The following is a 71,580-nucleotide window of genomic DNA, read 5'->3' on the forward strand; positions in this document are numbered from 1 at the left end:
AGAACAGAGTTTCAAAGTAAAGATTCTTCTTATAATGCATTCCCTTTTAGTCTAAAACACAATCTCTTGCCCTGAAACAGTGTTTAAGTTGAATACAAAGCTGTTTCATAGTGTGAAAAAGGTAAAGAACAGTTTCAAAGTAAAGATTCTTCTTATAATGCATTCCCTTTTAGTCTAAAACACAATCTCTTGCCCTGATACAGTGTTTAAGGTGAATACAAAGCTGTTTCATAGTGTGAAAAAGGTAAAGAACAGAGTTTCAAAGTAAAGATTCTTCTTATAATGCATTCCCTTTTAGTCTAAAACACAATCTCTTGCCCTGAAACAGTGTTTAAGTTGAATACAACGCTGTTTCATAGTGTGAAAAAGGTAAAGAACAGAGTTTCAAAGTAAAGATTCTTCTTATAATGCATTCCCTTTTAGTCTAAAACACAATCTCTTGCCCTGAAACAGTGTTTAAGTTGAATACAAAGCTGTTTCATAGTGTGAAAAAGGTAAAGAACAGTTTCAAAGTAAAGATTCTTCTTATAATGAATTCCCTTTTAGTCTAAAACACAATCTCTTGCCCTGAAACAGTGTTTAAGGTGAATACAAAGCTGTTTCGTAGTGTGAAAAAGGTAAAGAACAGACTTTCTATGTAAAGATTCTTCTTATAATGCATTCCCTTTTAGTCTAAAACACAATCTCTTGCCCTGAAACAGTGTTTAAGGAGAATACAAAGCTGTTTCATAGTGTGAAAAAGGTAAAGAACAGTTTCAAAGTAAAGATTCTTCTTATAATGCATTCCCTTTTAGTCTAAAACACAATCTCTTGCCCTGAAACAGTGTTTAAGGTGAATACAAAGCTGTTTCGTAGTGTGAAAAAGGTAAAGAACAGAGTTTCTATGTAAAGATTCTTCTTATAATGCATTCCCTTTTAGTGTAAAACACAATCTCTTGCCCTGAAACAGTGTTTAAGCTGAATACAAAGCTGTTTTGTAGTGTGAAAAAGGTAAAGAACAGAGTTTCAAAGTAAAGATTCTTCTTATAATGCATTCCCTTTTAGTCTAAAACACAATCTCTTGCCCTGAAACAGTGTTTACAAAGCTGTTTCGTAGTGTGAAAAAGGTAAAGAACAGACTTTCTATGTAAAGATTCTTCTTATAATGCATTCCCTTTTAGTCTAAAACACAATCTCTTGCCCTGAAACAGTGTTTAAGGTGAATACAAAGCTGTTTCATAGTGTGAAAAAGGTAAAGAACAGTTTCAAAGTAAAGATTCTTCTTATAATGCATTCCCTTTTAGTCTAAAACACAATCTCTTGCCCTGAAACAGTGTTTAAGGTGAATACAAAGCGGTTTCGTAGTGTGAAAAAGGTAAAGAACAGAGTTTCTATGTAAAGATTCTTCTTATAATGCATTCCCTTTTAGTCGAAAACACAATCTCTTGCCCTGAAACAGTGTTTAAGGTGAATACAAAGCTGTTTCATAGTGTGAAAAAGGTAAAGAACAGAGTTTCAAAGTAAAGATTTTTCTTATAATGCATTCCCTTTTAGTCTAAAACACAATCTCTTGCCCTGAAACAGTGTTTAAGGTGAATACAAAGCTGTTTCATAGTGTGAAAAAGGTAAAGAACAGAGTTTCAAAGTAAAGATTCTTCTTATAATGCATTCCCTTTTAGTCTAAAACACAATCTCTTGCCCTGAAACAGTGTTTAAGTTGAATACAAAGCTGTTTCATAGTGAGAAAAAAGTAAAGAACAGTTTCAAAGTAAAGATTCTTCTTATAATGCATTCCCTTTTAGTCTAAAACACAATCTCTTGCCCTGAAACAGTGTTTACAAAGCTGTTTCGTAGTGTGAAAAATGTAAAGAACAGACTTTCTATGTAAAGATTCTTCTTATAATGCATTCCCTTTTAGTCTAAAACACAATCTCTTGCCTTGAAACAGTGTTTAAGGTGAATACAAAGCTGTTTCATAGTGTGAAAAAGGTAAAGAAGTTTCAAAGTAAAGATTCTTCTTATAATGCATTCCCTTTTAGTCTAAAACACAATCTCTTGCCCTGAAACAGTGTTTAAGGTGAATACAAAGCTGTTTCGTAGTGTGAAAAAGGTAAAGAACAGAGTTTCAAAGTAAAGATTCTTCTTATAATGCATTCCCTTTTAGTCTAAAACACAATCTCTTGCCCTGATACAGTGTTTAAGGTGAATACAAAGCTGTTTCGTAGTGTGAAAAAGGTAAAGAACAGACTTTCTATGTAAAGATTCTTCTTATAATGCATTCCCTTTTAGTCTAAAACACAATCTCTTGCCCTGAAACAGTGTTTAAGGTGAATACAAAGCTGTTTCATAGTGTGAAAAAGGTAAAGAACAGTTTCAAAGTAAAGATTCTTCTTATAATGCATTCCTTTTTAGTCTAAAACACAATCTATTGCCCTGAAACAGTGTTTAAGTTGAATACAAAGCTGTTTCATAGTGTGAAAAAGGTAAAGAACAGAGTTTCAAAGTAAAGATTCTTCTTATAATGCATTCCCTTTTAGTCTAAAACACAATCTCTTGCCCTGACACAGTGTTTAAGTTGAATACAAAGCTGTTTCATAGTGTGAAAAAGGTAAAGAAGTTTCAAAGTAAAGATTCTTCTTATAATGCATTCCCTTTTAGTCTAAAACACAATCTCTTGCCCTGAAACAGTGTTTAAGGTGAATACAAAGCTGTTTCGTAGTGTGAAAAAGGTAAAGAACAGAGTTTCAAAGTAAAGATTCTTCTTATAATGCATTCCCTTTTAGCCTACAACACAATCTCTTGCCCTGAAACAGTGTTTAAGGTCAATACAAAGCTGTTTCGTAGTGTGAAAAAGGTAAAGAACAGACTTTCTATGTAAAGATTCTTCTTATAATGCATTCCCTTTTAGTCTAAAACACAATCTCTTGCCCTGAAACAGTGTTTAAGGAGAATACAAAGCTGTTTCATAGTGTGAAAAAGGTAAAGAACAGTTTCAAAGTAAAGATTCTTCTTATAATGCATTCCCTTTTAGTCTAAAACACAATCTCTTGCCCTGAAACAGTGTTTAAGGTGAATACAAAGCTGTTTCATAGTGTGAAAAAGGTAAAGAACAGTTTCAAAGTAAAGATTCTTCTTATAATGCATTCCCTTTTAGTCTAAAACACAATCTCTTGCCCTGAAACAGTGTTTAAGGTGAATTCAAAGCGGTTTCGTAGTGTGAAAAAGGTAAAGAACAGAGTTTCTATGTAAAGATTCTTCTTATAATGCATTCCCTTTTAGTCTAAAACACAATCTCTTGCCCTGAAACAGTGTTTAAGGTGAATACAAAGCTGTTTCATAGTGTGAAAAAGGTAAAGAACAGAGTTTCAAAGTAAAGATTCTTCTTATAATGCATTCCCTTTTAGTCGAAAACACAATCTCTTGCCCTGAAACAGTGTTTAAGGTGAATACAAAGCTGTTTCATAGTGTGAAAAAGCTAAAGAACAGAGTTTCAAAGTAAAGATTTTTCTTATAATGCATTCCCTTTTAGTCTAAAACACAATCTCTTGCCCTGAAACAGTGTTTAAGGTGAATACAAAGCTGTTTCATAGTGTGAAAAAGGTAAAGAACAGAGTTTCAAAGTAAAGATTCTTCTTATAATGCATTCCCTTTTAGTCTAAAACACAATCTCTTGCCCTGAAACAGTGTTTAAGTTGAATACAAAGCTGTTTCATAGTGTGAAAAAGGTAAAGAACAGTTTCAAAGTAAAGATTCTTCTTATAATGCATTCCCTTTTAGTCTAAAACACAATCTCTTGCCCTGATACAGTGTTTAAGGTGAATACAAAGCTGTTTCATAGTGTGAAAAAGGTAAAGAACAGAGTTTCAAAGTAAAGATTCTTCTTATAATGCATTCCCTTTTAGTCTAAAACACAATCTCTTGCCCTGAAACAGTGTTTAAGTTGAATACAAAGCTGTTTCATAGTGTGAAAAAGGTAAAGAACAGAGTTTCAAAGTAAAGATTCTTCTTATAATGCATTCCCTTTTAGTCTAAAACACAATCTCTTGCCCTGAAACAGTGTTTAAGTTGAATACAAAGCTGTTTCATAGTGTGAAAAAGGTAAAGAACAGTTTCAAAGTAAAGATTCTTCTTATAATGAATTCCCTTTTAGTCTAAAACACAATCTCTTGCCCTGAAACAGTGTTTAGGGTGAATACAAAGCTGTTTCGTAGTGTGAAAAAGGTAAAGAACAGACTTTCTATGTAAAGATTCTTCTTATAATGCATTCCCTTTTAGTCTAAAACACAATCTCTTGCCCTGAAACAGTGTTTAAGGAGAATACAAAGCTGTTTCATAGTGTGAAAAAGGTAAAGAACAGTTTCAAAGTAAAGATTCTTCTTATAATGCATTCCCTTTTAGTCTAAAACACAATCTCTTGCCCTGAAAGTGTTTAAGGTGAATACAAAGCTGTTTCGTAGTGTGAAAAAGGTAAAGAACAGAGTTTCTATGTAAAGATTCTTCTTATAATGCATTCCCTTTTAGTGTAAAACACAATCTCTTGCCCTGAAACAGTGTTTAAGCTGAATACAAAGCTGTTTTGTAGTGTGAAAAAGGTAAAGAACAGAGTTTCAAAGTAAAGATTCTTCTTATAATGCATTCCCTTTTAGTCTAAAACACAATCTCTTGCCCTGAAACAGTGTTTACAAAGCTGTTTCGTAGTGTGAAAAAGGTAAAGAACAGACTTTCTATGTAAAGATTCTTCTTATAATGCATTCCCTTTTAGTCTAAAACACAATCTCTTGCCCTGAAACAGTGTTTAAGGTGAATACAAAGCTGTTTCATAGTGTGAAAAAGGTAAAGAACAGTTTCAAAGTAAAGATTCTTCTTATAATGCATTCCCTTTTAGTCTAAAACACAATCTCTTGCCCTGAAACAGTGTTTAAGGTGAATACAAAGCGGTTTCGTAGTGTGAAAAAGGTAAAGAACAGAGTTTCTATGTAAAGATTCTTCTTATAATGCATTCCCTTTTAGTCTAAAACACAATCTCTTGCCCTGAAACAGTGTTTAAGGTGAATACAAAGCTGTTTCATAGTGTGAAAAAGGTAAAGAACAGAGTTTCAAAGTAAAGATTCTTCTTATAATGCATTCCCTTTTAGTCGAAAACACAATCTCTTGCCCTGAAACAGTGTTTAAGGTGAATACAAAGCTGTTTCATAGTGTGAAAAAGGTAAAGAACAGAGTTTCAAAGTAAAGATTTTCCTTATAATGCATTCCCTTTTAGTCTAAAACACAATCTCTTGCCCTGAAACAGTGTTTAAGGTGAATACAAAGCTGTTTCATAGTGTGAAAAAGGTAAAGAACAGAGTTTCAAAGTAAAGATTCTTCTTATAATGCATTCCCTTTTAGTCTAAAACACAATCTCTTGCCCTGAAACAGTGTTTAAGTTGAATACAAAGCTGTTTCATAGTGTGAAAAAGGTAAAGAACAGTTTCAAAGTAAAGATTCTTCTTATAATGCATTCCCTTTTAGTCTAAAACACAATCTCTTGCCCTGAAACAGTGTTTACAAAGCTGTTTCGTAGTGTGAAAAATGTAAAGAACAGACTTTCTATGTAAAGATTCTTCTTATAATGCATTCCCTTTTAGTCTAAAACACAATCTCTTGCCTTGAAACAGTGTTTAAGGTGAATACAAAGCTGTTTCATAGTGTGAAAAAGGTAAAGAAGTTTCAAAGTAAAGATTCTTCTTATAATGCATTCCCTTTTAGTCTAAAACACAATCTCTTGCCCTGAAACAGTGTTTAAGGTGAATACAAAGCTGTTTCGTAGTGTGAAAAAGGTAAAGAACAGAGTTTCAAAGTAAAGATTCTTCTTATAATGCATTCCCTTTTAGTCTAAAACACAATCTCTTGCCCTGATACAGTGTTTAAGGTGAATACAAAGCTGTTTCGTAGTGTGAAAAAGGTAAAGAACAGACTTTCTATGTAAAGATTCTTCTTATAATGCATTCCCTTTTAGTCTAAAACACAATCTCTTGCCCTGAAACAGTGTTTAAGGTGAATACAAAGCTGTTTCATAGTGTGAAAAAGGTAAAGAACAGTTTCAAAGTAAAGATTCTTCTTATAATGCATTCCTTTTTAGTCTAAAACACAATCTATTGCCCTGAAACAGTGTTTAAGTTGAATACAAAGCTGTTTCATAGTGTGAAAAAGGTAAAGAACAGAGTTTCAAAGTAAAGATTCTTCTTATAATGCATTCCCTTTTAGTCTAAAACACAATCTCTTGCCCTGACACAGTGTTTAAGTTGAATACAAAGCTGTTTCATAGTGTGAAAAAGGTAAAGAATAGAGTTTCAAAGTAAAGATTCTTCTTATAATGCATTCTCTTTTAGTCTAAAATACAATATCTTGCCCTGACACAGTGTTTAAGTTGAATACAAAGCTGTTTCATAGTGTGAAAAAGGTAAAGAAGTTTCAAAGTAAAGATTCTTCTTATAATGCATTCCCTTTTAGTCTAAAACACAATCTCTTGCCCTGAAACAGTGTTTAAGGTGAATACAAAGCTGTTTCGTAGTGTGAAAAAGGTAAAGAACAGAGTTTCAAAGTAAAGATTCTTCTTATAATGCATTCCCTTTTAGCCTACAACACAATCTCTTGCCCTGAAACAGTGTTTAAGGTCAATACAAAGCTGTTTCGTAGTGTGAAAAAGGTAAAGAACAGACTTTCTATGTAAAGATTCTTCTTATAATGCATTCCCTTTTAGTCTAAAACACAATCTCTTGCCCTGAAACAGTGTTTAAGGAGAATACAAAGCTGTTTCATAGTGTGAAAAAGGTAAAGAACAGTTTCAAAGTAAAGATTCTTCTTATAATGCATTCCCTTTTAGTCTAAAACACAATCTCTTGCCCTGAAACAGTGTTTAAGGTGAATACAAAGCTGTTTCATAGTGTGAAAAAGGTAAAGAACAGTTTCAAAGTAAAGATTCTTCTTATAATGCATTCCCTTTTAGTCTAAAACACAATCTCTTGCCCTGAAACAGTGTTTAAATTGAATAAAAAGCTGTTTCATAGTGTGAAAAAGGTAAAGAACAGAGTTTCAAAGTAAAGATTCTTCTTATAATGCATTCCGTTTTAGTCTAAAACACAATCTCTTGCCCTGACACAGTGTTTAAGTTGAATACAAAGCTGTTTCATAGTGTGAAAAAGGTAAAGAACAGCGTTTCAAAGTAAAGATTCTTCTTATAATGCATTCCCTTTTAGTCTAAAACACAATCTCTTGCCCTGAAACAGTGTTTAAGGTGAATACAAAGCTGTTTCGTAGTGTGAAAAAGGTAAAGAACAGAGTTTCAAAGTAAAGATTCTTCTTATAATGCATTCCTTTTTAGTGTAAAACACAATCTCTTGCCCTAAAACAGTGTTTAAGGTGAATACAAAGCTGTTTCGTAGTGTGAAAAGGGTAAAGAACAGACTTTCTATGTAAAGATTCTTCTTATAATGCATTCCCTTTTAGTCTAAAACACAATCTCTTGCCCTGAAACAGTGTTTAAGGTGAATACAAAGCTGTTTCATAGTGTGAAAAAGGTAAAGAACAGAGTTTCAAAGTAAAGATTCTTCTTATAATGCATTCCCTTTTAGTCTAAAACACAATCTCTTGCCCTGAAACAGTGTTTAAGGTGAATACAAAGCTGTTTCATAGTGTGAAAAAGGTAATGAACAAAGTTTCAAAGTAAAGATTCTTCTTATAATGCATTCCCTTTTAGTCTAAAACACAATCTCTTGCCCTGATACAGTGTTTAAGGTGAATACAAAGCTGTTTCATAGTGTGAAAAAGGTAAAGAACAGAGTTTCAAAGTAAAGATTCTTCTTATAATGCATTCCCTTTTAGTCTAAAACACAATCTCTTGCCCTGAAACAGTGTTTAAGTTGAATACAAAGCTGTTTCATAGTGTGAAAAAGGTAAAGAACAGAGTTTCAAAGTAAAGATTCTTCTTATAATGCATTCCCTTTTAGTCTAAAACACAATCTCTTGCCCTGAAACAGTGTTTAAGTTGAATACAAAGCTGTTTCATAGTGTGAAAAAGGTAAAGAACAGTTTCAAAGTAAAGATTCTTCTTATAATGAATTCCCTTTTAGTCTAAAACACAATCTCTTGCCCTGAAACAGTGTTTAAGGTGAATACAAAGCTGTTTCGTAGTGTGAAAAAGGTAAAGAACAGACTTTCTATGTAAAGATTCTTCTTATAATGCATTCCCTTTTAGTCTAAAACACAATCTCTTGCCCTGAAACAGTGTTTAAGGAGAATACAAAGCTGTTTCATAGTGTGAAAAAGGTAAAGAACAGTTTCAAAGTAAAGATTCTTCTTATAATGCATTCCCTTTTAGTCTAAAACACAATCTCTTGCCCTGAAACAGTGTTTAAGGTGAATACAAAGCTGTTTCGTAGTGTGAAAAAGGTAAAGAACAGAGTTTCTATGTAAAGATTCTTCTTATAATGCATTCCCTTTTAGTGTAAAACACAATCTCTTGCCCTGAAACAGTGTTTAAGCTGAATACAAAGCTGTTTTGTAGTGTGAAAAAGGTAAAGAACAGAGTTTCAAAGTAAAGATTCTTCTTATAATGCATTCCCTTTTAGTCTAAAACACAATCTCTTGCCCTGAAACAGTGTTTACAAAGCTGTTTCGTAGTGTGAAAAAGGTAAAGAACAGACTTTCTATGTAAAGATTCTTCTTATAATGCATTCCCTTTTAGTCTAAAACACAATCTCTTGCCCTGAAACAGTGTTTAAGGTGAATACAAAGCTGTTTCATAGTGTGAAAAAGGTAAAGAACAGTTTCAAAGTAAAGATTCTTCTTATAATGCATTCCCTTTTAGTCTAAAACACAATCTCTTGCCCTGAAACAGTGTTTAAGGTGAATACAAAGCGGTTTCGTAGTGTGAAAAAGGTAAAGAACAGAGTTTCTATGTAAAGATTCTTCTTATAATGCATTCCCTTTTAGTCTAAAACACAATCTCTTGCCCTGAAACAGTGTTTAAGGTGAATACAAAGCTGTTTCATAGTGTGAAAAAGGTAAAGAACAGTTTCAAAGTAAAGATTCTTCTTATAATGCATTCCCTTTTAGTCTAAAACACAATCTCTTGCCCTGAAACAGTGTTTAAGGTGAATACAAAGCTGTTTCGTAGTGTGAAAAAGGTAAAGAACAGAGTTTCAAAGTAAAGATTCTTCTTATAATGCATTCCTTTTTAGTCTAAAACACAATCATCTTGCCCTGAAACAGTGTTTAAGGTAAATACAAAGCTGTTTCGTAGTGTGAAAAGGGTAAAGAACAGACTTTCTATGTAAAGATTCTTCTTATAATGCATTCCCTTTTAGTCTAAAACACAATCTCTTGCCCTGATACAGTGTTTAAGGTGAATACAAAGCTGTTTCATAGTGTGAAAAAGGTAAAGAACAGAGTTTCAAAGTAAAGATTCTTCTTATAATGCATTCCCTTTTAGTCTAAAACACAATCTCTTGCCCTGAAACAGTGTTTAAGGTGAATACAAAGCTGTTTCGTAGTGTGAAAAAGGTAAACAGAGTTTCTATGTAAAGATTCTTCTTATAATGCATTCCCTTTTAGTCTAAAACACAATATCTTGCCCTAAAACAGTGTTTAAGGTGAATACAAAGCTGTTTTGTAGTGTGAAAAAGGTAAAGAACAGAGTTTCAAAGTAAAGATTCTTCTTATAATGCATTCCCTTTTAGTCGAAAACACAATCTCTTGCCCTGAAACAGTGTTTAAGCTGAATACAAAGCTGTTTTGTAGTGTGAAAAAGGTAAAGAACAGTTTCAAAGTAAAGATTCTTCTTATAATGCATTCCCTTTTAGTCTAAAACACAATCTCTTGCCCTGAAACAGTGTTTACAAAGCTGTTTCGTAGTGTGAAAAAGGTAAAGAACAGACTTTCTATGTAAAGATTCTTCTTATAATGCATTCCCTTTTAGTCTAAAACACAATCTCTTGCCCTGAAACAGTGTTTAAGGTGAATACAAAGCCGTTTCATAGTGTGAAAAAGGTAAAGAACAGTTTCAAAGTAAAGATTCTTCTTATAATGCATTCCTTTTTAGTCTAAAACACAATCTATTGCCCTGAAACAGTGTTTAAGTTGAATACAAAGCTGTTTCATAGTGTGAAAAAGGTAAAGAACAGAGTTTCAAAGTAAAGATTCTTCTTATAATGCATTCCCTTTTAGTCTAAAACACATTCTCTTGCCCTGACACAGTGTTTAAGTTGAATACAAAGCTGTTTCATAGTGTGAAAAAGGTAAAGAATAGAGTTTCAAAGTAAAGATTCTTCTTATAATGCATTCCCTTTTAGTCTAAAATACAATCTCTTGCCCTGACACAGTGTTTAAGGTGAATACAAAGCTGTTTCGTAGTGTGAAAAAGGTAAAGAACAGACTTTCTATGTAAAGATTCTTCTCATAATGCATTCCCTTTTAGTCTAAAACACAATCTCTTGCCCTGATACAGTGTTTAAGGTGAATACAAAGCTGTTTCATAGTGTGAAAAAGGTAAAGAACAGAGTTTCAAAGTAAAGATTCTTCTTATAATGCATTCCCTTTTAGTCTAAAACACAATCTCTTGCCCTGAAACAGTGTTTAAGGTGAATACAAAGCTGTTTCGTAGTGTGAAAAAGGTAAAGAACAGAGTTTCTATGTAAAGATTCTTCTTATAATGCATTCCCTTTTAGTGTAAAACACAATCTCTTGCCCTGAAACAGTGTTTAAGCTGAATACAAAGCTGTTTTGTAGTGTGAAAAAGGTAAAGAACAGAGTTTCAAAGTAAAGATTCTTCTTATAATGCATTCCCTTTTAGTCTAAAATACAATCTCTTGCCCTGACACAGTGTTTAAGTTGAATACAAAGCTGTTTCATAGTGTGAAAAAGGTAAAGAACAGTTTCAAAGTAAAGATTCTTCTTATAATGCATTCCCTTTTAATCTAAAACACAATCTCTTGCCCTGAAACAGTGTTTAAGGTGAATACAAAGCTGTTTCGTAGTGTGAAAAAGGTAAAGAACAGAGTTTCAAAGTAAAGATTCTTCTTATAATGCATTCCCTTTTAGTCGAAAACACAATCTCTTGCCCTGAAACAGTGTTTAAGGTGAATACAAAGCTGTTTCATAGTGTGAAAAAGGTAAAGAACAGAGTTTCAAAGTAAAGATTCTTCTTATAATGCATTCCCTTTTAGTCTAAAACACAATCTCTTGCCCTGAAACAGTGTTTAAGGTGAATACAAAGCTGTTTCATAGTGTGAAAAAGGTAAAGAACAGAGTTTCAAAGTAAAGATTCTTCTTATAATGCATTCCCTTTTAGTGTAAAACACAATCTCTTGCCCTAAAACAGTGTTTAAGCTGAATACAAAGCTGTTTCGTAGTGTGAAAAAGGTAAAGAACAGAGTTTCAAAGTAAAGATTCTTCTTATAATGCATTCCCTTTTAGTCTAAAACACAATCTCTTGCCCTGAAACATTGTTTACAAAGCTGTTTCGTAGTGTGAAAAAGGTAAAGAACAGACTTTCTATGTAAAGATTCTTCTTATAATGCATTCCCTTTTAGTCTAAAACACAATCTCTTGCCCTGAAACAGTGTTTAAGGTGAATACAAAGCTGTTTCATAGTGTGAAAAAGGTAAAGAACAGTTTCAAAGTAAAGATTCTTCTTATAATGCATTCCCTTTTAGTCTAAAATACAATCTCTTGCCCTCACACAGTGTTTAAGTTGAATACAAAGCTGTTTCATAGTGTGAAAAAGGTAAAGAACAGTTTCAAAGTAAAGATTCTTCTTATAATGCATTCCCTTTTAGTCTAAAACACAATCTCTTGCCCTGAAACAGTGTTTAAGGTGAATACAAAGCTGTTTCATAGTGTGAAAAAGGTAAAGAACAGAGTTTCAAAGTAAAGATTCTTCTTATAATGCATTCCCTTTTAGTGTAAAACACAATCTCTTGCCCTAAAACAGTGTTTAAGCTGAATACAAAGCTGTTTCGTAGTGTGAAAAAGGTAAAGAACAGAGTTTCAAAGTAAAGATTCTTCTTATAATGCATTCCCTTTTAGTCTAAAACACAATCTCTTGCCCTGAAACATTGTTTACAAAGCTGTTTCGTAGTGTGAAAAAGGTAAAGAACAGACTTTCTATGTAAAGATTCTTCTTATAATGCATTCCCTTTTAGTCTAAAACACAATCTCTTGCCCTGAAACAGTGTTTAAGGTGAATACAAAGCTGTTTCATAGTGTGAAAAAGGTAAAGAACAGTTTCAAAGTAAAGATTCTTCTTATAATGCATTCCCTTTTAGTCTAAAATACAATCTCTTGCCCTCACACAGTGTTTAAGTTGAATACAAAGCTGTTTCATAGTGTGAAAAAGGTAAAGAACAGTTTCAAAGTAAAGATTCTTCTTATAATGCATTCCCTTTTAGTCTAAAACACAATCTCTTGCCCTGAAACAGTGTTTAAGGTGAATACAAAGATGTTTCATAGTGTGAAAAAGGTAAAGAACAGTTTCAAAGTAAAGATTCTTCTTATAATGCATTCCCTTTTAGTCTAAAACACAATATCTTGCCCTGAAACAGTGTTTAAGGTGAATACAAAGCTGTTTCATAGTGTGAAAAAGGTAAAGAACAGTTTCAAAGTAAAGATTCTTCTTATAATGCATTCCCTTTTAGTCTAAAACACAATCTCTTGCCCTGAAACAGTGTTTAAGGTGAATACAAAGCTGTTTCGTAGTGTGAAAAAGGTAAAGAACAGAGTTTCAAAGTAAAGATTCTTCTTATAATGCATTCCTTTTTAGTGTAAAACACAATCTCTTGCCCTAAAACAGTGTTTAAGGTGAATACAAAGCTGTTTCGTAGTGTGAAAAGGGTAAAGAACAGACTTTCTATGTAAAGATTCTTCTTATAATGCATTCCCTTTTAGTCTAAAACACAATCTCTTGCCCTGAAACAGTGTTTAAGGTGAATACAAAGCTGTTTTGTAGTGTGAAAAAGGTAAAGAACAGAGTTTCAAAGTAAAGATTCTTCTTATAATGCATTCCCTTTTAGTCTAAAACATAATCTCTTGCCCTGAAACAGTGTTTAAGGTGAATACAAAGCTGTTTCGTAGTGTGAAAAAGGTAAAGAACAGACTTTCTATGTAAAGATTCTTCTTATAATGCATTCCCTTTTAGTCTAAAACACAATCTCTTGCCCTGAAACAGTGTTTAATGTGAATACAAAGCTGTTTCGTAGTGTGAAAAAGGTAAAGAACAGAGTTTCAAAGTAAAGATTCTTCTTATAATGCATTCCCTTTTAGGCTAAAACACAATCTCTTGCCCTGACACAGTGTTTAAGTTGAATACAAAGCTGTTTCATAGTGTGAAAAAGGTAAAGAACAGAGTTTCAAAGTAAAGATTCTTCTTATAATGCATTCCCTTTTAGTCTAAAACACAATCTCTTGCCCTGAAACAGTGTTTAAGGTGAATACAAAGCTGTTTCATAGTGTGAAAAAGGTAAAGAACAGAGTTTCAAAGTAAAGATTCTTCTTATAATGCATTCCCTTTTAGTCTAAAACACAATCTCTTGCCCTGAAACAGTGTTTAAGGTGAATACAAATCTGTTTCGTAGTGTGAAAAAGGTAAAGAACAGAGTTTCAAAGTAAAGATTCTTCTTATAATGCATTCCCTTTTAGGCTAAAACACAATCTCTTGCCCTGACACAGTGTTTAAGTTGAATACAAAGCTGTTTCATAGTGTGAAAAAGGTAAAGAACAGAGTTTCAAAGTAAAGATTCTTCTTATAATGCATTCCCTTTTAGTCTAAAACACAATCTCTTGCCCTGAAACAGTGTTTAAGGTGAATACAAAGCTGTTTCGTAGTGTGAAAAAGGTAAACAGAGTTTCTATGTAAAGATTCTTCTTATAATGCATTCCCTTTTAGTCTAAAACACAATCTCTTGCCCTGAAACAGTGTTTAAGGTGAATACAAAGCTGTTTCGTAGTGTGAAAAAGGTAAAGAACAGAGTTTCAAAGTAAAGATTCTTCTTATAATGCATTCCCTTTTAGTCTAAAACACAATCTCTTGCCCTGAAACAGTGTTTAAGTTGAATACAAAGCTGTTTCATAGTGTGAAAAAGGTAAAGAAGTTTCAAAGTAAAGATTCTTCTTATAATGCATTCCCTTTTAGTCTAAAACACAATCTCTTGCCCTGAAACAGTGTTTAAGGTGAATACAAAGCTGTTTCGTAGTGTGAAAAAGGTAAAGAACAGTTTCAAAGTAAAGATTCTTCTTATAATGCATTCCCTTTTAGTCGAAAACACAATCTCTTGCCCTGAAACAGTGTTTAAGGTGAATACAAAGCTGTTTCGTAGTGTGAAAAAGGTAAAGAACAGACTTTCTATGTAAAGATTCTTCTTATAATGCATTCCCTTTTAGTGTAAAACACAATCTCTTGCCCTGAAACAGTGTTTAAGCTGAATACAAAGCTGTTTTGTAGTGTGAAAAAGGTAAAGAACAGAGTTTCAAAGTAAAGATTCTTCTTATAATGCATTCCCTTTTAGTCTAAAATACAATCTCTTGCCCTGACACAGTGTTTAAGTTGAATACAAAGCTGTTTCATAGTGTGAAAAAGGTAAAGAACAGTTTCAAAGTAAAGATTCTTCTTATAATGCATTCCCTTTTAATCTAAAACACAATCTCTTGCCCTGAAACAGTGTTTAAGGTGAATACAAAGCTGTTTCGTAGTGTGAAAAAGGTAAAGAACAGAGTTTCAAAGTAAAGATTCTTCTCATAATGCATTCCCTTTTAGTCGAAAACACAATCTCTTGCCCTGAAACAGTGTTTAAGGTGAATACAAAGCTGTTTCATAGTGTGAAAAAGGTAAAGAACAGAGTTTCAAAGTAAAGATTCTTCTTATAATGCATTCCCTTTTAGTCTAAAACACAATCTCTTGCCCTGAAACATTGTTTACAAAGCTGTTTCGTAGTGTGAAAAAGGTAAAGAACAGACTTTCTATGTAAAGATTCTTCTTATAATGCATTCCCTTTTAGTCTAAAACACAATCTCTTGCCCTGAAACAGTGTTTAAGGTGAATACAAAGCTGTTTCATAGTGTGAAAAAGGTAAAGAACAGTTTCAAAGTAAAGATTCTTCTTATAATGCATTCCCTTTTAGTCTAAAACACAATCTCTTGCCCTGACACAGTGTTTAAGTTGAATACAAAGCTGTTTCATAGTGTGAAAAAGGTAAAGAACAGTTTCAAAGTAAAGATTCTTCTTATAATGCATTCCCTTTTAGTCTAAAACACAATCTCTTGCCCTGAAACAGTGTTTAAGGTGAATACAAAGCGGTTTCGTAGTGTGAAAAAGGTAAAGAACAGAGTTTCTATGTAAAGATTCTTCTTATAATGCATTCCCTTTTAGTCTAAAACACAATCTCTTGCCCTGAAACAGTGTTTAAGGTGAATACAAAGCTGTTTCATAGTGTGAAAAAGGTAAAGAACAGTTTCAAAGTAAAGATTCTTCTTATAATGCATTCCCTTTTAGTCTAAAACACAATCTCTTGCCCTGAAACAGTGTTTAAGGTGAATACAAAGCTGTTTCGTAGTGTGAAAAAGGTAAAGAACAGAGTTTCAAAGTAAAGATTCTTCTTATAATGCATTCCTTTTTAGTCTAAAACACAATCATCTTGCCCTGAAACAGTGTTTAAGGTAAATACAAAGCTGTTTCGTAGTGTGAAAAGGGTAAAGAACAGACTTTCTATGTAAAGATTCTTCTTATAATGCATTCCCTTTTAGTCTAAAACACAATCTCTTGCCCTGATACAGTGTTTAAGGTGAATACAAAGCTGTTTCATAGTGTGAAAAAGGTAAAGAACAGAGTTTCAAAGTAAAGATTCTTCTTATAATGCATTCCCTTTTAGTCTAAAACACAATCTCTTGCCCTGAAACAGTGTTTAAGGTGAATACAAAGCTGTTTCGTAGTGTGAAAAAGGTAAACAGAGTTTCTATGTAAAGATTCTTCTTATAATGCATTCCCTTTTAGTCTAAAACACAATATCTTGCCCTGAAACAGTGTTTAAGGTGAATACAAAGCTGTTTCGTAGTGTGAAAAAGGTAAAGAACAGAGTTTCAAAGTAAAGATTCTTCTTATAATGCATTCCCTTTTAGTCGAAAACACAATCTGTTGCCCTGAAACAGTGTTTAAGGTGAATACAAAGCTGTTTCGTAGTGTGAAAAAGGTAAAGAACAGACTTTCTATGTAAAGATTCTTCTTATAATGCATTCCCTTTTAGTCTAAAACACAATCTCTTGCCCTGAAACAGTGTTTCAGGTGAATACAAGTCTGTTTCGTAGTGTGAAAAGGGTAAAGAACAGACTTTCTATGTAAAGATTCTTCTTATAATGCATTCCCTTTTAGTCTAAAACACAATCTCTTGCCCTGAAACAGTGTTTAAGGTGAATACAAAGCTGTTTCATAGTGTGAAAAAGGTAAAGAACAGTTTCAAAGTAAAGATTCTTCTTATAATGCATTCCCTTTTAGTCTAAAACACAATCTCTTGCCCTGAAACAGTGTTTAAGGTGAATACAAAGCTGTTTCATAGTGTGAAAAAGGTAAAGAACAGTTTCAAAGTAAAGATTCTTCTTATAATGCATTCCCTTTTAGTCTAAAACACAATCTCTTGCCCTGAAACAGTGTTTAAGGTGAATACAAAGCTGTTTCATAGTGTGAAAAAGGTAAAGAACAGTTTCAAAGTAAAGATTCTTCTTATAATGCATTCCCTTTTAGTCTAAAACACAATCTCTTGCCCTGAAACAGTGTTTAAGGTGAATACAAAGCTGTTTCGTAGTGTGAAAAAGGTAAACAGAGTTTCTATGTAAAGATTCTTCTTATAATGCATTCCCTTTTAGTCTAAAACACAATATCTTGCCCTGAAACAGTGTTTAAGGTGAATACAAAGCTGTTTCGTAGTGTGAAAAAGGTAAAGAACAGAGTTTCAAAGTAAAGATTCTTCTTATAATGCATTCCCTTTTAGTCGAAAACACAATCTCTTGCCCTGAAACAGTGTTTAAGGTGAATACAAAGCTGTTTCGTAGTGTGAAAAAGGTAAAGAACAGAGTTTCAAAGTAAAGATTCTTCTTATAATGCATTCCTTTTTAGTGTAAAACACAATCTCTTGCCCTAAAACAGTGTTTAAGGTGAATACAAAGCTGTTTTGTAGTGTGAAAAGGGTAAAGAACAGACTTTCTATGTAAAGATTCTTCTTATAATGCATTCCCTTTTAGTCTAAAACACAATCTCTTGCCCTGAAACAGTGTTTAAGGTGAATACAAAGCTGTTTTGTAGTGTGAAAAAGGTAAAGAACAGAGTTTCAAAGTAAAGATTCTTCTTATAATGCATTCCCTTTTAGTCTAAAACATAATCTCTTGCCCTGAAACAGTGTTTAAGGTGAATACAAAGCTGTTTCGTAGTGTGAAAAAGGTAAAGAACAGACTTTCTATGTAAAGATTCTTCTTATAATGCATTCCCTTTTAGTCTAAAACACAATCTCTTGCCCTGAAACAGTGTTTAAGGTGAATACAAAGCTGTTTCATAGTGTGAAAAAGGTAAAGAACAGAGTTTCAAAGTAAAGATTCTTCTTATAATGCATTCCCTTTTAGTCTAAAACACAATCTCTTGCCCTGAAACAGTGTTTAAGGTGAATACAAATCTGTTTCGTAGTGTGAAAAAGGTAAAGAACAGAGTTTCAAAGTAAAGATTCTTCTTATAATGCATTCCCTTTTAGTCTAAAACACAATCTCTTGCCCTGACACAGTGTTTAAGTTGAATACAAAGCTGTTTCATAGTGTGAAAAAGGTAAAGAACAGAGTTTCAAAGTAAAGATTCTTCTTATAATGCATTCCCTTTTAGTCTAAAACACAATCTCTTGCCCTGAAACAGTGTTTAAGGTGAATACAAAGCTGTTTCGTAGTGTGAAAAAGGTAAACAGAGTTTCTATGTAAAGATTCTTCTTATAATGCATTCCCTTTTAGTCTAAAACACAATCTCTTGCCCTGAAACAGTGTTTAAGGTGAATACAAAGCTGTTTCGTAGTGTGAAAAAGGTAAAGAACAGAGTTTCAAAGTAAAGATTCTTCTTATAATGCATTCCCTTTTAGTCTAAAACACAATCTCTTGCCCTGATACAGTGTTTAAGGTGAATACAAAGCTGTTTCATAGTGTGAAAAAGGTAAAGAACAGAGTTTCAAAGTAAAGATTCTTCTTATAATGCATTCCCTTTTAGTCTAAAACACAATCTCTTGCCCTGAAACAGTGTTTAAGGTGAATACAAAGCTGTTTCGTAGTGTGAAAAAGGTAAAGAACAGACTTTCTATGTAAAGATTCTTCTTATAATGCATTCCCTTTTAGTGTAAAACACAATCTCTTGCCCTGAAACAGTGTTTAAGCTGAATACAAAGCTGTTTTGTAGTGTGAAAAAGGTAAAGAACAGAGTTTCAAAGTAAAGATTCTTCTTATAATGCATTCCCTTTTAGTCTAAAATACAATCTCTTGCCCTGACACAGTGTTTAAGTTGAATACAAAGCTGTTTCATAGTGTGAAAAAGGTAAAGAACAGTTTCAAAGTAAAGATTCTTCTTATAATGCATTCCCTTTTAATCTAAAACACAATCTCTTGCCCTGAAACAGTGTTTAAGGTGAATACAAAGCTGTTTCGTAGTGTGAAAAAGGTAAAGAACAGAGTTTCAAAGTAAAGATTCTTCTCATAATGCATTCCCTTTTAGTCGAAAACACAATCTCTTGCCCTGAAACAGTGTTTAAGGTGAATACAAAGCTGTTTCATAGTGTGAAAAAGGTAAAGAACAGAGTTTCAAAGTAAAGATTCTTCTTATAATGCATTCCCTTTTAGTCTAAAACACAATCTCTTGCCCTGAAACATTGTTTACAAAGCTGTTTCGTAGTGTGAAAAAGGTAAAGAACAGACTTTCTATGTAAAGATTCTTCTTATAATGCATTCCCTTTTAGTCTAAAACACAATCTCTTGCCCTGAAACAGTGTTTAAGGTGAATACAAAGCTGTTTCATAGTGTGAAAAAGGTAAAGAACAGTTTCAAAGTAAAGATTCTTCTTATAATGCATTCCCTTTTAGTCTAAAACACAATCTCTTGCCCTGACACAGTGTTTAAGTTGAATACAAAGCTGTTTCATAGTGTGAAAAAGGTAAAGAACAGTTTCAAAGTAAAGATTCTTCTTATAATGCATTCCCTTTTAGTCTAAAACACAATCTCTTGCCCTGAAACAGTGTTTAAGGTGAATACAAAGCTGTTTCGTAGTGTGAAAAAGGTAAAGAACAGACTTTCTATGTAAAGATTCTTCTTATAATGCATTCCCTTTTAGTCTAAAACACAATCTCTTGCCCTGAAACAGTGTTTAAGGTGAATACAAAGCTGTTTCATAGTGTGAAAAAGGTAAAGAACAGTTTCAAAGTAAAGATTCTTCTTATAATGCATTCCCTTTTAGTCTAAAACACAATCTCTTGCCCTGAAACAGTGTTTAAGGTGAATACAAAGCTGTTTCGTAGTGTGAAAAAGGTAAAGAACAGAGTTTCAAAGTAAAGATTCTTCTTATAATGCATTCCTTTTTAGTCTAAAACACAATCATCTTGCCCTGAAACAGTGTTTAAGGTAAATACAAAGCTGTTTCGTAGTGTGAAAAGGGTAAAGAACAGACTTTCTATGTAAAGATTCTTCTTATAATGCATTCCCTTTTAGTCTAAAACACAATCTCTTGCCCTGATACAGTGTTTAAGGTGAATACAAAGCTGTTTCATAGTGTGAAAAAGGTAAAGAACAGAGTTTCAAAGTAAAGATTCTTCTTATAATGCATTCCCTTTTAGTCTAAAACACAATCTCTTGCCCTGAAACAGTGTTTAAGGTGAATACAAAGCTGTTTCGTAGTGTGAAAAAGGTAAACAGAGTTTCTATGTAAAGATTCTTCTTATAATGCATTCCCTTTTAGTCTAAAACACAATATCTTGCCCTGAAACAGTGTTTAAGGTGAATACAAAGCTGTTTCGTAGTGTGAAAAAGGTAAAGAACAGAGTTTCAAAGTAAAGATTCTTCTTATAATGCATTCCCTTTTAGTCGAAAACACAATCTCTTGCCCTGAAACAGTGTTTAAGGTGAATACAAAGCTGTTTCGTAGTGTCAAAAAGGTAAAGAACAGACTTTCTATGTAAAGATTCTTCTTATAATGCATTTCCTTTTAGTCTAAAACACAATCTCTTGCCCTGAAACAGTGTTTAAGGTGAATACAAGTCTGTTTCGTAGTGTGAAAAGGGTAAAGAACAGACTTTCTATGTAAAGATTCTTCTTATAATGCATTCCCTTTTAGTCTAAAACACAATCTCTTGCCCTGAAACAGTGTTTAAGGTGAATACAAAGCTGTTTCATAGTGTGAAAAAGGTAAAGAACAGTTTCAAAGTAAAGATTCTTCTTATAATGCATTCCCTTTTAGTCTAAAACACAATCTCTTGCCCTGAAACAGTGTTTAAGGTGAATACAAAGCTGTTTCATAGTGTGAAAAAGGTAAAGAACAGTTTCAAAGTAAAGATTCTTCTTATAATGCATTCCCTTTTAGTCTAAAACACAATCTCTTGCCCTGAAACAGTGTTTAAGGTGAATACAAAGCTGTTTCGTAGTGTGAAAAAGGTAAAGAACAGAGTTTCAAAGTAAAGATTCTTCTTATAATGCATTCCTTTTTATTGTAAAACACAATCTCTTGCCCTAAAACAGTGTTTAAGGTGAATACAAAGCTGTTTCGTAGTGTGAAAAGGGTAAAGAACAGACTTTCTATGTAAAGATTCTTCTTATAATGCATTCCCTTTTAGTCTAAAACAATCTCTTGCCCTGAAACAGTGTTTAAGGTGAATACAAAGCTGTTTCGTAGTGTGAAAAAGGTAAAGAACAGACTTTCTATGTAAAGATTCTTCTTATAATGCATTCCCTTTTAGTCTAAAACACAATCTCTTGCCCTGAAACAGTGTTTAAGGTGAATACAAAGCTGTTTCATAGTGTGAAAAAGGTAAAGAACAGAGTTTCAAAGTAAAGATTCTTCTTATAATGCATTCCCTTTTAGTCTAAAACACAATCTCTTGCCCTGAAACAGTGTTTAAGGTGAATACAAAGCTGTTTCGTAGTGTGAAAAAGGTAAAGAACAGAGTTTCAAAGTAAAGATTCTTCTTATAATGCATTCCCTTTTAGTCTAAAACACAATCTCTTGCCCTGAAACAGTGTTTAAGTTGAATACAAAGCTGTTTCATAGTGTGAAAAAGGTAAAGAACAGAGTTTCAAAGTAAAGATTCTTCTTATAATGCATTCCCTTTTAGTCTAAAACACAATCTCTTGCCCTGAAACAGTGTTTAAGGTGAATACAAAGCTGTTTCATAGTGTGAAAAAGGTAAACAGAGTTTCTATGTAAAGATTCTTCTTATAATGCATTCCCTTTTAGTCTAAAACACAATCTCTTGCCCTGAAACAGTGTTTAAGGTGAATACAAAGCTGTTTCGTAGTGTGAAAAAGGTAAAGAACAGAGTTTCAAAGTAAAGATTCTTCTTATAATGCATTCCCTTTTAGTCTAAAACACAATCTCTTGCCCTGATACAGTGTTTAAGGTGAATACAAAGCTGTTTCATAGTGTGAAAAAGGTAAAGAACAGAGTTTCAAAGTAAAGATTCTTCTTATAATGCATTCCCTTTTAGTCTAAAACACAATCTCTTGCCCTGAAACAGTGTTTAAGTTGAATACAAAGCTGTTTCATAGTGTGAAAAAGGTAAAGAACAGAGTTTCAAAGTAAAGATTCTTCTTATAATGCATTCCCTTTTAGTCTAAAACACAATCTCTTGCCCTGAAACAGTGTTTAAGTTGAATACAAAGCTGTTTCATAGTGTGAAAAAGGTAAAGAACAGTTTCAAAGTAAAGATTCTTCTTATAATGAATTCCCTTTTAGTCTAAAACACAATCTCTTGCCCTGAAACAGTGTTTAAGGTGAATACAAAGCTGTTTCGTAGTGTGAAAAAGGTAAAGAACAGACTTTCTATGTAAAGATTCTTCTTATAATGCATTCCCTTTTAGTCTAAAACACAATCTCTTGCCCTGAAACAGTGTTTAAGGAGAATACAAAGCTGTTTCATAGTGTGAAAAAGGTAAAGAACAGTTTCAAAGTAAAGATTCTTCTTATAATGCATTCCCTTTTAGTCTAAAACACAATCTCTTGCCCTGAAACAGTGTTTAAGGTGAATACAAAGCTGTTTCATAGTGTGAAAAAGGTAAAGAACAGTTTCAAAGTAAAGATTCTTCTTATAATGCATTCCCTTTTAGTCTAAAACACAATCTCTTGCCCTGAAACAGTGTTTAAGTTGAATACAAAGCTGTTTCATAGTGTGAAAAAGGTAAAGAACAGAGTTTCAAAGTAAAGATTCTTCTTATAATGCATTCCGTTTTAGTCTAAAACACAATCTCTTGCCCTGACACAGTGTTTAAGTTGAATACAAAGCTGTTTCATAGTGTGGAAAAGGTAAAGAACAGAGTTTCAAAGTAAAGATTCTTCTTATAATGCATTCCCTTTTAGTCTAAAACACAATCTCTTGCCCTGAAACAGTGTTTAAGGTGAATACAAAGCTGTTTCGTAGTGTGAAAAAGGTAAAGAACAGAGTTTCAAAGTAAAGATTCTTCTTATAATGCATTCCTTTTTAGTGTAAAACACAATCTCTTGCCCTGAAACAGTGTTTAAGGTGAATACAAAGCTGTTTCGTAGTGTGAAAAGGGTAAAGAACAGACTTTCTATGTAAAGATTCTTCTTATAATGCATTCCCTTTTAGTCTAAAACACAATCTCTTGCCCTGAAACAGTGTTTAAGGTGAATACAAAGCTGTTTCGTAGTGTGAAAAAGGTAAAGAACAGAGTTTCAAAGTAAAGATTCTTCTTATAATGCATTCCCTTTTAGTCTAAAACATAATCTCTTGCCCTGAAACAGTGTTTAAGGTGAATACAAAGCTGTTTCGTAGTGTGAAAAAGGTAAAGAACAGACTTTCTATGTAAAGATTCTTCTTATAATGCATTCCCTTTTAGTCTAAAACACAATCTCTTGCCCTGAAACAGTGTTTAAGGTGAATACAAAGCTGTTTCATAGTGTGAAAAAGGTAAAGAACAGAGTTTCAAAGTAAAGATTCTTCTTATAATGCATTCCCTTTTAGTCTAAAACACAATCTCTTGCCCTGAAACAGTGTTTAAGGTGAATACAAAGCTGTTTCATAGTGTGAAAAAGGTAAAGAACAGAGTTTCAAAGTAAAGATTCTTCTTATAATGCATTCCCTTTTAGTCTAAAACACAATCTCTTGCCCTGACACAGTGTTTAAGTTGAATACAAAGCTGTTTCATAGTGTGAAAAAGGAAAAGAACAGAGTTTCAAAGTAAAGATTCTTCTTATAATGCATTCCCTTTTAGTCTAAAACACAATCTCTTGCCCTGAAACAGTGTTTAAGGTGAATACAAAGCTGTTTCGTAGTGTGAAAAAGGTAAACAGAGTTTCTATGTAAAGATTCTTCTTATAATGCATTCCCTTTTAGTCTAAAACACAATCTCTTGCCCTGAAACAGTGTTTAAGGTGAATACAAAGCTGTTTCGTAGTGTGAAAAAGGTAAAGAACAGAGTTTCAAAGTAAAGATTCTTCTTATAATGCATTCCCTTTTAGTCTAAAACACAATCTCTTGCCCTGATACAGTGTTTAAGGTGAATACAAAGCTGTTTCATAGTGTGAAAAAGGTAAAGAACAGAGTTTCAAAGTAAAGATTCTTCTTATAATGCATTCCCTTTTAGTCTAAAACACAATCTCTTGCCCTGAAACAGTGTTTAAGTTGAATACAAAGCTGTTTCATAGTGTGAAAAAGGTAAAGAACAGAGTTTCAAAGTAAAGATTCTTCTTATAATGCATTCCCTTTTAGTCTAAAACACAATCTCTTGCCCTGAAACAGTGTTTAAGTTGAATACAAAGCTGTTTCATAGTGTGAAAAAGGTAAAGAACAGTTTCAAAGTAAAGATTCTTCTTATAATGAATTCCCTTTTAGTCTAAAACACAATCTCTTGCCCTGAAACAGTGTTTAAGGTCAATACAAAGCTGTTTCGTAGTGTGAAAAAGGTAAAGAACAGACTTTCTATGTAAAGATTCTTCTTATAATGCATTCCCTTTTAGTCTAAAACACAATCTCTTGCCCTGAAACAGTGTTTAAGGAGAATACAAAGCTGTTTCATAGTGTGAAAAAGGTAAAGAACAGTTTCAAAGTAAAGATTCTTCTTATAATGCATTCCCTTTTAGTCTAAAACACAATCTCTTGCCCTGAAACAGTGTTTAAGGTGAATACAAAGCTGTTTCATAGTGTGAAAAAGGTAAAGAACAGAGTTTCAAAGTAAAGATTCTTCTTATAATGCATTCCGTTTTAGTCTAAAACACAATCTCTTGCCCTGACACAGTGTTTAAGTTGAATACAAAGCTGTTTCATAGTGTGAAAAAGGTAAAGAACAGCGTTTCAAAGTAAAGATTCTTCTTATAATGCATTCCCTTTTAGTCTAAAACACAATCTCTTGCCCTGAAACAGTGTTTAAGGTGAATACAAAGCTGTTTCGTAGTGTGAAAAAGGTAAAGAACAGAGTTTCAAAGTAAAGATTCTTCTTATAATGCATTCCTTTTTAGTGTAAAACACAATCTCTTGCCCTAAAACAGTGTTTAAGGTGAATACAAAGCTGTTTCGTAGTGTGAAAAGGGTAAAGAACAGACTTTCTATGTAAAGATTCTTCTTATAATGCATTCCCTTTTAGTCTAAAACACAATCTCTTGCCCTGAAACAGTGTTTAAGGTGAATACAAAGCTGTTTCATAGTGTGAAAAAGGTAAAGAACAGAGTTTCAAAGTAAAGATTCTTCTTATAATGCATTCCCTTTTAGTCTAAAACACAATCTCTTGCCCTGAAACAGTGTTTAAGGTGAATACAAAGCTGTTTCATAGTGTGAAAAAGGTAAAGAACAAAGTTTCAAAGTAAAGATTCTTCTTATAATGCATTCCCTTTTAGTCTAAAACACAATCTCTTGCCCTGATACAGTGTTTAAGGTGAATACAAAGCTGTTTCATAGTGTGAAAAAGGTAAAGAACAGAGTTTCAAAGTAAAGATTCTTCTTATAATGCATTCCCTTTTAGTCTAAAACACAATCTCTTGCCCTGAAACAGTGTTTAAGTTGAATACAAAGCTGTTTCATAGTGTGAAAAAGGTAAAGAACAGAGTTTCAAAGTAAAGATTCTTCTTATAATGCATTCCCTTTTAGTCTAAAACACAATCTCTTGCCCTGAAACAGTGTTTAAGTTGAATACAAAGCTGTTTCATAGTGTGAAAAAGGTAAAGAACAGTTTCAAAGTAAAGATTCTTCTTATAATGAATTCCCTTTTAGTCTAAAACACAATCTCTTGCCCTGAAACAGTGTTTAAGGTGAATACAAAGCTGTTTCGTAGTGTGAAAAAGGTAAAGAACAGACTTTCTATGTAAAGATTCTTCTTATAATGCATTCCCTTTTAGTCTAAAACACAATCTCTTGCCCTGAAACAGTGTTTAAGGAGAATACAAAGCTGTTTCATAGTGTGAAAAAGGTAAAGAACAGTTTCAAAGTAAAGATTCTTCTTATAATGCATTCCCTTTTAGTCTAAAACACAATCTCTTGCCCTGAAACAGTGTTTAAGGTGAATACAAAGCTGTTTCGTAGTGTGAAAAAGGTAAAGAACAGAGTTTCTATGTAAAGATTCTTCTTATAATGCATTCCCTTTTAGTGTAAAACACAATCTCTTGCCCTGAAACAGTGTTTAAGCTGAATACAAAGCTGTTTTGTAGTGTGAAAAAGGTAAAGAACAGAGTTTCAAAGTAAAGATTCTTCTTATAATGCATTCCCTTTTAGTCTAAAACACAATCTCTTGCCCTGAAACAGTGTTTACAAAGCTGTTTCGTAGTGTGAAAAAGGTAAAGAACAGACTTTCTATGTAAAGATTCTTCTTATAATGCATTCCCTTTTAGTCTAAAACACAATCTCTTGCCCTGAAACAGTGTTTAAGGTGAATACAAAGCTGTTTCATAGTGTGAAAAAGGTAAAGAACAGTTTCAAAGTAAAGATTCTTCTTATAATGCATTCCCTTTTAGTCTAAAACACAATCTCTTGCCCTGAAACAGTGTTTAAGGTGAATACAAAGCGGTTTCGTAGTGTGAAAAAGGTAAAGAACAGAGTTTCTATGTAAAGATTCTTCTTATAATGCATTCCCTTTTAGTCGAAAACACAATCTCTTGCCCTGAAACAGTGTTTAAGGTGAATACAAAGCTGTTTCATAGTGTGAAAAAGGTAAAGAACAGAGTTTCAAAGTAAAGATTTTTCTTATAATGCATTCCCTTTTAGTCTAAAACACAATCTCTTGCCCTGAAACAGTGTTTAAGGTGAATACAAAGCTGTTTCATAGTGTGAAAAAGGTAAAGAACAGAGTTTCAAAGTAAAGATTCTTCTTATAATGCATTCCCTTTTAGTCTAAAACACAATCTCTTGCCCTGAAACAGTGTTTAAGTTGAATACAAAGCTGTTTCATAGTGTGAAAAAGGTAAAGAACAGTTTCAAAGTAAAGATTCTTCTTATAATGCATTCCCTTTTAGTCTAAAACACAATCTCTTGCCCTGATACAGTGTTTAAGGTGAATACAAAGCTGTTTCATAGTGTGAAAAAGGTAAAGAACAGAGTTTCAAAGTAAAGATTCTTCTTATAATGCATTCCCTTTTAGTCTAAAACACAATCTCTTGCCCTGAAACAGTGTTTAAGTTGAATACAAAGCTGTTTCATAGTGTGAAAAAGGTAAAGAACAGAGTTTCAAAGTAAAGATTCTTCTTATAATGCATTCCCTTTTAGTCTAAAACACAATCTCTTGCCCTGAAACAGTGTTTAAGTTGAATACAAAGCTGTTTCATAGTGTGAAAAAGGTAAAGAACAGTTTCAAAGTAAAGATTCTTCTTATAATGAATTCCCTTTTAGTCTAAAACACAATCTCTTGCCCTGAAACAGTGTTTAAGGTGAATACAAAGCTGTTTCGTAGTGTGAAAAAGGTAAAGAACAGACTTTCTATGTAAAGATTCTTCTTATAATGCATTCCCTTTTAGTCTAAAACACAATCTCTTGCCCTGAAACAGTGTTTAAGGAGAATACAAAGCTGTTTCATAGTGTGAAAAAGGTAAAGAACAGTTTCAAAGTAAAGATTCTTCTTATAATGCATTCCCTTTTAGTCTAAAACACAATCTCTTGCCCTGAAACAGTGTTTAAGGTGAATACAAAGCTGTTTCGTAGTGTGAAAAAGGTAAAGAACAGAGTTTCTATGTAAAGATTCTTCTTATAATGCATTCCCTTTTAGTGTAAAACACAATCTCTTGCCCTGAAACAGTGTTTAAGCTGAATACAAAGCTGTTTTGTAGTGTGAAAAAGGTAAAGAACAGAGTTTCAAAGTAAAGATTCTTCTTATAATGCATTCCCTTTTAGTCTAAAACACAATCTCTTGCCCTGAAACAGTGTTTACAAAGCTGTTTCGTAGTGTGAAAAAGGTAAAGAACAGACTTTCTATGTAAAGATTCTTCTTATAATGCATTCCCTTTTAGTCTAAAACACAATCTCTTGCCCTGAAACAGTGTTTAAGGTGAATACAAAGCTGTTTCATAGTGTGAAAAAGGTAAAGAACAGTTTCAAAGTAAAGATTCTTCTTATAATGCATTCCCTTTTAGTCTAAAACACAATCTCTTGCCCTGAAACAGTGTTTAAGGTGAATACAAAGCGGTTTCGTAGTGTGAAAAAGGTAAAGAACAGAGTTTCTATGTAAAGATTCTTCTTATAATGCATTCCCTTTTAGTCGAAAACACAATCTCTTGCCCTGAAACAGTGTTTAAGGTGAATACAAAGCTGTTTCATAGTGTGAAAAAGGTAAAGAACAGAGTTTCAAAGTAAAGATTTTTCTTATAATGCATTCCCTTTTAGTCTAAAACACAATCTCTTGCCCTGAAACAGTGTTTAAGGTGAATACAAAGCTGTTTCATAGTGTGAAAAAGGTAAAGAACAGAGTTTCAAAGTAAAGATTCTTCTTATAATGCATTCCCTTTTAGTCTAAAACACAATCTCTTGCCCTGAAACAGTGTTTAAGTTGAATACAAAGCTGTTTCATAGTGTGAAAAAGGTAAAGAACAGTTTCAAAGTAAAGATTCTTCTTATAATGCATTCCCTTTTAGTCTAAAACACAATCTCTTGCCCTGATACAGTGTTTAAGGTGAATACAAAGCTGTTTCATAGTGTGAAAAAGGTAAAGAACAGAGTTTCAAAGTAAAGATTCTTCTTATAATGCATTCCCTTTTAGTCTAAAACACAATCTCTTGCCCTGAAACAGTGTTTAAGTTGAATACAACGCTGTTTCATAGTGTGAAAAAGGTAAAGAACAGAGTTTCAAAGTAAAGATTCTTCTTATAATGCATTCCCTTTTAGTCTAAAACACAATCTCTTGCCCTGAAACAGTGTTTAAGTTGAATACAAAGCTGTTTCATAGTGTGAAAAAGGTAAAGAACAGTTTCAAAGTAAAGATTCTTCTTATAATGAATTCCCTTTTAGTCTAAAACACAATCTCTTGCCCTGAAACAGTGTTTAAGGTGAATACAAAGCTGTTTCGTAGTGTGAAAAAGGTAAAGAACAGACTTTCTATGTAAAGATTCTTCTTATAATGCATTCCCTTTTAGTCTAAAACACAATCTCTTGCCCTGAAACAGTGTTTAAGGAGAATACAAAGCTGTTTCATAGTGTGAAAAAGGTAAAGAACAGTTTCAAAGTAAAGATTCTTCTTATAATGCATTCCCTTTTAGTCTAAAACACAATCTCTTGCCCTGAAACAGTGTTTAAGGTGAATACAAAGCTGTTTCGTAGTGTGAAAAAGGTAAAGAACAGAGTTTCTATGTAAAGATTCTTCTTATAATGCATTCCCTTTTAGTGTAAAACACAATCTCTTGCCCTGAAACAGTGTTTAAGCTGAATACAAAGCTGTTTTGTAGTGTGAAAAAGGTAAAGAACAGAGTTTCAAAGTAAAGATTCTTCTTATAATGCATTCCCTTTTAGTCTAAAACACAATCTCTTGCCCTGAAACAGTGTTTACAAAGCTGTTTCGTAGTGTGAAAAAGGTAAAGAACAGACTTTCTATGTAAAGATTCTTCTTATAATGCATTCCCTTTTAGTCTAAAACACAATCTCTTGCCCTGAAACAGTGTTTAAGGTGAATACAAAGCTGTTTCATAGTGTGAAAAAGGTAAAGAACAGTTTCAAAGTAAAGATTCTTCTTATAATGCATTCCCTTTTAGTCTAAAACACAATCTCTTGCCCTGAAACAGTGTTTAAGGTGAATACAAAGCGGTTTCGTAGTGTGAAAAAGGTAAAGAACAGAGTTTCTATGTAAAGATTCTTCTTATAATGCATTCCCTTTTAGTCGAAAACACAATCTCTTGCCCTGAAACAGTGTTTAAGGTGAATACAAAGCTGTTTCATAGTGTGAAAAAGGTAAAGAACAGAGTTTCAAAGTAAAGATTTTTCTTATAATGCATTCCCTTTTAGTCTAAAACACAATCTCTTGCCCTGAAACAGTGTTTAAGGTGAATACAAAGCTGTTTCATAGTGTGAAAAAGGTAAAGAACAGAGTTTCAAAGTAAAGATTCTTCTTATAATGCATTCCCTTTTAGTCTAAAACACAATCTCTTGCCCTGAAACAGTGTTTAAGTTGAATACAAAGCTGTTTCATAGTGAGAAAAAGGTAAAGAACAGTTTCAAAGTAAAGATTCTTCTTATAATGCATTCCCTTTTAGTCTAAAACACAATCTCTTGCCCTGAAACAGTGTTTACAAAGCTGTTTCGTAGTGTGAAAAATGTAAAGAACAGACTTTCTATGTAAAGATTCTTCTTATAATGCATTCCCTTTTAGTCTAAAACACAATCTCTTGCCTTGAAACAGTGTTTAAGGTGAATACAAAGCTGTTTCATAGTGTGAAAAAGGTAAAGAAGTTTCAAAGTAAAGATTCTTCTTATAATGCATTCCCTTTTAGTCTAAAACACAATCTCTTGCCCTGAAACAGTGTTTAAGGTGAATACAAAGCTGTTTCGTAGTGTGAAAAAGGTAAAGAACAGAGTTTCAAAGTAAAGATTCTTCTTATAATGCATTCCCTTTTAGTCTAAAACACAATCTCTTGCCCTGATACAGTGTTTAAGGTGAATACAAAGCTGTTTCGTAGTGTGAAAAAGGTAAAGAACAGACTTTCTATGTAAAGATTCTTCTTATAATGCATTCCCTTTTAGTCTAAAACACAATCTCTTGCCCTGAAACAGTGTTTAAGGTGAATACAAAGCTGTTTCATAGTGTGAAAAAGGTAAAGAACAGTTTCAAAGTAAAGATTCTTCTTATAATGCATTCCTTTTTAGTCTAAAACACAATCTATTGCCCTGAAACAGTGTTTAAGTTGAATACAAAGCTGTTTCATAGTGTGAAAAAGGTAAAGAACAGAGTTTCAAAGTAAAGATTCTTCTTATAATGCATTCCCTTTTAGTCTAAAACACAATCTCTTGCCCTGACACAGTGTTTAAGTTGAATACAAAGCTGTTTCATAGTGTGAAAAAGGTAAAGAAGTTTCAAAGTAAAGATTCTTCTTATAATGCATTCCCTTTTAGTCTAAAACACAATCTCTTGCCCTGAAACAGTGTTTAAGGTGAATACAAAGCTGTTTCGTAGTGTGAAAAAGGTAAAGAACAGAGTTTCAAAGTAAAGATTCTTCTTATAATGCATTCCCTTTTAGCCTACAACACAATCTCTTGCCCTGAAACAGTGTTTAAGGTCAATACAAAGCTGTTTCGTAGTGTGAAAAAGGTAAAGAACAGACTTTCTATGTAAAGATTCTTCTTATAATGCATTCCCTTTTAGTCTAAAACACAATCTCTTGCCCTGAAACAGTGTTTAAGGAGAATACAAAGCTGTTTCATAGTGTGAAAAAGGTAAAGAACAGTTTCAAAGTAAAGATTCTTCTTATAATGCATTCCCTTTTAGTCTAAAACACAATCTCTTGCCCTGAAACAGTGTTTAAGGTGAATACAAAGCTGTTTCATAGTGTGAAAAAGGTAAAGAACAGTTTCAAAGTAAAGATTCTTCTTATAATGCATTCCCTTTTAGTCTAAAACACAATCTCTTGCCCTGAAACAGTGTTTAAGGTGAATTCAAAGCGGTTTCGTAGTGTGAAAAAGGTAAAGAACAGAGTTTCTATGTAAAGATTCTTCTTATAATGCATTCCCTTTTAGTCTAAAACACAATCTCTTGCCCTGAAACAGTGTTTAAGGTGAATACAAAGCTGTTTCATAGTGTGAAAAAGGTAAAGAACAGAGTTTCAAAGTAAAGATTCTTCTTATAATGCATTCCCTTTTAGTCGAAAACACAATCTCTTGCCCTGAAACAGTGTTTAAGGTGAATACAAAGCTGTTTCATAGTGTGAAAAAGCTAAAGAACAGAGTTTCAAAGTAAAGATTTTTCTTATAATGCATTCCCTTTTAGTCTAAAACACAATCTCTTGCCCTGAAACAGTGTTTAAGGTGAATACAAAGCTGTTTCATAGTGTGAAAAAGGTAAAGAACAGAGTTTCAAAGTAAAGATTCTTCTTATAATGCATTCCCTTTTAGTCTAAAACACAATCTCTTGCCCTGAAACAGTGTTTAAGTTGAATACAAAGCTGTTTCATAGTGTGAAAAAGGTAAAGAACAGTTTCAAAGTAAAGATTCTTCTTATAATGCATTCCCTTTTAGTCTAAAACACAATCTCTTGCCCTGATACAGTGTTTAAGGTGAATACAAAGCTGTTTCATAGTGTGAAAAAGGTAAAGAACAGAGTTTCAAAGTAAAGATTCTTCTTATAATGCATTCCCTTTTAGTCTAAAACACAATCTCTTGCCCTGAAACAGTGTTTAAGTTGAATACAAAGCTGTTTCATAGTGTGAAAAAGGTAAAGAACAGAGTTTCAAAGTAAAGATTCTTCTTATAATGCATTCCCTTTTAGTCTAAAACACAATCTCTTGCCCTGAAACAGTGTTTAAGTTGAATACAAAGCTGTTTCATAGTGTGAAAAAGGTAAAGAACAGTTTCAAAGTAAAGATTCTTCTTATAATGAATTCCCTTTTAGTCTAAAACACAATCTCTTGCCCTGAAACAGTGTTTAGGGTGAATACAAAGCTGTTTCGTAGTGTGAAAAAGGTAAAGAACAGACTTTCTATGTAAAGATTCTTCTTATAATGCATTCCCTTTTAGTCTAAAACACAATCTCTTGCCCTGAAACAGTGTTTAAGGAGAATACAAAGCTGTTTCATAGTGTGAAAAAGGTAAAGAACAGTTTCAAAGTAAAGATTCTTCTTATAATGCATTCCCTTTTAGTCTAAAACACAATCTCTTGCCCTGAAAGTGTTTAAGGTGAATACAAAGCTGTTTCGTAGTGTGAAAAAGGTAAAGAACAGAGTTTCTATGTAAAGATTCTTCTTATAATGCATTCCCTTTTAGTGTAAAACACAATCTCTTGCCCTGAAACAGTGTTTAAGCTGAATACAAAGCTGTTTTGTAGTGTGAAAAAGGTAAAGAACAGAGTTTCAAAGTAAAGATTCTTCTTATAATGCATTCCCTTTTAGTCTAAAACACAATCTCTTGCCCTGAAACAGTGTTTACAAAGCTGTTTCGTAGTGTGAAAAAGGTAAAGAACAGACTTTCTATGTAAAGATTCTTCTTATAATGCATTCCCTTTTAGTCTAAAACACAATCTCTTGCCCTGAAACAGTGTTTAAGGTGAATACAAAGCTGTTTCATAGTGTGAAAAAGGTAAAGAACAGTTTCAAAGTAAAGATTCTTCTTATAATGCATTCCCTTTTAGTCTAAAACACAATCTCTTGCCCTGAAACAGTGTTTAAGGTGAATACAAAGCGGTTTCGTAGTGTGAAAAAGGTAAAGAACAGAGTTTCTATGTAAAGATTCTTCTTATAATGCATTCCCTTTTAGTCTAAAACACAATCTCTTGCCCTGAAACAGTGTTTAAGGTGAATACAAAGCTGTTTCATAGTGTGAAAAAGGTAAAGAACAGAGTTTCAAAGTAAAGATTCTTCTTATAATGCATTCCCTTTTAGTCGAAAACACAATCTCTTGCCCTGAAACAGTGTTTAAGGTGAATACAAAGCTGTTTCATAGTGTGAAAAAGGTAAAGAACAGAGTTTCAAAGTAAAGATTTTCCTTATAATGCATTCCCTTTTAGTCTAAAACACAATCTCTTGCCCTGAAACAGTGTTTAAGGTGAATACAAAGCTGTTTCATAGTGTGAAAAAGGTAAAGAACAGAGTTTCAAAGTAAAGATTCTTCTTATAATGCATTCCCTTTTAGTCTAAAACACAATCTCTTGCCCTGAAACAGTGTTTAAGTTGAATACAAAGCTGTTTCATAGTGTGAAAAAGGTAAAGAACAGTTTCAAAGTAAAGATTCTTCTTATAATGCATTCCCTTTTAGTCTAAAACACAATCTCTTGCCCTGAAACAGTGTTTACAAAGCTGTTTCGTAGTGTGAAAAATGTAAAGAACAGACTTTCTATGTAAAGATTCTTCTTATAATGCATTCCCTTTTAGTCTAAAACACAATCTCTTGCCTTGAAACAGTGTTTAAGGTGAATACAAAGCTGTTTCATAGTGTGAAAAAGGTAAAGAAGTTTCAAAGTAAAGATTCTTCTTATAATGCATTCCCTTTTAGTCTAAAACACAATCTCTTGCCCTGAAACAGTGTTTAAGGTGAATACAAAGCTGTTTCGTAGTGTGAAAAAGGTAAAGAACAGAGTTTCAAAGTAAAGATTCTTCTTATAATGCATTCCCTTTTAGTCTAAAACACAATCTCTTGCCCTGATACAGTGTTTAAGGTGAATACAAAGCTGTTTCGTAGTGTGAAAAAGGTAAAGAACAGACTTTCTATGTAAAGATTCTTCTTATAATGCATTCCCTTTTAGTCTAAAACACAATCTCTTGCCCTGAAACAGTGTTTAAGGTGAATACAAAGCTGTTTCATAGTGTGAAAAAGGTAAAGAACAGTTTCAAAGTAAAGATTCTTCTTATAATGCATTCCTTTTTAGTCTAAAACACAATCTATTGCCCTGAAACAGTGTTTAAGTTGAATACAAAGCTGTTTCATAGTGTGAAAAAGGTAAAGAACAGAGTTTCAAAGTAAAGATTCTTCTTATAATGCATTCCCTTTTAGTCTAAAACACAATCTCTTGCCCTGACACAGTGTTTAAGTTGAATACAAAGCTGTTTCATAGTGTGAAAAAGGTAAAGAATAGAGTTTCAAAGTAAAGATTCTTCTTATAATGCATTCTCTTTTAGTCTAAAATACAATATCTTGCCCTGACACAGTGTTTAAGTTGAATACAAAGCTGTTTCATAGTGTGAAAAAGGTAAAGAAGTTTCAAAGTAAAGATTCTTCTTATAATGCATTCCCTTTTAGTCTAAAACACAATCTCTTGCCCTGAAACAGTGTTTAAGGTGAATACAAAGCTGTTTCGTAGTGTGAAAAAGGTAAAGAACAGAGTTTCAAAGTAAAGATTCTTCTTATAATGCATTCCCTTTTAGCCTACAACACAATCTCTTGCCCTGAAACAGTGTTTAAGGTCAATACAAAGCTGTTTCGTAGTGTGAAAAAGGTAAAGAACAGACTTTCTATGTAAAGATTCTTCTTATAATGCATTCCCTTTTAGTCTAAAACACAATCTCTTGCCCTGAAACAGTGTTTAAGGAGAATACAAAGCTGTTTCATAGTGTGAAAAAGGTAAAGAACAGTTTCAAAGTAAAGATTCTTCTTATAATGCATTCCCTTTTAGTCTAAAACACAATCTCTTGCCCTGAAACAGTGTTTAAGGTGAATACAAAGCTGTTTCATAGTGTGAAAAAGGTAAAGAACAGTTTCAAAGTAAAGATTCTTCTTATAATGCATTCCCTTTTAGTCTAAAACACAATCTCTTGCCCTGAAACAGTGTTTAAATTGAATAAAAAGCTGTTTCATAGTGTGAAAAAGGTAAAGAACAGAGTTTCAAAGTAAAGATTCTTCTTATAATGCATTCCGTTTTAGTCTAAAACACAATCTCTTGCCCTGACACAGTGTTTAAGTTGAATACAAAGCTGTTTCATAGTGTGAAAAAGGTAAAGAACAGCGTTTCAAAGTAAAGATTCTTCTTATAATGCATTCCCTTTTAGTCTAAAACACAATCTCTTGCCCTGAAACAGTGTTTAAGGTGAATACAAAGCTGTTTCGTAGTGTGAAAAAGGTAAAGAACAGAGTTTCAAAGTAAAGATTCTTCTTATAATGCATTCCTTTTTAGTGTAAAACACAATCTCTTGCCCTAAAACAGTGTTTAAGGTGAATACAAAGCTGTTTCGTAGTGTGAAAAGGGTAAAGAACAGACTTTCTATGTAAAGATTCTTCTTATAATGCATTCCCTTTTAGTCTAAAACACAATCTCTTGCCCTGAAACAGTGTTTAAGGTGAATACAAAGCTGTTTCATAGTGTGAAAAAGGTAAAGAACAGAGTTTCAAAGTAAAGATTCTTCTTATAATGCATTCCCTTTTAGTCTAAAACACAATCTCTTGCCCTGAAACAGTGTTTAAGGTGAATACAAAGCTGTTTCATAGTGTGAAAAAGGTAATGAACAAAGTTTCAAAGTAAAGATTCTTCTTATAATGCATTCCCTTTTAGTCTAAAACACAATCTCTTGCCCTGATACAGTGTTTAAGGTGAATACAAAGCTGTTTCATAGTGTGAAAAAGGTAAAGAACAGAGTTTCAAAGTAAAGATTCTTCTTATAATGCATTCCCTTTTAGTCTAAAACACAATCTCTTGCCCTGAAACAGTGTTTAAGTTGAATACAAAGCTGTTTCATAGTGTGAAAAAGGTAAAGAACAGAGTTTCAAAGTAAAGATTCTTCTTATAATGCATTCCCTTTTAGTCTAAAACACAATCTCTTGCCCTGAAACAGTGTTTAAGTTGAATACAAAGCTGTTTCATAGTGTGAAAAAGGTAAAGAACAGTTTCAAAGTAAAGATTCTTCTTATAATGAATTCCCTTTTAGTCTAAAACACAATCTCTTGCCCTGAAACAGTGTTTAAGGTGAATACAAAGCTGTTTCGTAGTGTGAAAAAGGTAAAGAACAGACTTTCTATGTAAAGATTCTTCTTATAATGCATTCCCTTTTAGTCTAAAACACAATCTCTTGCCCTGAAACAGTGTTTAAGGAGAATACAAAGCTGTTTCATAGTGTGAAAAAGGTAAAGAACAGTTTCAAAGTAAAGATTCTTCTTATAATGCATTCCCTTTTAGTCTAAAACACAATCTCTTGCCCTGAAACAGTGTTTAAGGTGAATACAAAGCTGTTTCGTAGTGTGAAAAAGGTAAAGAACAGAGTTTCTATGTAAAGATTCTTCTTATAATGCATTCCCTTTTAGTGTAAAACACAATCTCTTGCCCTGAAACAGTGTTTAAGCTGAATACAAAGCTGTTTTGTAGTGTGAAAAAGGTAAAGAACAGAGTTTCAAAGTAAAGATTCTTCTTATAATGCATTCCCTTTTAGTCTAAAACACAATCTCTTGCCCTGAAACAGTGTTTACAAAGCTGTTTCGTAGTGTGAAAAAGGTAAAGAACAGACTTTCTATGTAAAGATTCTTCTTATAATGCATTCCCTTTTAGTCTAAAACACAATCTCTTGCCCTGAAACAGTGTTTAAGGTGAATACAAAGCTGTTTCATAGTGTGAAAAAGGTAAAGAACAGTTTCAAAGTAAAGATTCTTCTTATAATGCATTCCCTTTTAGTCTAAAACACAATCTCTTGCCCTGAAACAGTGTTTAAGGTGAATACAAAGCGGTTTCGTAGTGTGAAAAAGGTAAAGAACAGAGTTTCTATGTAAAGATTCTTCTTATAATGCATTCCCTTTTAGTCTAAAACACAATCTCTTGCCCTGAAACAGTGTTTAAGGTGAATACAAAGCTGTTTCATAGTGTGAAAAAGGTAAAGAACAGTTTCAAAGTAAAGATTCTTCTTATAATGCATTCCCTTTTAGTCTAAAACACAATCTCTTGCCCTGAAACAGTGTTTAAGGTGAATACAAAGCTGTTTCGTAGTGTGAAAAAGGTAAAGAACAGAGTTTCAAAGTAAAGATTCTTCTTATAATGCATTCCTTTTTAGTCTAAAACACAATCATCTTGCCCTGAAACAGTGTTTAAGGTAAATACAAAGCTGTTTCGTAGTGTGAAAAGGGTAAAGAACAGACTTTCTATGTAAAGATTCTTCTTATAATGCATTCCCTTTTAGTCTAAAACACAATCTCTTGCCCTGATACAGTGTTTAAGGTGAATACAAAGCTGTTTCATAGTGTGAAAAAGGTAAAGAACAGAGTTTCAAAGTAAAGATTCTTCTTATAATGCATTCCCTTTTAGTCTAAAACACAATCTCTTGCCCTGAAACAGTGTTTAAGGTGAATACAAAGCTGTTTCGTAGTGTGAAAAAGGTAAACAGAGTTTCTATGTAAAGATTCTTCTTATAATGCATTCCCTTTTAGTCTAAAACACAATATCTTGCCCTAAAACAGTGTTTAAGGTGAATACAAAGCTGTTTTGTAGTGTGAAAAAGGTAAAGAACAGAGTTTCAAAGTAAAGATTCTTCTTATAATGCATTCCCTTTTAGTCGAAAACACAATCTCTTGCCCTGAAACAGTGTTTAAGCTGAATACAAAGCTGTTTTGTAGTGTGAAAAAGGTAAAGAACAGTTTCAAAGTAAAGATTCTTCTTATAATGCATTCCCTTTTAGTCTAAAACACAATCTCTTGCCCTGAAACAGTGTTTACAAAGCTGTTTCGTAGTGTGAAAAAGGTAAAGAACAGACTTTCTATGTAAAGATTCTTCTTATAATGCATTCCCTTTTAGTCTAAAACACAATCTCTTGCCCTGAAACAGTGTTTAAGGTGAATACAAAGCCGTTTCATAGTGTGAAAAAGGTAAAGAACAGTTTCAAAGTAAAGATTCTTCTTATAATGCATTCCTTTTTAGTCTAAAACACAATCTATTGCCCTGAAACAGTGTTTAAGTTGAATACAAAGCTGTTTCATAGTGTGAAAAAGGTAAAGAACAGAGTTTCAAAGTAAAGATTCTTCTTATAATGCATTCCCTTTTAGTCTAAAACACATTCTCTTGCCCTGACACAGTGTTTAAGTTGAATACAAAGCTGTTTCATAGTGTGAAAAAGGTAAAGAATAGAGTTTCAAAGTAAAGATTCTTCTTATAATGCATTCCCTTTTAGTCTAAAATACAATCTCTTGCCCTGACACAGTGTTTAAGGTGAATACAAAGCTGTTTCGTAGTGTGAAAAAGGTAAAGAACAGACTTTCTATGTAAAGATTCTTCTCATAATGCATTCCCTTTTAGTCTAAAACACAATCTCTTGCCCTGATACAGTGTTTAAGGTGAATACAAAGCTGTTTCATAGTGTGAAAAAGGTAAAGAACAGAGTTTCAAAGTAAAGATTCTTCTTATAATGCATTCCCTTTTAGTCTAAAACACAATCTCTTGCCCTGAAACAGTGTTTAAGGTGAATACAAAGCTGTTTCGTAGTGTGAAAAAGGTAAAGAACAGAGTTTCTATGTAAAGATTCTTCTTATAATGCATTCCCTTTTAGTGTAAAACACAATCTCTTGCCCTGAAACAGTGTTTAAGCTGAATACAAAGCTGTTTTGTAGTGTGAAAAAGGTAAAGAACAGAGTTTCAAAGTAAAGATTCTTCTTATAATGCATTCCCTTTTAGTCTAAAATACAATCTCTTGCCCTGACACAGTGTTTAAGTTGAATACAAAGCTGTTTCATAGTGTGAAAAAGGTAAAGAACAGTTTCAAAGTAAAGATTCTTCTTATAATGCATTCCCTTTTAATCTAAAACACAATCTCTTGCCCTGAAACAGTGTTTAAGGTGAATACAAAGCTGTTTCGTAGTGTGAAAAAGGTAAAGAACAGAGTTTCAAAGTAAAGATTCTTCTTATAATGCATTCCCTTTTAGTCGAAAACACAATCTCTTGCCCTGAAACAGTGTTTAAGGTGAATACAAAGCTGTTTCATAGTGTGAAAAAGGTAAAGAACAGAGTTTCAAAGTAAAGATTCTTCTTATAATGCATTCCCTTTTAGTCTAAAACACAATCTCTTGCCCTGAAACAGTGTTTAAGGTGAATACAAAGCTGTTTCATAGTGTGAAAAAGGTAAAGAACAGAGTTTCAAAGTAAAGATTCTTCTTATAATGCATTCCCTTTTAGTGTAAAACACAATCTCTTGCCCTAAAACAGTGTTTAAGCTGAATACAAAGCTGTTTCGTAGTGTGAAAAAGGTAAAGAACAGAGTTTCAAAGTAAAGATTCTTCTTATAATGCATTCCCTTTTAGTCTAAAACACAATCTCTTGCCCTGAAACATTGTTTACAAAGCTGTTTCGTAGTGTGAAAAAGGTAAAGAACAGACTTTCTATGTAAAGATTCTTCTTATAATGCATTCCCTTTTAGTCTAAAACACAATCTCTTGCCCTGAAACAGTGTTTAAGGTGAATACAAAGCTGTTTCATAGTGTGAAAAAGGTAAAGAACAGTTTCAAAGTAAAGATTCTTCTTATAATGCATTCCCTTTTAGTCTAAAATACAATCTCTTGCCCTCACACAGTGTTTAAGTTGAATACAAAGCTGTTTCATAGTGTGAAAAAGGTAAAGAACAGTTTCAAAGTAAAGATTCTTCTTATAATGCATTCCCTTTTAGTCTAAAACACAATCTCTTGCCCTGAAACAGTGTTTAAGGTGAATACAAAGCTGTTTCATAGTGTGAAAAAGGTAAAGAACAGAGTTTCAAAGTAAAGATTCTTCTTATAATGCATTCCCTTTTAGTGTAAAACACAATCTCTTGCCCTAAAACAGTGTTTAAGCTGAATACAAAGCTGTTTCGTAGTGTGAAAAAGGTAAAGAACAGAGTTTCAAAGTAAAGATTCTTCTTATAATGCATTCCCTTTTAGTCTAAAACACAATCTCTTGCCCTGAAACATTGTTTACAAAGCTGTTTCGTAGTGTGAAAAAGGTAAAGAACAGACTTTCTATGTAAAGATTCTTCTTATAATGCATTCCCTTTTAGTCTAAAACACAATCTCTTGCCCTGAAACAGTGTTTAAGGTGAATACAAAGCTGTTTCATAGTGTGAAAAAGGTAAAGAACAGTTTCAAAGTAAAGATTCTTCTTATAATGCATTCCCTTTTAGTCTAAAATACAATCTCTTGCCCTCACACAGTGTTTAAGTTGAATACAAAGCTGTTTCATAGTGTGAAAAAGGTAAAGAACAGTTTCAAAGTAAAGATTCTTCTTATAATGCATTCCCTTTTAGTCTAAAACACAATCTCTTGCCCTGAAACAGTGTTTAAGGTGAATACAAAGATGTTTCATAGTGTGAAAAAGGTAAAGAACAGTTTCAAAGTAAAGATTCTTCTTATAATGCATTCCCTTTTAGTCTAAAACACAATATCTTGCCCTGAAACAGTGTTTAAGGTGAATACAAAGCTGTTTCATAGTGTGAAAAAGGTAAAGAACAGTTTCAAAGTAAAGATTCTTCTTATAATGCATTCCCTTTTAGTCTAAAACACAATCTCTTGCCCTGAAACAGTGTTTAAGGTGAATACAAAGCTGTTTCGTAGTGTGAAAAAGGTAAAGAACAGAGTTTCAAAGTAAAGATTCTTCTTATAATGCATTCCTTTTTAGTGTAAAACACAATCTCTTGCCCTAAAACAGTGTTTAAGGTGAATACAAAGCTGTTTCGTAGTGTGAAAAGGGTAAAGAACAGACTTTCTATGTAAAGATTCTTCTTATAATGCATTCCCTTTTAGTCTAAAACACAATCTCTTGCCCTGAAACAGTGTTTAAGGTGAATACAAAGCTGTTTTGTAGTGTGAAAAAGGTAAAGAACAGAGTTTCAAAGTAAAGATTCTTCTTATAATGCATTCCCTTTTAGTCTAAAACATAATCTCTTGCCCTGAAACAGTGTTTAAGGTGAATACAAAGCTGTTTCGTAGTGTGAAAAAGGTAAAGAACAGACTTTCTATGTAAAGATTCTTCTTATAATGCATTCCCTTTTAGTCTAAAACACAATCTCTTGCCCTGAAACAGTGTTTAATGTGAATACAAAGCTGTTTCGTAGTGTGAAAAAGGTAAAGAACAGAGTTTCAAAGTAAAGATTCTTCTTATAATGCATTCCCTTTTAGGCTAAAACACAATCTCTTGCCCTGACACAGTGTTTAAGTTGAATACAAAGCTGTTTCATAGTGTGAAAAAGGTAAAGAACAGAGTTTCAAAGTAAAGATTCTTCTTATAATGCATTCCCTTTTAGTCTAAAACACAATCTCTTGCCCTGAAACAGTGTTTAAGGTGAATACAAAGCTGTTTCGTAGTGTGAAAAAGGTAAAGAACAGAGTTTCTATGTAAAGATTCTTCTTATAATGCATTCCCTTTTAGTCTAAAACACAATCTCTTGCCCTGAAACAGTGTTTAAGGTGAATACAAAGCTGTTTTGTAGTGTGAAAAAGGTAAAGAACAGAGTTTCAAAGTAAAGATTCTTCTTATAATGCATTCCCTTTTAGTCTAAAACATAATCTCTTGCCCTGAAACAGTGTTTAAGGTGAATACAAAGCTGTTTCGTAGTGTGAAAAAGGTAAAGAACAGACTTTCTATGTAAAGATTCTTCTTATAATGCATTCCCTTTTAGTCTAAAACACAATCTCTTGCCCTGAAACAGTGTTTAAGGTGAATACAAAGCTGTTTCATAGTGTGAAAAAGGTAAAGAACAGAGTTTCAAAGTAAAGATTCTTCTTATAATGCATTCCCTTTTAGTCTAAAACACAATCTCTTGCCCTGAAACAGTGTTTAATGTGAATACAAAGCTGTTTCGTAGTGTGAAAAAGGTAAAGAACAGAGTTTCAAAGTAAAGATTCTTCTTATAATGCATTCCCTTTTAGGCTAAAACACAATCTCTTGCCCTGACACAGTGTTTAAGGTGAATACAAAGCTGTTTCGTAGTGTGAAAAGGGTAAAGAACAGACTTTCTATGTATAGATTCTTCTTATAATGCATTCCCTTTTAGTCTAAAACACAATCTCTTGCCCTGAAACAGTGTTTAAGGTGAATACAAAGCTGTTTCGTAGTGTGAAAAAGGTAAAGAACAGAGTTTCAAAGTAAAGATTCTTCTTATAATGCATTCCCTTTTAGTCTAAAACATAATCTCTTGCCCTGAAACAGTGTTTAAGGTGAATACAAAGCTGTTTCGTAGTGTGAAAAAGGTAAAGAACAGACTTTCTATGTAAAGATTCTTCTTATAATGCATTCCCTTTTAGTCTAAAACACAATCTCTTGCCCTGAAACAGTGTTTAAGGTGAATACAAAGCTGTTTCATAGTGTGAAAAAGGTAAAGAACAGAGTTTCAAAGTAAAGATTCTTCTTATAATGCATTCCCTTTTAGTCTAAAACACAATCTCTTGCCCTGAAACAGTGTTTAAGGTGAATACAAAGCTGTTTCGTAGTGTGAAAAAGGTAAAGAACAGAGTTTCAAAGTAAAGATTCTTCTTATAATGCATTCCCTTTTAGTCTAAAACACAATCTCTTGCCCTGAAACATTGTTTACAAAGCTGTTTCGTAGTGTGAAAAAGGTAAAGAACAGACTTTCTATGTAAAGATTCTTCTTATAATGCATTCCCTTTTAGTCTAAAACACAATCTCTTGCCCTGAAACAGTGTTTAAGGTGAATACAAAGCTGTTTCATAGTGTGAAAAAGGTAAAGAACAGTTTCAAAGTAAAGATTCTTCTTATAATGCATTCCCTTTTAGTCTAAAACACAATCTCTTGCCCTGACACAGTGTTTAAGTTGAATACAAAGCTGTTTCATAGTGTGAAAAAGGTAAAGAACAGAGTTTCAAAGTAAAGATTCTTCTTATAATGCATTCCCTTTTAGTCTAAAATACAATCTCTTGCCCTCACACAGTGTTTAAGTTGAATACAAAGCTGTTTCATAGTGTGAAAAAGGTAAAGAACAGTTTCAAAGTAAAGATTCTTCTTATAATGCATTCCCTTTTAGTCTAAAACACAATCTCTTGCCCTGAAACAGTGTTTAAGGTGAATACAAAGCTGTTTCATAGTGTGAAAAAGGTAAAGAACAGTTTCAAAGTAAAGATTCTTCTTATAATGCATTCCCTTTTAGTCTAAAACACAATATCTTGCCCTGAAACAGTGTTTAAGGTGAAAACAAAGCTGTTTCATAGTGTGAAAAGGGTAAAGAACAGTTTCAAAGTAAAGATTCTTCTTATAATGCATTCCCTTTTAGTCTAAAACACAATCTCTTGCCCTGAAACAGTGTTTAAGGTGAATACAAAGCTGTTTCGTAGTGTGAAAAAGGTAAAGAACAGAGTTTCAAAGTAAAGATTCTTCTTATAATGCATTCCTTTTTAGTGTAAAACACAATCTCTTGCCCTAAAACAGTGTTTAAGGTGAATACAAAGCTGTTTCGTAGTGTGAAAAGGGTAAAGAACAGACTTTCTATGTAAAGATTCTTCTTATAATGCATTCCCTTTTAGTCTAAAACACAATCTCTTGCCCTGAAACAGTGTTTAAGGTGAATACAAAGCTGTTTTGTAGTGTGAAAAAGGTAAAGAACAGAGTTTCAAAGTAAAGATTCTTCTTATAATGCATTCCCTTTTAGTCTAAAACATAATCTCTTGCCCTGAAACAGTGTTTAAGGTGAATACAAAGCTGTTTCGTAGTGTGAAAAAGGTAAAGAACAGACTTTCTATGTAAAGATTCTTCTTATAATGCATTCCCTTTTAGTCTAAAACACAATCTCTTGCCCTGAAACAGTGTTTAAGGTGAATACAAAGCTGTTTCATAGTGTGAAAAAGGTAAAGAACAGAGTTTCAAAGTAAAGATTCTTCTTATAATGCATTCCCTTTTAGTCTAAAACACAATCTCTTGCCCTGAAACAGTGTTTAATGTGAATACAAAGCTGTTTCGTAGTGTGAAAAAGGTAAAGAACAGAGTTTCAAAGTAAAGATTCTTCTTATAATGCATTCCCTTTTAGGCTAAAACACAATCTCTTGCCCTGACACAGTGTTTAAGTTGAATACAAAGCTGTTTCATAGTGTGAAAAAGGTAAAGAACAGAGTTTCAAAGTAAAGATTCTTCTTATAATGCATTCCCTTTTAGTCTAAAACACAATCTCTTGCCCTGAAACAGTGTTTAAGGTGAATACAAAGCTGTTTCGTAGTGTGAAAAAGGTAAACAGTTTCTATGTAAAGATTCTTCTTATAATGCATTCCCTTTTAGTCTAAAACACAATCTCTTGCCCTGAAACAGTGTTTAAGGTGAATACAAAGCTGTTTTGTAGTGTGAAAAAGGTAAAGAACAGAGTTTCAAAGTAAAGATTCTTCTTATAATGCATTCCCTTTTAGTCTAAAACATAATCTCTTGCCCTGAAACAGTGTTTAAGGTGAATACAAAGCTGTTTCGTAGTGTGAAAAAGGTAAAGAACAGATTTTCTATGTAAAGATTCTTCTTATAATGCATTCCCTTTTAGTCTAAAACACAATCTCTTGCCCTGAAACAGTGTTTAAGGTGAATACAAAGCTGTTTCATAGTGTGAAAAAGGTAAAGAACAGAGTTTCAAAGTAAAGATTCTTCTTATAATGCATTCCCTTTTAGTCTAAAACACAATCTCTTGCCCTGAAACAGTGTTTAATGTGAATACAAAGCTGTTTCGTAGTGTGAAAAAGGTAAAGAACAGAGTTTCAAAGTAAAGATTCTTCTTATAATGCATTCCCTTTTAGGCTAAAACACAATCTCTTGCCCTGACACAGTGTTTAAGGTGAATACAAAGCTGTTTCGTAGTGTGAAAAGGGTAAAGAACAGACTTTCTATTTAAAGATTCTTCTTATAATGCATTCCCTTTTAGTCTAAAACACAATCTCTTGCCCTGAAACAGTGTTTAAGGTGAATACAAAGCTGTTTCGTAGTGTGAAAAAGGTAAAGAACAGAGTTGCAAAGTAAAGATTCTTCTTATAATGCATTCCCTTTTAGTCTAAAACATAATCTCTTGCCCTGAAACAGTGTTTAAGGTGAATACAAAGCTGTTTCGTAGTGTGAAAAAGGTAAAGAACAGACTTTCTATGTAAAGATTCTTCTTATAATGCATTCCCTTTTAGTCTAAAACACAATCTCTTGCCCTGAAACAGTGTTTAAGGTGAATACAAAGCTGTTTCATAGTGTGAAAAAGGTAAAGAACAGAGTTTCAAAGTAAAGATTCTTCTTATAATGCATTCCCTTTTAGTCTAAAACACAATCTCTTGCCCTGAAACAGTGTTTAAGGTGAATACAAAGCTGTTTCGTAGTGTGAAAAAGGTAAACAGAGTTTCTATGTAAAGATTCTTCTTATAATGCGTTCCCTTTTAGTCTAAAACACAATCTCTTGCCCTGAAACAGTGTTTAAGGTGAATACAAAGCTGTTTCGTAGTGTGAAAAAGGTAAAGAACAGAGTTTCAAAGTAAAGATTCTTCTTATAATGCATTCCCTTTTAGTCTAAAACACAATCTCTTGCCCTGATACAGTGTTTAAGGTGAATACAAAGCTGTTTCATAGTGTGAAAAAGGTAAAGAACAGAGTTTCAAAGTAAAGATTCTTCTTATAATGCATTCCCTTTTAGTCTAAAACACAATCTCTTGCCCTGAAACAGTGTTTAAGTTGAATACAAAGCTGTTTCATAGTGTGAAAAAGGTAAAGAACAGAGTTTCAAAGTAAAGATTCTTCTTATAATGCATTCCCTTTTAATCTAAAACACAATCTCTTGCCCTGAAACAGTGTTTAAGTTGAATACAAAGCTGTTTCATAGTGTGAAAAAGGTAAAGAACAGTTTCAAAGTAAAGATTCTTCTTATAATGAATTCCCTTTTAGTCTAAAACACAATCTCTTGCCCTGAAACAGTGTTTAAGGTCAATACAAAGCTGTTTCGTAGTGTGAAAAAGGTAAAGAACAGACTTTCTATGTAAAGATTCTTCTTATAATGCATTCCCTTTTAGTCTAAAACACAATCTCTTGCCCTGAAACAGTGTTTAAGGAGAATACAAAGCTGTTTCATAGTGTGAAAAAGGTAAAGAACAGTTTCAAAGTAAAGATTCTTCTTATAATGCATTCCCTTTTAGTCTAAAACACAATCTCTTGCCCTGAAACAGTGTTTAAGGTGAATACAAAGCTGTTTCATAGTGTGAAAAAGGTAAAGAACAGTTTCAAAGTAAAGATTCTTCTTATAATGCATTCCCTTTTAGTCTAAAACACAATCTCTTGCCCTGAAACAGTGTTTAAATTGAATAAAAAGCTGTTTCATAGTGTGAAAAAGGTAAAGAACAGAGTTTCAAAGTAAAGATTCTTCTTATAATGCATTCCGTTTTAGTCTAAAACACAATCTCTTGCCCTGACACAGTGTTTAAGTTGAATACAAAGCTGTTTCATAGTGTGAAAAAGGTAAAGAACAGAGTTTCAAAGTAAAGATTCTTCTTATAATGCATTCCCTTTTAGTCTAAAACACAATCTCTTGCCCTGAAACAGTGTTTAAGGTGAATACAAAGCTGTTTCGTAGTGTGAAAAAGGTAAAGAACAGAGTTTCAAAGTAAAGATTCTTCTTATAATGCATTCCTTTTTAGTGTAAAACACAATCTCTTGCCCTAAAACAGTGTTTAAGGTGAATACAAAGCTGTTTCGTAGTGTGAAAAGGGTAAAGAACAGACTTTCTATGTAAAGATTCTTCTTATAATGCATTCCCTTTTAGTCTAAAACACAATCTCTTGCCCTGAAACAGTGTTTAAGGTGAATACAAAGCTGTTTCATAGTGTGAAAAAGGTAAAGAACAGAGTTTCAAAGTAAAGATTCTTCTTATAATGCATTCCCTTTTAGTCTAAAACACAATCTCTTGCCCTGAAACAGTGTTTAAGGTGAATACAAAGCTGTTTCATAGTGTGAAAAAGGTAAAGAACAAAGTTTCAAATTAAAGATTCTTCTTATAATGCATTCCCTTTTAGTCTAAAACACAATCTCTTGCCCTGAAACAGTGTTTAAGGTGAATACAAAGCTGTTTCGTAGTGTGAAAAAGGTAAAGAACAGAGTTTCAAAGTAAAGATTCTTCTTATAATGCATTCCCTTTTAGTCTTAAACACAATCTCTTGCCCTGATACAGTGTTTAAGGTGAATACAAAGCTGTTTCATAGTGTGAAAAAGGTAAAGAACAGAGTTTCAAAGTAAAGATTCTTCTTATAATGCATTCCCTTTTAGTCTAAAACACAATCTCTTGCCCTGAAACAGTGTTTAAGTTGAATACAAAGCTGTTTCATAGTGTGAAAAAGGTAAAGAACAGAGTTTCAAAGTAAAGATTCTTCTTATAATGCATTCCCTTTTAGTCTAAAACACAATCTCTTGCCCTGAAACAGTGTTTAAGTTGAATACAAAGCTGTTTCATAGTGTGAAAAAGGTAAAGAACAGTTTCAAAGTAAAGATTCTTCTTATAATGAATTCCCTTTTAGTCTAAAACACAATCTCTTGCCCTGAAACAGTGTTTAAGGTGAATACAAAGCTGTTTCGTAGTGTGAAAAAGGTAAAGAACAGACTTTCTATGTAAAGATTCTTCTTATAATGCATTCCCTTTTAGTCTAAAACACAATCTCTTGCCCTGAAACAGTGTTTAAGGAGAATACAAAGCTGTTTCATAGTGTGAAAAAGGTAAAGAACAGTTTCAAAGTAAAGATTCTTCTTATAATGCATTCCCTTTTAGTCTAAAACATAATCTCTTGCCCTGAAACAGTGTTTAAGGTGAATACAAAGCTGTTTCGTAGTGTGAAAAAGGTAAAGAACAGACTTTCTATGTAAAGATTCTTCTTATAATGCATTCCCTTTTAGTCTAAAACACAATCTCTTGCCCTGAAACAGTGTTTAATGTGAATACAAAGCTGTTTCGTAGTGTGAAAAAGGTAAAGAACAGAGTTTCAAAGTAAAGATTCTTCTTATAATGCATTCCCTTTTAGGCTAAAACACAATCTCTTGCCCTGACACAGTGTTTAAGTTGAATACAAAGCTGTTTCATAGTGTGAAAAAGGTAAAGAACAGAGTTTCAAAGTAAAGATTCTTCTTATAATGCATTCCCTTTTAGTCTAAAACACAATCTCTTGCCCTGAAACAGTGTTTAAGGTGAATACAAAGCTGTTTCGTAGTGTGAAAAAGGTAAAGAACAGAGTTTCTATGTAAAGATTCTTCTTATAATGCATTCCCTTTTAGTCTAAAACACAATCTCTTGCCCTGAAACAGTGTTTAAGGTGAATACAAAGCTGTTTTGTAGTGTGAAAAAGGTAAAGAACAGAGTTTCAAAGTAAAGATTCTTCTTATAATGCATTCCCTTTTAGTCTAAAACATAATCTCTTGCCCTGAAACAGTGTTTAAGGTGAATACAAAGCTGTTTCGTAGTGTGAAAAAGGTAAAGAACAGACTTTCTATGTAAAGATTCTTCTTATAATGCATTCCCTTTTAGTCTAAAACACAATCTCTTGCCCTGAAACAGTGTTTAAGGTGAATACAAAGCTGTTTCATAGTGTGAAAAAGGTAAAGAACAGAGTTTCAAAGTAAAGATTCTTCTTATAATGCATTCCCTTTTAGTCTAAAACACAATCTCTTGCCCTGAAACAGTGTTTAATGTGAATACAAAGCTGTTTCGTAGTGTGAAAAAGGTAAAGAACAGAGTTTCAAAGTAAAGATTCTTCTTATAATGCATTCCCTTTTAGGCTAAAACACAATCTCTTGCCCTGACACAGTGTTTAAGGTGAATACAAAGCTGTTTCGTAGTGTGAAAAGGGTAAAGAACAGACTTTCTATGTAAAGATTCTTCTTATAATGCATTCCCTTTTAGTCTAAAACACAATCTCTTGCCCTGAAACAGTGTTTAAGGTGAATACAAAGCTGTTTCGTAGTGTGAAAAAGGTAAAGAACAGAGTTTCAAAGTAAAGATTCTTCTTATAATGCATTCCCTTTTAGTCTAAAACATAATCTCTTGCCCTGAAACAGTGTTTAAGGTGAATACAAAGCTGTTTCGTAGTGTGAAAAAGGTAAAGAACAGACTTTCTATGTAAAGATTCTTCTTATAATGCATTCCCTTTTAGTCTAAAACACAATCTCTTGCCCTGAAACAGTGTTTAAGGTGAATACAAAGCTGTTTCATAGTGTGAAAAAGGTAAAGAACAGAGTTTCAAAGTAAAGATTCTTCTTATAATGCATTCCCTTTTAGTCTAAAACACAATCTCTTGCCCTGAAACAGTGTTTAAGGTGAATACAAAGCTGTTTCGTAGTGTGAAAAAGGTAAAGAACAGAGTTTCAAAGTAAAGATTCTTCTTATAATGCATTCCCTTTTAGTCTAAAACACAATCTCTTGCCCTGAAACATTGTTTACAAAGCTGTTTCGTAGTGTGAAAAAGGTAAAGAACAGACTTTCTATGTAAAGATTCTTCTTATAATGCATTCCCTTTTAGTCTAAAACACAATCTCTTGCCCTGAAACAGTGTTTAAGGTGAATACAAAGCTGTTTCATAGTGTGAAAAAGGTAAAGAACAGTTTCAAAGTAAAGATTCTTCTTATAATGCATTCCCTTTTAGTCTAAAACACAATCTCTTGCCCTGACACAGTGTTTAAGTTGAATACAAAGCTGTTTCATAGTGTGAAAAAGGTAAAGAACAGAGTTTCAAAGTAAAGATTCTTCTTATAATGCATTCCCTTTTAGTCTAAAATACAATCTCTTGCCCTCACACAGTGTTTAAGTTGAATACAAAGCTGTTTCATAGTGTGAAAAAGGTAAAGAACAGTTTCAAAGTAAAGATTCTTCTTATAATGCATTCCCTTTTAGTCTAAAACACAATCTCTTGCCCTGAAACAGTGTTTAAGGTGAATACAAAGCTGTTTCATAGTGTGAAAAAGGTAAAGAACAGTTTCAAAGTAAAGATTCTTCTTATAATGCATTCCCTTTTAGTCTAAAACACAATATCTTGCCCTGAAACAGTGTTTAAGGTGAATACAAAGCTGTTTCATAGTGTGAAAAAGGTAAAGAACAGTTTCAAAGTAAAGATTCTTCTTATAATGCATTCCCTTTTAGTCTAAAACACAATCTCTTGCCCTGAAACAGTGTTTAAGGTGAATACAAAGCTGTTTCGTAGTGTGAAAAAGGTAAAGAACAGAGTTTCAAAGTAAAGATTCTTCTTATAATGCATTCCTTTTTAGTGTAAAACACAATCTCTTGCCCTAAAACAGTGTTTAAGGTGAATACAAAGCTGTTTCGTAGTGTGAAAAGGGTAAAGAACAGACTTTCTATGTAAAGATTCTTCTTATAATGCATTCCCTTTTAGTCTAAAACACAATCTCTTGCCCTGAAACAGTGTTTAAGGTGAATACAAAGCTGTTTTGTAGTGTGAAAAAGGTAAAGAACAGAGTTTCAAAGTAAAGATTCTTCTTATAATGCATTCCCTTTTAGTCTAAAACATAATCTCTTGCCCTGAAACAGTGTTTAAGGTGAATACAAAGCTGTTTCGTAGTGTGAAAAAGGTAAAGAACAGACTTTCTATGTAAAGATTCTTCTTATAATGCATTCCCTTTTAGTCTAAAACACAATCTCTTGCCCTGAAACAGTGTTTAAGGTGAATACAAAGCTGTTTCATAGTGTGAAAAAGGTAAAGAACAGAGTTTCAAAGTAAAGATTCTTCTTATAATGCATTCCCTTTTAGTCTAAAACACAATCTCTTGCCCTGAAACAGTGTTTAATGTGAATACAAAGCTGTTTCGTAGTGTGAAAAAGGTAAAGAACAGAGTTTCAAAGTAAAGATTCTTCTTATAATGCATTACCTTTTAGGCTAAAACACAATCTCTTGCCCTGACACAGTGTTTAAGTTGAATACAAAGCTGTTTCATAGTGTGAAAAAGGTAAAGAACAGAGTTTCAAAGTAAAGATTCTTCTTATAATGCATTCCCTTTTAGTCTAAAACACAATCTCTTGCCCTGAAACAGTGTTTAAGGTGAATACAAAGCTGTTTCGTAGTGTGAAAAAGGTAAACAGTTTCTATGTAAAGATTCTTCTTATAATGCATTCCCTTTTAGTCTAAAACACAATCTCTTGCCCTGAAACAGTGTTTAAGGTGAATACAAAGCTGTTTTGTAGTGTGAAAAAGGTAAAGAACAGAGTTTCAAAGTAAAGATTCTTCTTATAATGCATTCCCTTTTAGTCTAAAACATAATCTCTTGCCCTGAAACAGTGTTTAAGGTGAATACAAAGCTGTTTCGTAGTGTGAAAAAGGTAAAGAACAGATTTTCTATGTAAAGATTCTTCTTATAATGCATTCCCTTTTAGTCTAAAACACAATCTCTTGCCCTGAAACAGTGTTTAAGGTGAATACAAAGCTGTTTCATAGTGTGAAAAAGGTAAAGAACAGAGTTTCAAAGTAAAGATTCTTCTTATAATGCATTCCCTTTTAGTCTAAAACAGAATCTCTTGCCCTGAAACAGTGTTTAATGTGAATACAAAGCTGTTTCGTAGTGTGAAAAAGGTAAAGAACAGAGTTTCAAAGTAAAGATTCTTCTTATAATGCATTCCCTTTTAGGCTAAAACACAATCTCTTGCCCTGACACAGTGTTTAAGGTGAATACAAAGCTGTTTCGTAGTGTGAAAAGGGTAAAGAACAGACTTTCTATGTAAAGATTCTTCTTATAATGCATTCCCTTTTAGTCTAAAACACAATCTCTTGCCCTGAAACAGTGTTTAAGGTGAATACAAAGCTGTTTCGTAGTGTGAAAAAGGTAAAGAACAGAGTTTCAAAGTAAAGATTCTTCTTATAATGCATTCCCTTTTAGTCTAAAACATAATCTCTTGCCCTGAAACAGTGTTTAAGGTGAATACAAAGCTGTTTCGTAGTGTGAAAAAGGTAAAGAACAGACTTTCTATGTAAAGATTCTTCTTATAATGCATTCCCTTTTAGTCTAAAACACAATCTCTTGCCCTGAAACAGTGTTTAAGGTGAATACAAAGCTGTTTCATAGTGTGAAAAAGGTAAAGAACAGAGTTTCAAAGTAAAGATTCTTCTTATAATGCATTCCCTTTTAGTCTAAAACACAATCTCTTGCCCTGAAACAGTGTTTAAGGTGAATACAAAGCTGTTTCGTAGTGTGAAAAAGGTAAACAGAGTTTCTATGTAAAGATTCTTCTTATAATGCGTTCCCTTTTAGTCTAAAACACAATCTCTTGCCCTGAAACAGTGTTTAAGGTGAATACAAAGCTGTTTCGTAGTGTGAAAAAGGTAAAGAACAGAGTTTCAAAGTAAAGATTCTTCTTATAATGCATTCCCTTTTAGTCTAAAACACAATCTCTTGCCCTGATAGTGTTTAAGGTGAATACAAAGCTGTTTCATAGTGTGAAAAAGGTAAAGAACAGAGTTTCAAAGTAAAGATTCTTCTTATAATGCATTCCCTTTTAGTCTAAAACACAATCTCTTGCCCTGAAACAGTGTTTAAGTTGAATACAAAGCTGTTTCATAGTGTGAAAAAGGTAAAGAACAGAGTTTCAAAGTAAAGATTCTTCTTATAATGCATTCCCTTTTAATCTAAAACACAATCTCTTGCCCTGAAACAGTGTTTAAGTTGAATACAAAGCTGTTTCATAGTGTGAAAAAGGTAAAGAACAGTTTCAAAGTAAAGATTCTTCTTATAATGAATTCCCTTTTAGTCTAAAACACAATCTCTTGCCCTGAAACAGTGTTTAAGGTCAATACAAAGCTGTTTCGTAGTGTGAAAAAGGTAAAGAACAGACTTTCTATGTAAAGATTCTTCTTATAATGCATTCCCTTTTAGTCTAAAACACAATCTCTTGCCCTGAAACAGTGTTTAAGGAGAATACAAAGCTGTTTCATAGTGTGAAAAAGGTAAAGAACAGTTTCAAAGTAAAGATTCTTCTTATAATGCATTCCCTTTTAGTCTAAAACACAATCTCTTGCCCTGAAACAGTGTTTAAGGTGAATACAAAGCTGTTTCATAGTGTGAAAAAGGTAAAGAACAGTTTCAAAGTAAAGATTCTTCTTATAATGCATTCCCTTTTAGTCTAAAACACAATCTCTTGCCCTGAAACAGTGTTTAAATTGAATAAAAAGCTGTTTCATAGTGTGAAAAAGGTAAAGAACAGAGTTTCAAAGTAAAGATTCTTCTTATAATGCATTCCGTTTTAGTCTAAAACACAATCTCTTGCCCTGACACAGTGTTTAAGTTGAATACAAAGCTGTTTCATAGTGTGAAAAAGGTAAAGAACAGAGTTTCAAAGTAAAGATTCTTCTTATAATGCATTCCCTTTTAGTCTAAAACACAATCTCTTGCCCTGAAACAGTGTTTAAGGTGAATACAAAGCTGTTTCGTAGTGTGAAAAAGGTAAAGAACAGAGTTTCAAAGTAAAGATTCTTCTTATAATGCATTCCTTTTTAGTGTAAAACACAATCTCTTGCCCTAAAACAGTGTTTAAGGTGAATACAAAGCTGTTTCGTAGTGTGAAAAGGGTAAAGAACAGACTTTCTATGTAAAGATTCTTCTTATAATGCATTCCCTTTTAGTCTAAAACACAATCTCTTGCCCTGAAACAGTGTTTAAGGTGAATACAAAGCTGTTTCATAGTGTGAAAAAGGTAAAGAACAGAGTTTCAAAGTAAAGATTCTTCTTATAATGCATTCCCTTTTAGTCTAAAACACAATCTCTTGCCCTGAAACAGTGTTTAAGGTGAATACAAAGCTGTTTCATAGTGTGAAAAAGGTAAAGAACAAAGTTTCAAATTAAAGATTCTTCTTATAATGCATTCCCTTTTAGTCTAAAACACAATCTCTTGCCCTGAAACAGTGTTTAAGGTGAATACAAAGCTGTTTCGTAGTGTGAAAAAGGTAAAGAACAGAGTTTCAAAGTAAAGATTCTTCTTATAATGCATTCCCTTTTAGTCTAAAACACAATCTCTTGCCCTGATACAGTGTTTAAGGTGAATACAAAGCTGTTTCATAGTGTGAAAAAGGTAAAGAACAGAGTTTCAAAGTAAAGATTCTTCTTATAATGCATTCCCTTTTAGTCTAAAACACAATCTCTTGCCCTGAAACAGTGTTTAAGTTGAATACAAAGCTGTTTCATAGTGTGAAAAAGGTAAAGAACAGAGTTTCAAAGTAAAGATTCTTCTTATAATGCATTCCCTTTTAGTCTAAAACACAATCTCTTGCCCTGAAACAGTGTTTAAGTTGAATACAAAGCTGTTTCATAGTGTGAAAAAGGTAAAGAACAGTTTCAAAGTAAAGATTCTTCTTATAATGAATTCCCTTTTAGTCTAAAACACAATCTCTTGCCCTGAAACAGTGTTTAAGGTGAATACAAAGCTGTTTCGTAGTGTGAAAAAGGTAAAGAACAGACTTTCTATGTAAAGATTCTTCTTATAATGCATTCCCTTTTAGTCTAAAACACAATCTCTTGCCCTGAAACAGTGTTTAAGGAGAATACAAAGCTGTTTCATAGTGTGAAAAAGGTAAAGAACAGTTTCAAAGTAAAGATTCTTCTTATAATGCATTCCCTTTTAGTCTAAAACACAATCTCTTGCCCTGAAACAGTGTTTAAGGTGAATACAAAGCGGTTTCATAGTGTGAAAAAGGTAAAGAACAGACTTTCTATGTAAAGATTCTTCTTATAATGCATTCCCTTTTAGTGTAAAACACAATCTCTTGCCCTAAAACAGTGTTTAAGCTGAATACAAAGCTGTTTCGTAGTGTGAAAAAGGTAAAGAACAGTTTCAAAGTAAAGATTCTTCTTATAATGCATTCCCTTTTAGTCTAAAACACAATCTCTTGCCCTGAAACAGTGTTTAAGGTGAATACAAAGCTGTTTCATAGTGTGAAAAAGGTAAAGAACAGTTTCAAAGTAAAGATTCTTCTTATAATGCATTCCCTTTTAGTCTAAAACACAATCTCTTGCCCTGAAACAGTGTTTAAGTTGAATACAAAGCTGTTTCATAGTGTGAAAAAGGTAAAGAACAGAGTTTCAAAGTAAAGATTCTTCTTATAATGCATTCCGTTTTAGTCTAAAACACAATCTCTTGCCCTGACACAGTGTTTAAGTTGAATACAAAGCTGTTTCATAGTGTGAAAAAGGTAAAGAACAGAGTTTCAAAGTAAAGATTCTTCTTATAATGCATTCCCTTTTAGTCTAAAACACAATCTCTTGCCCTGAAACAGTGTTTAAGGTGAATACAAAGCTGTTTCGTAGTGTGAAAAAGGTAAAGAACAGAGTTTCAAAGTAAAGATTCTTCTTATAATGCATTCCTTTTTAGTGTAAAACACAATCTCTTGCCCTAAAACAGTGTTTAAGGTGAATACAAAGCTGTTTCGTAGTGTGAAAAGGGTAAAGAACAGACTTTCTATGTAAAGATTCTTCTTATAATGCATTCCCTTTTAGTCTAAAACACAATCTCTTGCCCTGAAACAGTGTTTAAGGTGAATACAAAGCTGTTTCGTAGTGTGAAAAAGGTAAAGAACACAGTTTCAAAGTAAAGATTCTTCTTATAATGCATTCCCTTTTAGTCTAAAACATAATCTCTTGCCCTGAAACAGTGTTTAAGGTGAATACAAAGCTGTTTCGTAGTGTGAAAAAGGTAAAGAACAGACTTTCTATGTAAAGATTCTTCTTATAATGCATTCCCTTTTAGTCTAAAACACAATCTCTTGCCCTGAAACAGTGTTTAAGGTGAATACAAAGCTGTTTCATAGTGTGAAAAAGGTAAAGAACAGAGTTTCAAAGTAAAGATTCTTCTTATAATGCATTCCCTTTTAGTCTAAAACACAATCTCTTGCCCTGAAACAGTGTTTAAGGTGAATACAAAGCTGTTTCATAGTGTGAAAAAGGTAAAGAACAGAGTTTCAAAGTAAAGATTCTTCTTATAATGCATTCCCTTTTAGTCTAAAACACAATCTCTTGCCCTGACACAGTGTTTAAGTTGAATACAAAGCTGTTTCATAGTGTGAAAAAGGTAAAGAACAGAGTTTCAAAGTAAAGATTCTTCTTATAATGCATTCCCTTTTAGTCTAAAACACAATCTCTTGCCCTGAAACAGTGTTTAAGGTGAATACAAAGCTGTTTCGTAGTGTGAAAAAGGTAAACAGAGTTTCTATGTAAAGATTCTTCTTATAATGCATTCCCTTTTAGTCTAAAACACAATCTCTTGCCCTGAAACAGTGTTTAAGGTGAATACAAAGCTGTTTCGTAGTGTGAAAAAGGTAAAGAACAGAGTTTCAAAGTAAAGATTCTTCTTATAATGCATTCCCTTTTAGTCTAAAACACAATCTCTTGCCCTGAAACAGTGTTTAAGTTGAATACAAAGCTGTTTCATAGTGTGAAAAAGGTAAAGAACAGAGTTTCAAAGTAAAGATTCTTCTTATAATGCATTCCCTTTTAGTCTAAAACACAATCTCTTGCCCTGAAACAGTGTTTAAGTTGAATACAAAGCTGTTTCATAGTGTGAAAAAGGTAAAGAACAGTTTCAAAGTAAAGATTCTTCTTATAATGAATTCCCTTTTAGTCTAAAACACAATCTCTTGCCCTGAAACAGTGTTTAAGGTGAATACAAAGCTGTTTCGTAGTGTGAAAAAGGTAAAGAACAGACTTTCTATGTAAAGATTCTTCTTATAATGCATTCCCTTTTAGTCTAAAACACAATCTCTTGCCCTGAAACAGTGTTTAAGGAGAATACAAAGCTGTTTCATAGTGTGAAAAAGGTAAAGAACAGTTTCAAAGTAAAGATTCTTCTTATAATGCATTCCCTTTTAGTCTAAAACACAATCTCTTGCCCTGAAACAGTGTTTAAGGTGAATACAAAGCTGTTTCATAGTGTGAAAAAGGTAAAGAACAGTTTCAAAGTAAAGATTCTTCTTATAATGCATTCCCTTTTAGTCTAAAACACAATCTCTTGCCCTGAAACAGTGTTTAAATTGAATACAAAGCTGTTTCATAGTGTGAAAAAGGTAAAGAACAGAGTTTCAAAGTAAAGATTCTTCTTATAATGCATTCCCTTTTAGTCTAAAACACAATCTCTTGCCCTGACACAGTGTTTAAGTTGAATACAAAGCTGTTTCATAGTGTGAAAAAGGTAAAGAACAGAGTTTCAAAGTAAAGATTCTTCTTATAATGCATTCCCTTTTAGTCTAAAACACAATCTCTTGCCCTGAAACAGTGTTTACGGTGAATACAAAGCTGTTTCGTAGTGTGAAAAAGGTAAAGAACAGAGTTTCAAAGTAAAGATTCTTCTTATAATGCATTCCTTTTTAGTGTAAAACACAATCTCTTGCCCTAAAACAGTGTTTAAGGTGAATACAAAGCTGTTTCGTAGTGTGAAAAGGGTAAAGAACAGACTTTCTATGTAAAGATTCTTCTTATAATGCATTCCCTTTTAGTCTAAAACACAATCTCTTGCCCTGAAACAGTGTTTAAGGAGAATACAAAGCTGTTTCATAGTGTGAAAAAGGTAAAGAACAGTTTCAAAGTAAAGATTCTTCTTATAATGCATTCCCTTTTAGTCTAAAACACAATCTCTTGCCCTGAAACAGTGTTTAAGGTGAATACAAAGCTGTTTCATAGTGTGAAAAAGGTAAAGAACAGTTTCAAAGTAAAGATTCTTCTTATAATGCATTCCCTTTTAGTCTAAAACACAATCTCTTGCCCTGAAACAGTGTTTAAGTTGAATACAAAGCTGTTTCATAGTGTGAAAAAGGTAAAGAACAGAGTTTCAAAGTAAAGATTCTTCTTATAATGCATTCCGTTTTAGTCTAAAACACAATCTCTTGCCCTGACACAGTGTTTAAGTTGAATACAAAGCTGTTTCATAGTGTGAAAAAGGTAAAGAACAGAGTTTCAAAGTAAAGATTCTTCTTATAATGCATTCCCTTTTAGTCTAAAACACAATCTCTTGCCCTGAAACAGTGTTTAAGGTGAATACAAAGCTGTTTCGTAGTGTGAAAAAGGTAAAGAACAGAGTTTCAAAGTAAAGATTCTTCTTATAATGCATTCCTTTTTAGTGTAAAACACAATCTCTTGCCCTAAAACAGTGTTTAAGGTGAATACAAAGCTGTTTCGTAGTGTGAAAAGGGTAAAGAACAGACTTTCTATGTAAAGATTCTTCTTATAATGCATTCCCTTTTAGTCTAAAACACAATCTCTTGCCCTGAAACAGTGTTTAAGGTGAATACAAAGCTGTTTCGTAGTGTGAAAAAGGTAAAGAACAGAGTTTCAAAGTAAAGATTCTTCTTATAATGCATTCCCTTTTAGTCTAAAACATAATCTCTTGCCCTGAAACAGTGTTTAAGGTGAATACAAAGCTGTTTCGTAGTGTGAAAAAGGTAAAGAACAGACTTTCTATGTAAAGATTCTTCTTATAATGCATTCCCTTTTAGTCTAAAACACAATCTCTTGCCCTGAAACAGTGTTTAAGGAGAATACAAAGCTGTTTCATAGTGTGAAAAAGGTAAAGAACAGAGTTTCAAAGTAAAGATTCTTCTTATAATGCATTCCCTTTTAGTCTAAAACACAATCTCTTGCCCTGAAACAGTGTTTAAGTTGAATACAAAGCTGTTTCATAGTGTGAAAAAGGTAAAGAACAGAGTTTCAAAGTAAAGATTCTTCTTATAATGCATTCCCTTTTAGTCTAAAACACAATCTCTTGCCCTGAAACAGTGTTTAAGGTCAATACAAAGCTGTTTCGTAGTGTGAAAAAGGTAAAGAACAGACTTTCTATGTAAAGATTCTTCTTATAATGCATTCCCTTTTAGTCTAAAACACAATCTCTTGCCCTGAAACAGTGTTTAAGGAGAATACAAAGCTGTTTCATAGTGTGAAAAAGGTAAAGAACAGTTTCAAAGTAAAGATTCTTCTTATAATGCATTCCCTTTTAGTCTAAAACACAATCTCTTGCCCTGAAACAGTGTTTAAGGTGAATACAAAGCTGTTTCATAGTGTGAAAAAGGTAAAGAACAGTTTCAAAGTAAAGATTCTTCTTATAATGCATTCCCTTTTAGTCTAAAACACAATCTCTTGCCCTGAAACAGTGTTTAAGGTGAATACAAAGCTGTTTCGTAGTGTGAAAAAGGTAAAGAACAGAGTTTCAAAGTAAAGATTCTTCTTATAATGCATTCCTTTTTAGTGTAAAACACAATCTCTTGCCCTGAAACAGTGTTTAAGGTGAATACAAAGCTGTTTCGTAGTGTGAAAAAGGTAAAGAACAGAGTTTCAAAGTAAAGATTCTTCTTATAATGCATTCCCTTTTAGTCTAAAACACAATCTCTTGCCCTGATACAGTGTTTAAGGTGAATACAAAGCTGTTTCATAGTGTGAAAAAGGTAAAGAACAGAGTTTCAAAGTAAAGATTCTTCTTATAATGCATTCCCTTTTAGTCTAAAACACAATCTCTTGCCCTGAAACAGTGTTTAAGTTGAATACAAAGCTGTTTCATAGTGTGAAAAAGGTAAAGAACAGAGTTTCAAAGTAAAGATTCTTCTTATAATGCATTCCCTTTTAGTCTAAAACACAATCTCTTGCCCTGAAACAGTGTTTAAGTTGAATACAAAGCTGTTTCATAGTGTGAAAAAGGTAAAGAACAGTTTCAAAGTAAAGATTCTTCTTATAATGAATTCCCTTTTAGTCTAAAACACAATCTCTTGCCCTGAAACAGTGTTTAAGGTGAATACAAAGCTGTTTCGTAGTGTGAAAAAGGTAAAGAACAGACTTTCTATGTAAAGATTCTTCTTATAATGCATTCCCTTTTAGTCTAAAACACAATCTCTTGCCCTGAAACAGTGTTTAAGGAGAATACAAAGCTGTTTCATAGTGTGAAAAAGGTAAAGAACAGTTTCAAAGTAAAGATTCTTCTTATAATGCATTCCCTTTTAGTCTAAAACACAATCTCTTGCCCTGAAACAGTGTTTAAGGTGAATACAAAGCGGTTTCATAGTGTGAAAAAGGTAAAGAACAGACTTTCTATGTAAAGATTCTTCTTATAATGCATTCCCTTTTAGTGTAAAACACAATCTCTTGCCCTAAAACAGTGTTTAAGCTGAATACAAAGCTGTTTCGTAGTGTGAAAAAGGTAAAGAACAGTTTCAAAGTAAAGATTCTTCTTATAATGCATTCCCTTTTAGTCTAAAACACAATCTCTTGCCCTGAAACAGTGTTTAAGGTGAATACAAAGCTGTTTCATAGTGTGAAAAAGGTAAAGAACAGTTTCAAAGTAAAGATTCTTCTTATAATGCATTCCCTTTTAGTCTAAAACACAATCTCTTGCCCTGAAACAGTGTTTAAGTTGAATACAAAGCTGTTTCATAGTGTGAAAAAGGTAAAGAACAGAGTTTCAAAGTAAAGATTCTTCTTATAATGCATTCCGTTTTAGTCTAAAACACAATCTCTTGCCCTGACACAGTGTTTAAGTTGAATACAAAGCTGTTTCATAGTGTGAAAAAGGTAAAGAACAGAGTTTCAAAGTAAAGATTCTTCTTATAATGCATTCCCTTTTAGTCTAAAACACAATCTCTTGCCCTGAAACAGTGTTTAAGGTGAATACAAAGCTGTTTCGTAGTGTGAAAAAGGTAAAGAACAGAGTTTCAAAGTAAAGATTCTTCTTATAATGCATTCCTTTTTAGTGTAAAACACAATCTCTTGCCCTAAAACAGTGTTTAAGGTGAATACAAAGCTGTTTCGTAGTGTGAAAAGGGTAAAGAACAGACTTTCTATGTAAAGATTCTTCTTATAATGCATTCCCTTTTAGTCTAAAACACAATCTCTTGCCCTGAAACAGTGTTTAAGGTGAATACAAAGCTGTTTCGTAGTGTGAAAAAGGTAAAGAACACAGTTTCAAAGTAAAGATTCTTCTTATAATGCATTCCCTTTTAGTCTAAAACATAATCTCTTGCCCTGAAACAGTGTTTAAGGTGAATACAAAGCTGTTTCGTAGTGTGAAAAAGGTAAAGAACAGACTTTCTATGTAAAGATTCTTCTTATAATGCATTCCCTTTTAGTCTAAAACACAATCTCTTGCCCTGAAACAGTGTTTAAGGTGAATACAAAGCTGTTTCATAGTGTGAAAAAGGTAAAGAACAGAGTTTCAAAGTAAAGATTCTTCTTATAATGCATTCCCTTTTAGTCTAAAACACAATCTCTTGCCCTGAAACAGTGTTTAAGGTGAATACAAAGCTGTTTCATAGTGTGAAAAAGGTAAAGAACAGAGTTTCAAAGTAAAGATTCTTCTTATAATGCATTCCCTTTTAGTCTAAAACACAATCTCTTGCCCTGACACAGTGTTTAAGTTGAATACAAAGCTGTTTCATAGTGTGAAAAAGGTAAAGAACAGAGTTTCAAAGTAAAGATTCTTCTTATAATGCATTCCCTTTTAGTCTAAAACACAATCTCTTGCCCTGAAACAGTGTTTAAGGTGAATACAAAGCTGTTTCGTAGTGTGAAAAAGGTAAACAGAGTTTCTATGTAAAGATTCTTCTTATAATGCATTCCCTTTTAGTCTAAAACACAATCTCTTGCCCTGAAACAGTGTTTAAGGTGAATACAAAGCTGTTTCGTAGTGTGAAAAAGGTAAAGAACAGAGTTTCAAAGTAAAGATTCTTCTTATAATGCATTCCCTTTTAGTCTAAAACACAATCTCTTGCCCTGAAACAGTGTTTAAGTTGAATACAAAGCTGTTTCATAGTGTGAAAAAGGTAAAGAACAGAGTTTCAAAGTAAAGATTCTTCTTATAATGCATTCCCTTTTAGTCTAAAACACAATCTCTTGCCCTGAAACAGTGTTTAAGTTGAATACAAAGCTGTTTCATAGTGTGAAAAAGGTAAAGAACAGTTTCAAAGTAAAGATTCTTCTTATAATGAATTCCCTTTTAGTCTAAAACACAATCTCTTGCCCTGAAACAGTGTTTAAGGTGAATACAAAGCTGTTTCGTAGTGTGAAAAAGGTAAAGAACAGACTTTCTATGTAAAGATTCTTCTTATAATGCATTCCCTTTTAGTCTAAAACACAATCTCTTGCCCTGAAACAGTGTTTAAGGAGAATACAAAGCTGTTTCATAGTGTGAAAAAGGTAAAGAACAGTTTCAAAGTAAAGATTCTTCTTATAATGCATTCCCTTTTAGTCTAAAACACAATCTCTTGCCCTGAAACAGTGTTTAAGGTGAATACAAAGCTGTTTCATAGTGTGAAAAAGGTAAAGAACAGTTTCAAAGTAAAGATTCTTCTTATAATGCATTCCCTTTTAGTCTAAAACACAATCTCTTGCCCTGAAACAGTGTTTAAATTGAATACAAAGCTGTTTCATAGTGTGAAAAAGGTAAAGAACAGAGTTTCAAAGTAAAGATTCTTCTTATAATGCATTCCCTTTTAGTCTAAAACACAATCTCTTGCCCTGACACAGTGTTTAAGTTGAATACAAAGCTGTTTCATAGTGTGAAAAAGGTAAAGAACAGAGTTTCAAAGTAAAGATTCTTCTTATAATGCATTCCCTTTTAGTCTAAAACACAATCTCTTGCCCTGAAACAGTGTTTACGGTGAATACAAAGCTGTTTCGTAGTGTGAAAAAGGTAAAGAACAGAGTTTCAAAGTAAAGATTCTTCTTATAATGCATTCCTTTTTAGTGTAAAACACAATCTCTTGCCCTAAAACAGTGTTTAAGGTGAATACAAAGCTGTTTCGTAGTGTGAAAAGGGTAAAGAACAGACTTTCTATGTAAAGATTCTTCTTATAATGCATTCCCTTTTAGTCTAAAACACAATCTCTTGCCCTGAAACAGTGTTTAAGGAGAATACAAAGCTGTTTCATAGTGTGAAAAAGGTAAAGAACAGTTTCAAAGTAAAGATTCTTCTTATAATGCATTCCCTTTTAGTCTAAAACACAATCTCTTGCCCTGAAACAGTGTTTAAGGTGAATACAAAGCTGTTTCATAGTGTGAAAAAGGTAAAGAACAGTTTCAAAGTAAAGATTCTTCTTATAATGCATTCCCTTTTAGTCTAAAACACAATCTCTTGCCCTGAAACAGTGTTTAAGTTGAATACAAAGCTGTTTCATAGTGTGAAAAAGGTAAAGAACAGAGTTTCAAAGTAAAGATTCTTCTTATAATGCATTCCGTTTTAGTCTAAAACACAATCTCTTGCCCTGACACAGTGTTTAAGTTGAATACAAAGCTGTTTCATAGTGTGAAAAAGGTAAAGAACAGAGTTTCAAAGTAAAGATTCTTCTTATAATGCATTCCCTTTTAGTCTAAAACACAATCTCTTGCCCTGAAACAGTGTTTAAGGTGAATACAAAGCTGTTTCGTAGTGTGAAAAAGGTAAAGAACAGAGTTTCAAAGTAAAGATTCTTCTTATAATGCATTCCTTTTTAGTGTAAAACACAATCTCTTGCCCTAAAACAGTGTTTAAGGTGAATACAAAGCTGTTTCGTAGTGTGAAAAGGGTAAAGAACAGACTTTCTATGTAAAGATTCTTCTTATAATGCATTCCCTTTTAGTCTAAAACACAATCTCTTGCCCTGAAACAGTGTTTAAGGTGAATACAAAGCTGTTTCGTAGTGTGAAAAAGGTAAAGAACAGAGTTTCAAAGTAAAGATTCTTCTTATAATGCATTCCCTTTTAGTCTAAAACATAATCTCTTGCCCTGAAACAGTGTTTAAGGTGAATACAAAGCTGTTTCGTAGTGTGAAAAAGGTAAAGAACAGACTTTCTATGTAAAGATTCTTCTTATAATGCATTCCCTTTTAGTCTAAAACACAATCTCTTGCCCTGAAACAGTGTTTAAGGAGAATACAAAGCTGTTTCATAGTGTGAAAAAGGTAAAGAACAGAGTTTCAAAGTAAAGATTCTTCTTATAATGCATTCCCTTTTAGTCTAAAACACAATCTCTTGCCCTGAAACAGTGTTTAAGTTGAATACAAAGCTGTTTCATAGTGTGAAAAAGGTAAAGAACAGAGTTTCAAAGTAAAGATTCTTCTTATAATGCATTCCCTTTTAGTCTAAAACACAATCTCTTGCCCTGAAACAGTGTTTAAGGTCAATACAAAGCTGTTTCGTAGTGTGAAAAAGGTAAAGAACAGACTTTCTATGTAAAGATTCTTCTTATAATGCATTCCCTTTTAGTCTAAAACACAATCTCTTGCCCTGAAACAGTGTTTAAGGAGAATACAAAGCTGTTTCATAGTGTGAAAAAGGTAAAGAACAGTTTCAAAGTAAAGATTCTTCTTATAATGCATTCCCTTTTAGTCTAAAACACAATCTCTTGCCCTGAAACAGTGTTTAAGGTGAATACAAAGCTGTTTCATAGTGTGAAAAAGGTAAAGAACAGTTTCAAAGTAAAGATTCTTCTTATAATGCATTCCCTTTTAGTCTAAAACACAATCTCTTGCCCTGAAACAGTGTTTAAGGTGAATACAAAGCTGTTTCGTAGTGTGAAAAAGGTAAAGAACAGAGTTTCAAAGTAAAGATTCTTCTTATAATGCATTCCTTTTTAGTGTAAAACACAATCTCTTGCCCTAAAACAGTGTTTAAGGTGAATACAAAGCTGTTTCGTAGTGTGAAAAGGGTAAAGAACAGACTTTCTATGTAAAGATTCTTCTTATAATGCATTCCCTTTTAGTCTAAAACACAATCTCTTGCCCTGAAACAGTGTTTAAGGTGAATACAAAGCTGTTTCATAGTGTGAAAAAGGTAAAGAACAGAGTTTCAAAGTAAAGATTCTTCTTATAATGCATTCCCTTTTAGTCTAAAACACAATCTCTTGCCCTGAAACAGTGTTTAAGGTGAATACAAAGCTGTTTCATAGTGTGAAAAAGGTAAAGAACAAAGTTTCAAAGTAAAGATTCTTCTTATAATGCATTCCCTTTTAGTCTAAAACACAATCTCTTGCCCTGAAACAGTGTTTAAGGTGAATACAAAGCTGTTTCGTAGTGTGAAAAAGGTAAAGAACAGTTTCAAAGTAAAGATTCTTCTTATAATGAATTCCCTTTTAGTCTAAAACACAATCTCTTGCCCTGAAACAGTGTTTAAGGTGAATACAAAGCTGTTTCGTAGTGTGAAAAAGGTAAAGAACAGACTTTCTATGTAAAGATTCTTCTTATAATGCATTCCCTTTTAGTCTAAAACACAATCTCTTGCCCTGAAACAGTGTTTAAGGAGAATACAAAGCTGTTTCATAGTGTGAAAAAGGTAAAGAACAGTTTCAAAGTAAAGATTCTTCTTATAATGCATTCCCTTTTAGTCTAAAACACAATCTCTTGCCCTGAAACAGTGTTTAAGGTGAATACAAAGCTGTTTCATAGTGTGAAAAAGGTAAAGAACAGTTTCAAAGTAAAGATTCTTCTTATAATGCATTCCCTTTTAGTCTAAAACACAATCTCTTGCCCTGAAACAGTGTTTAAGTTGAATACAAAGCTGTTTCATAGTGTGAAAAAGGTAAAGAACAGAGTTTCAAAGTAAAGATTCTTCTTATAATGCATTCCGTTTTAGTCTAAAACACAATCTCTTGCCCTGACACAGTGTTTAAGTTGAATACAAAGCTGTTTCATAGTGTGAAAAAGGTAAAGAACAGAGTTTCAAAGTAAAGATTCTTCTTATAATGCATTCCCTTTTAGTCTAAAACACAATCTCTTGCCCTGAAACAGTGTTTAAGGTGAATACAAAGCTGTTTCGTAGTGTGAAAAAGGTAAAGAACAGAGTTTCAAAGTAAAGATTCTTCTTATAATGCATTCCTTTTTAGTGTAAAACACAATCTCTTGCCCTAAAACAGTGTTTAAGGTGAATACAAAGCTGTTTCGTAGTGTGAAAAGGGTAAAGAACAGACTTTCTATGTAAAGATTCTTCTTATAATGCATTCCCTTTTAGTCTAAAACACAATCTCTTGCCCTGAAACAGTGTTTAAGTTGAATACAAAGCTGTTTCATAGTGTGAAAAAGGTAAAGAACAGAGTTTCAAAGTAAAGATTCTTCTTATAATGCATTCCGTTTTAGTCTAAAACACAATCTCTTGCCCTGACACAGTGTTTAAGTTGAATACAAAGCTGTTTCATAGTGTGAAAAAGGTAAAGAACAGAGTTTCAAAGTAAAGATTCTTCTTATAATGCATTCCCTTTTAGTCTAAAACACAATCTCTTGCCCTGAAACAGTGTTTAAGGTGAATACAAAGCTGTTTCATAGTGTGAAAAAGGTAAAGAACAGTTTCAAAGTAAAGATTCTTCTTATAATGCATTCCCTTTTAGTCTAAAACACAATCTCTTGCCCTGAAACAGTGTTTAAGGTGAATACAAAGCTGTTTCGTAGTGTGAAAAAGGTAAAGAACAGAGTTTCAAAGTAAAGATTCTTCTTATAATGCATTCCTTTTTAGTGTAAAACACAATCTCTTGCCCTAAAACAGTGTTTAAGGTGAATACAAAGCTGTTTCGTAGTGTGAAAAGGGTAAAGAACAGACTTTCTATGTAAAGATTCTTCTTATAATGCATTCCCTTTTAGTCTAAAACACAATCTCTTGCCCTGAAACAGTGTTTAAGGTGAATACAAAGCTGTTTCATAGTGTGAAAAAGGTAAAGAACAGAGTTTCAAAGTAAAGATTCTTCTTATAATGCATTCCCTTTTAGTCTAAAACACAATCTCTTGCCCTGAAACAGTGTTTAAGGTGAATACAAAGCTGTTTCATAGTGTGAAAAAGGTAAAGAACAAAGTTTCAAAGTAAAGATTCTTCTTATAATGCATTCCCTTTTAGTCTAAAACACAATCTCTTGCCCTGAAACAGTGTTTAAGGTGAATACAAAGCTGTTTCGTAGTGTGAAAAAGGTAAAGAACAGTTTCAAAGTAAAGATTCTTCTTATAATGAATTCCCTTTTAGTCTAAAACACAATCTCTTGCCCTGAAACAGTGTTTAAGGTGAATACAAAGCTGTTTCGTAGTGTGAAAAAGGTAAAGAACAGACTTTCTATGTAAAGATTCTTCTTATAATGCATTCCCTTTTAGTCTAAAACACAATCTCTTGCCCTGAAACAGTGTTTAAGGAGAATACAAAGCTGTTTCATAGTGTGAAAAAGGTAAAGAACAGTTTCAAAGTAAAGATTCTTCTTATAATGCATTCCCTTTTAGTCTAAAACACAATCTCTTGCCCTGAAACAGTGTTTAAGGTGAATACAAAGCTGTTTCATAGTGTGAAAAAGGTAAAGAACAGTTTCAAAGTAAAGATTCTTCTTATAATGCATTCCCTTTTAGTCTAAAACACAATCTCTTGCCCTGAAACAGTGTTTAAGTTGAATACAAAGCTGTTTCATAGTGTGAAAAAGGTAAAGAACAGAGTTTCAAAGTAAAGATTCTTCTTATAATGCATTCCGTTTTAGTCTAAAACACAATCTCTTGCCCTGACACAGTGTTTAAGTTGAATACAAAGCTGTTTCATAGTGTGAAAAAGGTAAAGAACAGAGTTTCAAAGTAAAGATTCTTCTTATAATGCATTCCCTTTTAGTCTAAAACACAATCTCTTGCCCTGAAACAGTGTTTAAGGTGAATACAAAGCTGTTTCGTAGTGTGAAAAAGGTAAAGAACAGAGTTTCAAAGTAAAGATTCTTCTTATAATGCATTCCTTTTTAGTGTAAAACACAATCTCTTGCCCTAAAACAGTGTTTAAGGTGAATACAAAGCTGTTTCGTAGTGTGAAAAGGGTAAAGAACAGACTTTCTATGTAAAGATTCTTCTTATAATGCATTCCCTTTTAGTCTAAAACACAATCTCTTGCCCTGAAACAGTGTTTAAGGTGAATACAAAGCTGTTTCGTAGTGTGAAAAAGGTAAAGAACAGAGTTTCAAAGTAAAGATTCTTCTTATAATGCATTCCCTTTTAGTCTAAAACATAATCTCTTGCCCTGAAACAGTGTTTAAGGTGAATACAAAGCTGTTTCGTAGTGTGAAAAAGGTAAAGAACAGACTTTCTATGTAAAGATTCTTCTTATAATGCATTCCCTTTTAGTCTAAAACACAATCTCTTGCCCTGAAACAGTGTTTAAGGAGAATACAAAGCTGTTTCATAGTGTGAAAAAGGTAAAGAACAGAGTTTCAAAGTAAAGATTCTTCTTATAATGCATTCCCTTTTAGTCTAAAACACAATCTCTTGCCCTGAAACAGTGTTTAAGGTGAATACAAAGCTGTTTCGTAGTGTGAAAAAGGTAAACAGAGTTTCTATGTAAAGATTCTTCTTATAATGCATTCCCTTTTAGTCTAAAACACAATCTCTTGCCCTGAAACAGTGTTTAAGGTGAATACAAAGCTGTTTCGTAGTGTGAAAAAGGTAAAGAACAGAGTTTCAAAGTAAAGATTCTTCTTATAATGCATTCCCTTTTAGTCTAAAACAATCTCTTGCCCTGAAACAGTGTTTAAGTTGAATACAAAGCTGTTTCATAGTGTGAAAAAGGTAAAGAACAGAGTTTCAAAGTAAAGATTCTTCTTATAATGCATTCCCTTTTAGTCTAAAACACAATCTCTTGCCCTTAAACAGTGTTTAAGTTGAATACAAAGCTGTTTCATAGTGTGAAAAAGGTAAAGAACAGAGTTTCAAAGTAAAGATTCTTCTTATAATGCATTCCCTTTTAGTCTAAAACACAATCTCTTGCCCTGAAACAGTGTTTAAGGTCAATACAAAGCTGTTTCGTAGTGTGAAAAAGGTAAAGAACAGACTTTCTATGTAAAGATTCTTCTTATAATGCATTCCCTTTTAGTCTAAAACACAATCTCTTGCCCTGAAACAGTGTTTAAGGAGAATACAAAGCTGTTTCATAGTGTGAAAAAGGTAAAGAACAGTTTCAAAGTAAAGATTCTTCTTATAATGCATTCCCTTTTAGTCTAAAACACAATCTCTTGCCCTGAAACAGTGTTTAAGGTGAATACAAAGCTGTTTCATAGTGTGAAAAAGGTAAAGAACAGTTTCAAAGTAAAGATTCTTCTTATAATGCATTCCCTTTTAGTCTAAAACACAATCTCTTGCCCTGAAACAGTGTTTAAGGTGAATACAAAGCTGTTTCGTAGTGTGAAAAAGGTAAAGAACAGAGTTTCAAAGTAAAGATTCTTCTTATAATGCATTCCTTTTTAGTGTAAAACACAATCTCTTGCCCTAAAACAGTGTTTAAGGTGAATACAAAGCTGTTTCGTAGTGTGAAAAGGGTAAAGAACAGACTTTCTATGTAAAGATTCTTCTTATAATGCATTCCCTTTTAGTCTAAAACACAATCTCTTGCCCTGAAACAGTGTTTAAGGTGAATACAAAGCTGTTTCATAGTGTGAAAAAGGTAAAGAACAGAGTTTCAAAGTAAAGATTCTTCTTATAATGCATTCCCTTTTAGTCTAAAACACAATCTCTTGCCCTGAAACAGTGTTTAAGGTGAATACAAAGCTGTTTCATAGTGTGAAAAAGGTAAAGAACAAAGTTTCAAAGTAAAGATTCTTCTTATAATGCATTCCCTTTTAGTCTAAAACACAATCTCTTGCCCTGAAACAGTGTTTAAGGTGAATACAAAGCTGTTTCGTAGTGTGAAAAAGGTAAAGAACAGTTTCAAAGTAAAGATTCTTCTTATAATGAATTCCCTTTTAGTCTAAAACACAATCTCTTGCCCTGAAACAGTGTTTAAGGTGAATACAAAGCTGTTTCGTAGTGTGAAAAAGGTAAAGAACAGACTTTCTATGTAAAGATTCTTCTTATAATGCATTCCCTTTTAGTCTAAAACACAATCTCTTGCCCTGAAACAGTGTTTAAGGAGAATACAAAGCTGTTTCATAGTGTTAAAAAGGTAAAGAACAGTTTCAAAGTAAAGATTCTTCTTATAATGCATTCCCTTTTAGTCTAAAACACAATCTCTTGCCCTGAAACAGTGTTTAAGGTGAATACAAAGCTGTTTCATAGTGTGAAAAAGGTAAAGAACAGTTTCAAAGTAAAGATTCTTCTTATAATGCATTCCCTTTTAGTCTAAAACACAATCTCTTGCCCTGAAACAGTGTTTAAGGTGAATACAAAGCTGTTTTATAGTGTGAAAAAGGTAAAGAACAGAGTTTCAAAGTAAAGATTCTTCTTATAATGCATTCCGTTTTAGTCTAAAACACAATCTCTTGCCCTGACACAGTGTTTAAGTTGAATACAAAGCTGTTTCATAGTGTGAAAAAGGTAAAGAACAGAGTTTCAAAGTAAAGATTCTTCTTATAATGCATTCCCTTTTAGTCTAAAACACAATCTCTTGCCCTGAAACAGTGTTTAAGGTGAATACAAAGCTGTTTCGTAGTGTGAAAAAGGTAAAGAACAGAGTTTCAAAGTAAAGATTCTTCTTATAATGCATTCCTTTTTAGTGTAAAACACAATCTCTTGCCCTAAAACAGTGTTTAAGGTGATTACAAAGCTGTTTCGTAGTGTGAAAAGGGTAAAGAACAGACTTTCTATGTAAAGATTCTTCTTATAATGCATTCCCTTTTAGTCTAAAACACAATCTCTTGCCCTGAAACAGTGTTTAAGGTGAATACAAAGCTGTTTCGTAGTGTGAAAAAGGTAAAGAACAGAGTTTCAAAGTAAAGATTCTTCTTATAATGCATTCCCTTTTAGTCTAAAACATAATCTCTTGCCCTGAAACAGTGTTTAAGGTGAATACAAAGCTGTTTCGTAGTGTGAAAAAGGTAAAGAACAGACTTTCTATGTAAAGATTCTTCTTATAATGCATTCCCTTTTAGTCTAAAACACAATCTCTTGCCCTGAAACAGTGTTTAAGGTGAATACAAAGCTGTTTCATAGTGTGAAAAAGGTAAAGAACAGTTTCAAAGTAAAGATTCTTCTTATAATGCATTCCCTTTTAGTCTAAAACACAATCTCTTGCCCTGAAACAGTGTTTAAGGTGAATACAAAGCTGTTTCATAGTGTGAAAAAGGTAAAGAACAGAGTTTCAAAGTAAAGATTCTTCTTATAATGCATTCCCTTTTAGTCTAAAACACAATCTCTTGCCCTGAAACAGTGTTTAAGGTGAATACAAAGCTGTTTCGTAGTGTGAAAAAGGTAAACAGAGTTTCTATGTAAAGATTCTTCTTATAATGCATTCCCTTTTAGTCTAAAACACAATCTCTTGCCCTGAAACAGTGTTTAAGGTGAATACAAAGCTGTTTCGTAGTGTGAAAAAGGTAAAGAACAGAGTTTCAAAGTAAAGATTCTTCTTATAATGCATTCCCTTTTAGTCTAAAACACAATCTCTTGCCCTGATACAGTGTTTAAGGTGAATACAAAGCTGTTTCATAGTGTGAAAAAGGTAAAGAACAGAGTTTCAAAGTAG

The sequence above is a fragment of the Electrophorus electricus genome, chromosome 17 (assembly GCF_041902795.1).
Source record: "Electrophorus electricus isolate QZ-2024a chromosome 17, ASM4190279v1, whole genome shotgun sequence".
NCBI lineage: Eukaryota > Metazoa > Chordata > Actinopteri > Gymnotiformes > Gymnotidae > Electrophorus > Electrophorus electricus.